The sequence below is a fragment of the Lampris incognitus genome, chromosome 8 (genome assembly GCF_029633865.1).
Source record: "Lampris incognitus isolate fLamInc1 chromosome 8, fLamInc1.hap2, whole genome shotgun sequence".
In the NCBI taxonomy this organism is placed as follows: Eukaryota; Metazoa; Chordata; class Actinopteri; order Lampriformes; family Lampridae; genus Lampris; species Lampris incognitus.
In genome coordinates, this window is record NC_079218.1 from 26,724,589 (window position 1) to 26,796,677 (window position 72,089).

Sequence of the window (72,089 nt, forward strand, 5' to 3'; positions counted from 1 at the left end):
AAACTCAATTTCTGACAGTATGTTTTGCCGAGGCCAGTGTGTGTGTCTCTGGGACTATGAAGTGGACGATGAAGTGGCTTAATGAACAGTACACTGTAAAGTAAATTAGCAGTAGAGCAGCCTCTACATAATTTGCAGAAATACAGAAACTTAAATATGCAAATCAAGCTGTATGCATTTTAAAAATTTCCATAAGATATGCTGTAGGCATGATGTGGACACATGCAAAGAACACACTCATATACACAATGATATGCTTTCACATTTTCCATATTGTTAATATGTCCATTTAAATGAAGCTATGTCAGATCATGCAAATAGGCCTCCACAAAAAAAAATTGTTTATCCAAGAAGTAGAATGAGCCAAGCCCACTTGTGTCTTTGCTGCAGTCGTTATAGACACGTCCTTGTGCAAAGGGGCAAAGGTCTTAGTCTAAAATTTCCCCATTGTTGACGCTCAATTTGACCAGATCTGGAAGCTTAACGCAGGGGATCTTTGCCACGAAAGGACGCACAATCAGATTGGACACAATCTAATTTAGTCTGAAGCAATGCTACAAGCTTCACTAAACGTGGCTCTGGCTGTCCAATAGCACCACAGCATAAACGGCTTAAGTGGCTGTGAAGCTAGAGCAGGATCATGTCTTTTCTCAGCTAAGCGAGTCCTGTCAACAAGCCTCGCATCCACCATTGCTCATGTTGAATTTAGCAGATATATCCAAATATTGAGTTTCATTGTCTGCACTTCTAGGGCTTGGACTACTGACTTTAGTACAGTATGCAAGAATAAAGTGGGGCCATTAACCAGGCAAACCAGCTCTTGTGGAGAACTACAACAAGAGAAAAGATTTATGGGGGAAGAGCAGCAAAGGTGAGTTACACAATTATAAGTACCCTAGAGCTACAAAATTATTAATCAAAGATACTGTTAGAGTTCTATGGAACACACTTCATGTAGAGGAGAAAAAAAATCACGTTTGAAATCAGCTAATTTGTCCTTAACAGAGTTGTGAAAGCTATTGTGATAGTTAGCTGCTTTTCATTGTTTTGATGGTCAGCAAACTGAAGGGTGAAGAAGCAAACATGTTAATCACTTTTTCTAGTAATCACTATTGCTAATAAATAGTTTTATTTTGAGAGAGGCCCCCACACTGGACACATTTAAAGGCAGGTTAAAAACCTCACTTTTCAAAACAGCATGCAGCTAAAGTCATTGTGTGTGTGTGTGTGTGTGTGTGTGTGTGTGTGTGTGTGTGTGTGTGTCTGTGTCTGTGTCTGTGTGTTTTATATATTTTGCTATTTTTATATATTCTGCTCTGTTGTTACTTTTAATTAACCAGTGTTTATGGCACTTTTATTTATCTATTTCACTAACTCAGTTTTAAACTTGTTTGTACTTTTCTAGAATTTGCCTGTACTTTCATTTATTTATTTTTAATTGATTTCATTGTTTTATTGTGTGAAACACTTTGTGTTACATTTGTTTGTATGAAACGTGCTGTACAAATAAAATCTGACTGATTGATTGATTGATTGATTGATATTTTTGAATAAGAAAATTTTAAAACTATGCACAATCCCAGCCGCACTTATCATATATTCAAAACCTAAATTGATATTTTAATTTAACTGAATATTTAAGCATGCACATGCACACCTAGTTTAGCAATTTTCAGCTTCCAAAAAAGATGACTTTATTCCATTTTGCATGCATTAGAGTATTACCTTGACTCCCTTATCTTTGGTGGTAATATGCATGTTAGAAATAAGACTATAAGTTTTTAGCGGGTGGTGGTGTACCCACAGAAACAAATATTGGTGGTTCACCTGTCATTAAGTAATATTCTACAGAAGTAAAAACCCTCTGATCCCTTCCTTCCCTCTGAATCTACTGGTACCACCAGTGCTAAGCACAGGCTTTGTTTTGAGTTTAATGATATACCACAATACTCGAAGTGAGCTCTCCTCTGACCTTGACCTGGGGCCTGAAAGTGACGCACAAGGAACCGCTTTTTGGTTTTCTATCTATTTAGTACAAATTTAACTAACTAGGCCTTACTGACTTGACCCATCTCTCCATTTGCATGCAGTGGAAGAATGGCCTGTTGGTAGATGAAGAAGAGGAACAAATGGCTTACAAATGACTCACATTCAATTGTATAATCGAGGTGTGTTAGAGGAAAGAACATAACACCCTGATTGCAAAAACTGACATTGTTTAATATCGCTCAATGATTCAGGGGATGTGTAGGTACACGCCTCTCAATCCAATATGTTTTATCGGCACTATCCTGCTATGAGGAGAAACCTAATTTGTGATGTTTTTGGTTCCCATGAGCTGATAAAACTTGACAGCAACATGTTTATTAATAGGGATTTGTGTTGCTTTGAGAAATAATCAGCCTTACATTATATTGCTGATTAGTCATATCAAATAATCCTTCAGATTTTTGGATACCAAGATGGAGGACTCAAACAGGTGTCCACAGTCAGGCATGAGAGAATATAAAGTATGATATACTTAAGTTTGTAATTTATATTTCATTAAGGCCAAACACTAATCGTATTGCTGTCAAAATTCCCATGGAGCTCACTGTATATCAACACTTGAAGTTTACCAATCAAGAAATAAACTGTAGTTTTTATACATATCGTGCTGGGCGATACGGAAAATGTTATCACGATAATCATACAGAGAAATGTGCTCAATATGGATACCAACAGTCTGATTGCATATTATGTAAAATTACCATATTCAAGAATCCAACTGGAGTTCACAGTGAACTGTTTGGTAATGTAAATACAGTCTCAAAATCAAAACCAGCACTCCTGTCACGTCAGACCTCTATGAGAAATGCTAGGTGATAGATACCCGGTGTCATTGATTCAGACGACAACAGAGTTTATCGCGATATACCAATATCCTGTTTCCGTTCAATACCGCTGAACGGCGATAAACGATAACGTGGAATCATCGCCCAGCCCAGCCCAACGTGCCTGTGGACACGTGTTTGGGTGGGAGGAAAGCGTTAGCGGTGGCAGCCGAAATGACTCGCTTTCCCGAAATGCAGTGCGGCCTGTGGTGTTTCCAACAGCTGACAGACGGTAAAAGCCTATGCCAGAGCTGTCGGTGGGGAGAGACGACTCACTCGTCAGGAACCTACGGACGAACCAGACAACTCGCGCATTATTGAACTTTACACTGCTTTGGACCAAGACATAAAGCTCTCATCGAACATTTTTTTTATAAATTACTCATATTAACATTATTATTGCTAATCTTGTCTGCGTTTTTGGAGTTTTCTACATCGGGACCGGGACGTTTTGTCAACTTCAACTACAGATCTCATACCGATCGGTGATGCAAATGTATTTTAGCGTTACCAGTTCGACTCCAGCCCCTTAAAGCCGTGGCCCGATGCTGAGGAATGGATAGTGTGTCTGGTAAAGGTGGAAAGATGGTCGAGAGTGATGAGCAGCAGTCGGAGAGGGATAGTAGCGCTGGTGCAGCGATGGCCGCGTTACATCAATGCGAACTCATCCAGAATATGATTGAAATCTCCATCTCCAGTTTACAGGGGCTCCGGACCAAATGCGCCGCGTCTAACGATCTCACACAGCAAGAAATACGCACTTTAGAGGTAATGAACATTTCCGCTACGTCGACCCGGTGACGTGCCAATCGGTCCTGCTATCAAAAAAAACCGAATAGACAAATTTGCGGAGTCATGAAGCCTTAACGATATGTCCGCCTCTAACAGGCGGAATATTGGCTGCAGGCGAGGCGCCCTGTCACTGAGTGACAATACGTTGGGCATATTTTGTAGTCTGAAATATACTGCAGGACAGACGTGGTGGGACAAGGATAACTCACGAAACCTTAGTTAGGTCGAATACCATTGTACCACGGACCTAATGAGCTCCGCAGTCCGGGGAGCTGGCTAAATTGGCAGGATTATTGACGCAAGCGACAGGGTTATATTAATGACCTTTTTCTGTAGGTGGGAACTGTGTGGCGTAGACCTCGAGGGCACCTGGCAACACTCGTAGCTGCAGTTTCATTTGAGCTGGCCTCGATTTTAAACTTCAGTGGCTTGCATACATTTACGCATATGGCCATGCTGCATAGGATTACTATTGCGTGTTCTACATTATTGGAGAGGCCTGCGAGAGCTTTGCAAAGACGAAACGGGGCATTTCGCACCCTCGACGTGCCGCTTGTTTATCGCGTCTTTCACGCGTAACCATCATCTCAGTAATGATGTCGATGAACACGATGCCCTCGCCGCATCTGGATGCAAATTCGGTTTAGTCGTGTTGGGGTGACCTGGCAGAGGGGTTTGCGCAGGAACCTATGGCATTTTACGGCCTTGTAGCCTATTTTACTACAGTAAGCAATAAGCTAGTGCAGAAGTCGTGGCTGGTTGCATGGTGGGTCGTATTGGCGCAGGCATATGCTTGTAATGCACCAATTATATATCCCATTTCAGTCATCACTGTTGTCTAGTGTATGTCGATATAGTTTCATAAAAAGTAATTGCATGCATGTGACGCATTGTAGACACACAGTTTACCACAATACACAGTGTCGTGTCTTTTGTTTTGCTTTGTTTTTTTATGCCTGAACAGCTGCAGCAGCAGAGAGGTCTGAAAGAAACGTGTCAGGGAAACTGCAGCTTCATGTTGTTAGTAATAAACGCCATGAGGGGACAGTAGGCCCTGCATTTGCAAGGAGGGTGGGGGTGTCGGTGTTGTTTGGAAGAGGAGGTGGGTGAGGGAGTATGGCTCATCTGATAGTTTTGGATGAGATGTGCCTACAGGGATTTGTGAAAGTAATAGCCACACTCTGGTGTTAACACCTACAGCTGAACAATTGTATGTTTTTTTTATTGCCAACTGATACCTGACATTCAGTGGATGTGACAGATGGTACACAGTCTTCTGGCTCCTGGTTTTGCTTTGGTTTCAAACCATTGTCTATGGGACTACTCATTCCTGATTGGTTTGAGGGTATGAATTATACATATCTCAATTAGCTTTGTAGGTATAACTGGACACAACTGCACGATTGCCTTTCTAAATTAATTAGCTACCTTGCCCCGAACAGAGACTTTATGGCATACGCCAACATATTGATACACAGATAAAAAGGTTTTCAAGTTTGCACTAAAATGGACTAACAGCAGTCAAGAACTGCTTCGGTTTACTTCAGTTTCAGGCTCCTGAGAACAGTACTCCTTGAAAATAACATCAGAATCAACTTTACTGGCTGAGTGTGCACTTGCATACATCACTCACAGACACACACACACACAGACACACAGACACACACACACAAAATGCAACCCTAATTTTATAATATATCTACGACTATGCTGTTAAATTGGGAAACCTAAGTGGTTTACATCAACAGGACTTATGCTAAAAGTTAGCTTGGAAAATTAAAAAAAATGCAAATAAAACATTTGAAAATGATGGGTCCCATCAAAAGAAAGAGAGCAAAGCCATTCAGAGCTCACAGATAATGTATTCAATTGAGGTGGATAATGTGCATCTTTGGCAGATGGTCATTAGGTATTATTTTCCTGTCTACCCATCTCTCTGTGTATCAGTGACATAACAAACACAAGCGTCACCATTTTTTTTCTTTGTACAAGCCTAAACTGTGTATGCGCCTGTCTAATGACATGGTATGAGTGCAAACTGTGATTGTCATCGTTGAACTTGCCCCCTTGTTACATATACCTCTTCTCAGGTACAGTGATATCATCACACACCAACCTTGCTTGGTGAGAACATCACACACCATATGAATAAACACAAAAGTCACATTTGCCATGAGCCATGTTGGTATCCCTTATGAGGGCTACACCAGGAATACTTAAAAATTCTTATCTGGCAAGTATGAGGATATAAGATAAAATTTTATCTTTTCATCTTTCTGAAGAGCCCCTACGGCATTGAGAAAGCTGGTACAAGCGGAAAAAATGAGAGTAACATTCCTCCCCAGCTTGTCTGTCAGCTATCCTCACGACTTAGCTTGAGAGCAGGCAACACGATGCATCATCCCATGTCATGATCAGTCCCACTATGAGGTGCTGCTGGAACGCTAGTTGCTCTTTTAGGCCTAAGAGAGAGCAGGTTTTAACATAGCCAGTGGCTCTTGTTAGATATAGGTTAGTGGATCCCCACTGTTATTAATACAGTGTAATATAGTGGGAATATATAGCATTGTATATATGGCATGATGGGTGCGGAGTTGTGGTATGGTGTATAGTATAGTGTATGGGCAATATAGTATGTAAGCAATATGGTATAAATATGGGCATAGGTTGTTGATTATTCAACCATGACACAACTCTGTATAGTAGTGGCATACCTGTTGTGCATACATGCTGGCCTCCTATGTCCTGCTGTTCCATTTATTTCTTCTCTTTTTTTCTTTTCTTTTTTTTTGTGTGTGAGTGATGCCCGCAAGTGCTAAAAGCTGCTGTGTACTGGAGTCAAATTCCTCGTGTGCATAGACACTCTTGGCCAATGAAGTTGATCCTGACTTTGAATCTAAGTACCGGTGGTTGTGCATAGACGTTTAAAGGGATCAGAACAATACTGTTAAACAATCTGATTGCAGCACTTCTTGCGGGGTAGATTCTGGCATTTGCATTCCTGCAAAACAAGTAGCAAGTATCAGTTGGTCTCTCTCACACCGTCTTCTTGAATTGTCAAACAGAGAATTGTGATGTAAAAGTTCATGGCCCGACTGCCTCTAGGTGCTTTCCACATCCCTTCATCTGGCTTCATGCACACTTCGTGACTAGTGTGTCGAACAGGAAATGATCTGGTGGAGTGTTTCCTGATATATGTTGTCTTGTAGGTGTGTATTGCCATGGTATTGTTCTGTCTGACAACCGACAAGCTGTGCCGGTCTCAAGATTTGCTTGAGGGTAATAAGTGCACTCTTGAGGCTCCTTGACACCCCTGTGATTGTAGCCCCTTAATTCAGGAGTGCAAATAGTGGTTCGGGCTGCCTCGGGATAGCTTCTGCTGCCCTGTGGCCTTCAGTATCTCAAGCCACAGGAGAGTAATCTAGACAACTGGGGACATTTTATTTTGAAGTCACATGAATCTGCTGCCGGTCTTTGCAATGGAAGCTCAACGTGATGAGTGATGAGAGGCTCAAAGTGCTCACCGGGCATAGCAAACGTTGCGATGAGAGCAGGTAAATCCTTTTTTGTTTGTTCTTGTTTAGAGCCTGGAATATTTTGGGCCTCAGTTTGGCATCATAACTTGTGCTTTATTTCACCTAGAAATGGAAATCATAAACATATTCTTGTGTCAAATGTAGAATTTTCTCTGGTCAGAACGGAGCAACATTGATTTTTTTTTTCCAAACAAAGTGGTCATACAAATCTATTTTTGCCATGGAAAATCAGCTTTCAGTTGAAATCTGAGCATCTTTTTCAAAGATTAATTATTTTGTAATTATTAGGTGGCTTGGCCCACCTAATAACATTTCTAAGAGTACAACTCCCTATATAAAGAAAAACCCAAAGTCTAGATGAAGACAAAAAGGGAGATGCCATTTGCTATCAGTGCCCCAAAACCTCTTTAACAGCTTGCCAGAGAAAATCAAATGAGCAAATCAATGGTGTATGTTTCCTTTAGGAACGATTAAATGCTAATTTTCTATAGTCACATTTAATCAATAATTTGACATTGTGCTTGTTATGCTATTGTGTTGTGGATCTGCTTGATGAGGTCTGTTAAGATCTCTGAAGTTTGTAGTGTGGGCTTATATGATCCTGTCCTCCTTTAGCCCTAGAAGTTGTGTTGTGACAAAAGTACAACTTAATTAATACATAAACTGTTACAGCTCTGCTTTTGCAAAAAAAAAAAAACGTGTTATCCCCTTGATTTTTAAACCAAATTGCAGTTTTCAAGACTAGTTTATATCATACAAAATGGCTAATGTGTAACAATCCTTGTACTTGGTGAGGTGTGTGTCCCTGTGGTGTGTCCTCTCCTCTGTCTTGGCTCTCCTGCTAGGAGGAACGTCTGATTTCCTCTTGCTGCGTTTTTGTTCACAGACTTGTCTCAACAAAGAAACCTTAGACAGTCATTGCCACATCCGTGGTGCAAACTGGCAGTCCTGATTTAATGCCGCTCACAGCAAGCCAACCAAGTGATGTCACTTCCTGTTGCCCTTTTTTGTGGGCTTTTTTTTCTTTTTAATTTTTATTGTCTTCCTTTGTAATGTCATTGTATACCAAATCCAGTATAATCTATGATTCAGGGTACTTAGACATAGTAGCAGTAGTTGTCTTTATTTGGTATTTGTATAGCACTTAAAGAGTAACTGCACACTTAAATAAGGTGTTTTGAGCGGTATTAATAGTAATAAATGAATAATTATACCCACTATATTGTATCATGCAAATCTAAAACAGAAAGAAATGCTTCAAGCACCAACAGATGCCTTAGATTGCGCAAGCAATAACTTTAATGTGTTGGACTTTTCCACAGACGTTTCCATGTCAAAGTTTCGTCAGTGTGATTTCACACTTGACGCTTCATTTGTTGAGACACACCCAATTTAAATCTAGAACACAGTATTTGCTTGGGGGGGGGCATTACTCCTGGATGAAGTCTCAACATTTCCATGTAAATATGATAATATATGCATTTCTTGTTATAAAGCTGCCAACACTGTACTTGGATACTAAAGCATTCAGGGAATGATTTAGTATCCAAGTACTTTTGTCCAGGGACACGTCAACACATGCAGTAAAAAGTATGGACGTTACCGGCCCCACTGATCAGACAGACAGTCCAATCCCAACCAACACCTCCCCCTTTCTTATCTGTGTGAGTAACACAGCCCCCCTTCTCTGCCCATTTCCTATTTCTCAGCATTTTAAAAAGAAGAGAAAGGGGTGGTGCACAGCTGAGACCGGTGGCTAATGTTAGTCAGAAACGGGGCCCATTTACAATGTGTCTAATGATCCATAAATAATCTTCATAATTGAGTAAAATAAGGGGGGGGGGTCTCACAATGAAAGATTGCTGAGGGTAAAAGTAAAAAAAAAAGTTTTGATGAGGTAAGTAATGGGTATTCAGCCAGTATATAAACCGATTAACTAGAATGTAAAAAAAAAAAACTGAGCCATGCCTCAGGAAAACACGCTAGTTTATCTTTTAATATACAGTAAATTATAACCTTGTTACTCATAATATCCACATTGCATGCTGACAAGAGCTACAGACTTAAGTTGTTGGACCAGATATGTCAAGCACAATGTGGCTTTTGGCTCCCGTAGGGGTTTACAGGTGATCCGACGGAGACACTTTCAAGCAATGCCGAGCGGCAATGATAAACGCAATCATCGCTAAAGAGTCCAGCCACTTTAATTTGTGATTAATTTGAGTGAATGGCGTGAGGTCAAAGTGGTTGTCACACTTGAGGTGCAAAGGGGTATCGCTCCCATATTGCAGCTGAGTGTGTTCGAGAGGGACTTGAACTCACTTATATTCTCATCGAAAGAGGTTTATTATTCACTCAAACATTGTTTTTTAGTCTGCCCTGGCGGTGAGAAGATAATGGTGGTGGCCTCTCAAATGGAGTGCTAACTGGTGCTTCACTTTTCACATGTTAATCCCATCCTGCCTGATGCGCACTCACTCTCGGCCTCTTGTTCTTTCTCCCTGGCAATTTTACTGCAGTCCATATATTGCTGACTAGGGTTTCATCATACCTTCACAGCTTGCCTTCTTGTAAACCAGGGCTCCATCAGTTGTGCCTAATTGATCAGTAAACTGAATCGACCTTAAAAACCATGATCGGAAACTGCCTTGAAAACAACAGCTGCTGCAAGTTACGTTTATGCACTGTGGTTTACCAACGTACAAATAATATCTTTTCAAGTGTTTCAGTAGGCCATATTTCATTAGCTTGGAATAGTTATATGCTGGATTATGCTGTTTTAAGGTCACATCAGTCTCCCTCCGTTTTGTCTATTCACTGTGTTGGAAGGAGTTTGCACTGTGCTCATGGTGTGAGCTATTGTCACCGCATCTATATTTAGACGTCTTTCTTCCTACGCATTTTCAGGGTTGGTTGTTAAATAAGAAAATCAAATGACGCGCAAAGAGCTTGAGCAAGAGAGGAGAGCGGAGAGGAAAGGGGTGGGGGGATCACAGCCAATCCGCTGGGCTTCTCCTCATGACGTGGCAACCGCTGTGTTTGTCAGAGGCCGAGCAGAAGACAATGGAGAATGTGGCTGTGGCTAGGCTAAGGGGGAAACACAGCGCTAGTGATTGTAGCAACACTGACCCTTTCTGCTTCCGCTTTTTCTATGGGCAGTGTGGCCAATGAGAGTAGACTGCAGGATGTGGAAATCAGGATAGTTTGACCCAGCTGGCTGCCTTTGAGCTAGTCTTAAATGGACTGAGGATGAGTTGTACATCCTGTAATTTTGAGGCCTGCTGTATTTCTATTTTGGGAAAGGGGGATTTATGTGGCATAGCTCCAAATCACACAGAATATAGTATAGCATGTTGCCCCTGTTATAAACACATAGAATTACTGCATGCTTTAGCTCCCATTCTCTGAATATTTTATTTATAAAAATATATATGTAGCCCTCTGGTGTTAAATTCCACTGCATCAATACTTACATAGTTATAATGCCTATCAGTTTGGAAATGGAAAGTCCTGAAAGCAAAGTATTTTTTTTATCTATTCATTCTTGACATGTGTAAAAAGCTAATTATTGTTGACCATTGCTAGCAGTTCAGTGTAACATTTGGCCAAGTGATTGTTACTCTGTTTTGTCTTTTTATTCTGTAGATGGACAAGCTAGTGAAAAGGGGCCTTAAGACACATTAGCCTCAATCTCTCCCCATGTTCCTCTGCCAGCCATGTCAACATGTAACCCAAAACACTCAGCAATGATCCCCTAATTGAAATAATGAGGATACTGTGACGGCTTTTCACATAATGAAACCTTTTGCCTTGTATTCTGTGCAATATTTCCAGAGAGGACCATGCCTTATTTATTTATTTTTGAAAGAGCAATGAGGAATGCCAGGCATTATTTCCATTGGCATTTGTAACTTGTTTAAGTAGTCTTACTGTGGTGGTACTCTTAGGGTCTAGCCAAGACTAATGTACTGCAGGAATATTGAACTGCTCTTACCGATAGGCAAAGTGCTCTGTACCATCCATAGCACAACTACCGTACGACACAAGGAACCATCTTGTGCTCACTGGTCACACTCAGAGCATCTGAAGAAGTGTCTGTCATAGTTGTGTGTGTGTGTGTGTGTGACTTTAATGGAGCACAGCAGAAGGAAAGAGGATTGGTCGCCAGCTCCACCTTCCCAGGCCCCAATCCCAGTCTAGCCCTTCCCCCTCCTCAAGGGTCAACTGCCGCTGATAATAACAATGGAGGAGGGCTCAGCAGGCTATTGTCTGGGACATTCACTAACACATTAACAGTTGTCAGGCTTGCCTGAAACACAAAGCCCCCCCAAAAAGCCGTGTGACCGGGCCTCTACATCACTAGACCTGCCTAGCCCCCACTCCCTTTGGACAGCGATATTTTTTTCTCTCGATGCTTTGAGAAAATCAGGAATCGAGCAAAAAACATGGGAATCTGTGGCACTGTGTTTTATTACTTGCTGCTACCCAGTATGTGGCTTCACAAGGGTTTATGGACAGTTATTTTCATTACAAAGCTAGGGACGATGGTTATATCTCCTAGAATACAGTGTAATAGTGGCCCTATCATGCCCTGTGATATTTGTGATACTCACTTGAGCTTCTACGTCTTACTGTTTTTGGAATCAGCACATAAAGACAAAGGAGCCCACTGACCCTAACCGATACAATACAAAGGATATATTTTCATGGCCTTTTGTGGTGTACTTTGATAATATTGTTGACAGCTGTGTGTTTGGCAGGTTGTGTTAACCTCTCAGATAACCATTCCTCAGAATTATGACCATGTTCTTCAAGACAGGCTAATTCTTGCAGAGCAGATTCTTTATATGACAGATCTTTGGATGATGTCCCATTGCGTCATGTGTGATGGCCAAAAATGTCAAGCGAGTTGTGGGCTGATGGTAAATCCGGCATCTTTTCCTTTCACATGGACGTATAAACGCTATTGCTAATGGGTGCTGAGGAGATGTATAGCGTTGTAACATATTCCATTCAGTAACAGATAAGAACATTTTTAGGAGCCTTTTTTTTCCGTTGTGTCCATCGCACACAAGAAGGCTGAATATTTTCAATTTGTACTTGGATGAAATAAAAGTGGAAGCAATTCAGCCTACGTGTGGGGTGGACTCTCTATTTCCACTATTCATCTGATAATTTCGGCCATCACCTGCACCAAACAAAGAAATAAGGGTCGGCAACACAGTGCGCGGGGGCATCAATCTCCACAGTCTATTCAGTTTTACCTTGAGAAATTTGAACTGACCTTACTGGTAAAGTACCATTTTCAGGAAGGGAACATTTCTTGTTAAGCACTCAGATAGGCCGTGCTATCACTTGCAGGTGCACCCAAGTGGCTGTGTCAACAACTTCCAACCGAGAGCCTTGAGGAGACAATGGGAGCAGTGGGATTCGCTCTGTGGTCTGCTGTGTCAGGCAGGTGCTGCTGGGGCTTCTGTCTCCTCTCTGGTGGTTGACACACTAGCTGTCACTCACCCCATTGCAGTAGCAGCAGCATTAGGCGGTTGCCATGGTGTTGTTTAGCCCCGCTGACAGGTGGGCCTTTGACGCCATTTCTCTCCTTCCACATCCAGACCACACGAGCTGCAGTCTCCTCTCTGCACCAAGAATAAGACACGAGAAGCCCGTCATTATCAGTAACATCCCACCGGGCTACCAATTTTCCTGGTTAGTGTGCACAAACATGAGCACACATTTCGCCAGCCCGTGTTGCTCAGGGATTTCTGTGCTTTTTGCAATCCCACCCATCTCGTTTATTTAAGGGGTCGATAAATTAGTAAGTGCCTTTTTTACGTGGCTGTTAACAACATGCGTGATGTTTTCCAGCTACTACAAAAGGCATCCTGTGGAGGAACGTGGGGTTTTTTTTCTGTTCAAACGTAGGCCTTTTGTGTCAGAGGGCTGTGTTTCGCATGTAAGGGGAAAATCCCAGTGAAAATGCTGCTGACAACTCAGAAGAGGTGTTGCTAGGTTACCTGACGTCACGGGCCTGCACGGGTGTATAGGGAGGTAAAGCAGAAGGCTAGCTCATTAGCCACATCTTGTAAAGGCCTGCTGGCGTCACCATGTGAGGCGTCATAAACACAACTCTGGGGCCTGCTTCGGTTTGCAATCCAGCTAATCATCTTTACAATTCAGAAGCATAAGGGTCTCGTTTGACCATTTTAGATGTTCTTCTTTTTTTTTAACTTCAGAAATCCTGTCTCGTAATCTAATTCTGTGACGACTTTACGGGCTATTAAGATAAGTTGGGCTCCTTTATTGTCCAAACAGGTGTGACCCGACACTGCGAGCACATGCTCGTCTACTAGGATGTTTGTATGCGGGCGTGAAGGAGTTCTTTGGGAGCACAAGCATATGATGCACAAAAATAGACGATGCTCTTCTACCATGCGCAGGCCCAATTTAACATGTTTCTTCGAAGGCCCTGACAACCTGTTCGTGTGTCGCAGCAGTCGCAATGGTGGGAGACATCTGTGATTCTAGGTCAAAGGTTGGTCTAAAAACAAGGTCCACACTCAAGACATTGTGGCGCTGGAATACCAGTGGGTTAGACCACATAACAACTCTGCTGCCATTTAGCAGCAGCATTTTTATTTTTTTTAATTGATCTGTAGATTGGAAAAGACATGCCAGACCTGGGTAAAGGCATCATGATTATTTACATGTCTGACCAGTTATGCAATTGCAGTTTCACTATTCAGTATGTTCACAAAACATTTTTAAAAATGTGTCCTTTTTTCTCTCTATGTTTGCACCTTCTTTTTTTTTCCAAACGAGCTGTTTCTTTGCTCCTTGGATACTAGGAATAATGGTAGTCTTTTGAGAAGGGCTATTAATTTACTCTGTTCATAAGGCAATTCAGAAGCTCAATGGGAGTTGTCGACACCTGTGAAGAGTCCCTTGACCTTAGCAGAGGAGTCATCTAAGCAGCATTCACCACTTGTTTTATTCCTTTTCTTTTCATTCTCGTCTCGCGGGCCCGCTGTAGAAATGCCATTGTTAGCTGCCATGAATCTGCCTTTTACAACCCAAGGATAGCATTGCTGTGAGAATTTCTGTGCATGTGTATGTGTGTGCGAGTGAGAGAGAGAGAGAAGGAGTGAACTGAATGGGCTGAGAAAGACAGAGTCCTCATTGTTGCTCAAGCACTTGAGACGTGGCTGATGGGTCGAGCGCTAACGTGTGTTGCGCAGCTCATCCAAACGTGCTGTTGCCTGCCCAAGGCCGCCTGCTGTAACGGACTCTCACAGATAGATGCCGAGATAAGGAGACACACTATACGACAGTGTTGTGCCGCACAACACAGGCCGCTGCAAACCAATACCATGGTGTTCATTGTAAGAGTTAGGCCTGGTCCACACTGCTTACTTCTACCTGTGCGTGACGGCTACCTTACTGAACTGATGCAGCTCGCATGCATGTGGTGTCCACACAGACAGCACTGCTCCTGCCAGCCCTGTCTTTCTGCGCTGAGTTTGCCTTTGTCAACGGCCATCAATATTCTGATGTCTCATTTCATTTCATTATAAATTTCATTGAAATTTAGTTTAGACACATGTAGCCTCTGCTTTCTCCTAACAAGCCATGGTTGAAAAAATAATATTTAGGGGGCGTCTGGGTGGCGTAGCTGTCTATTCCGTTGCCTAGCAACACGGGGATCGCTGGTTCGAATCCCCATGTTGCTTCCAGCTTGGTTGGGGGTCCCTACAGACACAATTGGCCGTTTATACAGGTGGGAAGCTGGATGTGGGTATGTGTCCTGGTCGCTGTACTAGCGCCTCCTCTGGTTGGTCGGGGCACCTGTTCAAAGGGGAAGGGGGAACTGGGGGAAACAGTGTGATCCTCCCACGCGCTACGCCCCCCTAGCGAAACTCCTCACTGTCAGGTAAAAAGAAGCGGCTGGTGACTCCACATGTATCGGAGGAGGTATGTGGTAGTCTGCAGCCCTCCCCGGATTGGCAGAGGGGGTGGAGCAGCGACCGGGACAGCTTGGAAGAGTGGGGTAATTGGATGGATACAACTGGGGAGAAAAAGGGGGAAAAAAATCCCCCCCCATAAAATTATATTTTTTCTCATGTCTGTGACAATTCTACAGATATTGAAGCTATAGTTTATAGTATGTAAGTGGCAGTTATGTAATGTAATGTTGCTGGTATGATGTCAATATGACTGTCAACAGATCATTTTCACTACCTATGCTTGCTGAACCGCGTGCCTCATGCAGATAGAAATAGGCCTCACGTCTGTTCTCTGGAGTTGCGTTGCTGCAGCGTGGCTTGAGTCGCGCCTGAGTGGCGTTGCTCACGCAGGCTGCGTGGCTGCTCTAGCATGTTAACATGGACGCAGAGATGAAAAGCAGGAGGTTCGCCGTGCACACGCGCTGCTCAGGTAGGCGATGTGGCCCGGGCTTAGTCACAGGATTACTGCTCATGACACGAGATGGGGAAGGGGGGCGGGGTGAAGGGGCGGAGCCTCAAGTGTCCTCATAACACTCACTGTTGGAGTGTTCGTTTCTAGTTGTTAATCTTATGAGTGATTTGGTGCTGAAAGTTTATCTAATCTCCCGTCCAATCCCAGGGTTCCCACACGTCCTGTCAAACCTTGAAAAACCTAGAAATTTATTGACCAGTTTTCCAGTCTTGGAAAACACATGGAAAATACTAAATTTAATCAGATGTCCTGGAAATATCATGATATAATGGAAATGTGCAAAGTTGGGTTATAAAATCCTACTTGTAGCTGCATTTTTAGCCACTGAGATAGCACATCAGTACTTGATGTGTGGTGGGTATGTTCAGTGACCATCTAAAAGTCACACAGTCCATTTACAGACTGTTGGTGTTTCGGTATCAAACGTCACAAAGTTGAACCTGCATGAATTCACCTCAAGTTCAACATCTTCCCGACTCATTGTGTTGTGTTTTCAGTCAGTCCATATCCATCCGTAGGGGTTATATTGAGGCTTTGTGCTTATAGTTAATACCGAATAATATGACCTTCCAAGCAGGGGCGGTTTTAGTGATTTGGAGGCCCCAGGCAAAGACCAATGTGAGGCTCTTGTCCATTCTGCTTAACCCAATCATAGCTAGTGGACAAAAACTATTTGGAGGTAGCTCTTTTCAGTCAACAAAGCCACAGAACTAAAGGACAGACCCAAATGAGAATTCTAACCAAAGAACTTCAAATTACCCTCAGGCAGTTAGGAGAAGACAATATGGCAAGAGAAAGATTATAAGTATATAATCTTTAATTATGTTAAGACAAAAGCATAGTACATGCTTTTTGATAAAGCATTTGAACATCCAGTCTTTTCTAGGGGCAAAAGCCCGAAGTCCAGAACCGTGTGTGTGTGTGTGTGTGTGTGTGTGTGTGTGTAAGACCTTCTGATTTAGGCTCTTTCCAGCTTTGTTGCTTGATTGGTGATCTGTGCCAGGCTACTTACTTTGACAACCCAGTACAGGTCTGAAGAGAGGGGAAAGACAAAAGGCATACATTAAGAATTTTCCCTCTACTTACAATAATCAAACCTACACACACATTGCTCTTAGCCATTGCCTTGTCTCATCTACTTAAACTATCTAACTCATTAGTGTTCAGTGACATTGGTCTTTAGAGATGGAAAATTGAGGAGGGGTGATGATATAAAGACGGGGTGAAGGGATGCTAAGTACTCACCCAGGTCACAGATGACAGGCTGGAGGGTCATGGAGTTCTGGATGCTGACATCATTCTATGTTGGAACAATCTGGAGAGAGAAACTGGAAGAGGAAGACAGAGACAAAGAGAAAGGGGCAGAGAAATAACTTAAGGAGGAGATGGATTACATCCAGTGGAAAACATCTCAATGAATAATTAGAAACATTTGAAATTTAAAACTATCTTGTTTATATGGGGGAAAGGCTAGTGCGCAGCTGTATACATACTGTGTGTAGTCTGATGTGATGTACAGTTTCTCTGGTCGTCATGGCAGTGTGGATGTCCCCATCTAGCTCAAGTCCACTCTAGTGTTCTCCCATTGGTCAACATCTCTTAACTTCCTAACATGGGCCCGTATGGGTGAGCCTACTCTTCTCCACTGTATTTGCTGCCTTGCTGTTGTGTTCTGTTTCTTCTTTTTGGCCACATCGTGGGGTCTTCACTAATGATCGCAGTCTCAATCACCGATTTGCTGCTCTTGTTGGCGCTGCTCAGGTCACTCTGTGATGGTGGTGGTGTAATTGCTGCTACTGGATGCTGAGCTGAAGCAGTCCGTGCAGGGGTCTGGTTTGTGGTGGGCTGCTGCTGTGTGTCGGTGTTGCCTCTGACACTTTCCTCCCATACTGTAGCTGCTTCACGGCAACCAGCAGCAGAGGCAGTAATGCTAGAAGTTGTAGGTGTGGTGGGTGCACAACAGGCAGAGGCCGCAGTAAGGCTGCTAACGTTAGCTAGTTCAGCTGCTTCAACTAGCGTTACACCTATTGTAGCTACAGCTACTTGTTGCTCCTTCGTCATGGAGTCTCTGGCTTTTTTATTATTAAAGAATTTCATCAGTTTGGGCAAACTTTCCTTAAACTGGGCATCATCTTTCTTCCTCTTTCTCTTCTCAAATCCACTTTGAAAAGGCTTCATGGCAAAGATCGTGACTGTCTCTGATGGCTATTCGATGTGGCGCAAATACAGCATGCAAAGGTGCAGTAAGGTCAAGGTGGAATAGTCCATTTGAAATGTGGGTCTTGTCCATTGCCCACCAACATGGGGATCTCCAGATCGAATCGCCGTGTTACCTCCGGCTTGGTCGGGCGTCCTTACAGACACAATTGGCTGTGTCTGCGGGTGGGGAGCCGGATGTGGGTATGTGTCCTGCTGGTCGCTGCACTAGCGCCTCCTCTGGTCAGTTCTCCTGGCCTGTTCGGGGGGCAAAGGGGAACTGGGGGGAATAGCATGATCCTCCCATGCGCTACGTCCGCCTGGTGAAACTCCTCACTGTCAGCTGAAAAGAAACGGCTGGCAACTTCCCATGCATTGGGGGAGGCATGTGGTAGTCTGCAGCCCTCCCCAGATCGGCAGAGGGGGTGGAGCAGCGACTAGGGAGGCTCGGAAGAGTGGGGTAATCGGTCGGACACAATTGGGGAGAAAAAGGGGGAAACCCCCCCCCCCAAAATGTGAATGTGGGTGATAATAAATATTGGCAAATATAGGTACTGAATTGGATAGGCCCACATGTACACCGATTTATTGTTATCTATTATAGATTATCATTGGAGTGACAAAAAAGGAAAAATGTTTTATAAATGTAAAAAAAACAAAAAAACAAAACAAAAAGTAAATACAAATTCACGAGGCCCTTTGGCGGACGAGGCCCCAAGCAATGGCCTACCTATGGCATATGGAAAAACAGCCAATGCTTCCACGAGTTATGTCATGTATGTCCGAGAAAAAGTCCTGGAAAATGATTTCCTTAAAACAGTGGGAGCAATGCTAATCTGTATCACTGATACCAACGGATGAAGTTGTTTTTGTGTTTGCCAATCACATATGCCAGTTTCCTGCTGTCCCCAGTAGCATCACACATCAGTCATCTGAGGCTTTGCCGAAAGCACAGCGGTGTTTGTGATTTGTCCTAGTAATGCTTACTTGACTATCCTACGTCACAAGAGACTACAGACCATTGCCGCACTCGTAGCAATTAAAGTGCTGATGAGTGCGTCAGCGAGCTGCTATCCTGAGCAGTGCTGAGGCAATCTCTCTCAGCAGGCAAGTTCTGTTCTCTCTTGCTCTCCCTCTGCATCATCAGCAGAGACACCGTGACATGGAGTTGCTGCCACAGCATCTTATAGGCTGAGGAGGAGGGGGGAGGAAAGGTAATGGCATTCCCAGTGGCTGTGTAAAGGGTACATTTGTCATCAGACCAAACACCCGGTGTTCAGTCCCAGATCTCCAAAGCTATAGAATCCATCAGCAAAGCAAAAATTAGGTTTTTTTTTTATATGGGTTGCAAGGGAATGTCTCCACACGTTGTCATGTGGAAGCCTCCTGTCTGTGCAGCTCTGTTGTCTTCGTAGGGGGTAGAGAGAAGAGAGTAAGAGGTTAAAGGAGATATCGAGTACCTCAGTTAATGACCATAAAAATGTTCACTGCTGCTGGTTTAACGCTTGTCTTTATAGCCGCTGGAGGATTGAGAGACGAGGGTCTGTGCCAGCACAGGCACTGTGTATGTCTGCTAGCCTTGCAATGAACTTTGCATCTTCCAGGACATTGATGATGTCACTGAGCCGCTTCAGTGCTCTGGAGATGCTTGGTTGCCATGCCAGTATTGCAGACGAGCTCATGAGATGGCCAGCTTGTTTTCCCTCTGCATGTGATAATAGCTATTTATATCTAATTGGTAGACCAGCTCACTGTGGGAACAGGGAAAAGGGTTAAAAAAAATCCCCCAAGATTTATGTCTGCCTGAGCAGGTGCAACGGCAGAGGGGAAGTACTGAATTATAGAATGAGGTGGAAAGAAGTGCAATTTGTGTAATTGGAGTAATTCATGCATCAGATTGGCCTTTTCTCACACTGGACAGAATTTTCTAGATGGATGACCTGAGAAATTACCTGATGCAAATTGCCATTAATTTGCATGTGGGCAGAAAGTAAAAAATAAGATGGTTTCGACTATCTTTGTTTTGTGGTTTGGTTGCATTTAACCTTTTTGCTGTTTAAATGAATCATTTTAAGATGACATATGATCTGTTTGGTCCTCATACAGTAAGCTCATCCCCACATGGCAAAGGGGTCCTTGACAACTAGGGCATTATCAAAGCATCTCTTTCCTAAAATAAAAATAAAAAATGCGGGTGAATGAAAATACTACATAGACACACATGTCGTGAGGAAAGCAAGACTTTTTTTTTTATCGAAACTTCCAAAGGCAAATGCAAGAGTTTGCTGTCAGCTACAACTACAGCAAATTCTAAGCGTGTGTTTGTATTTATAAATATAGCTACATCCTTAAAGCAGTGACAGTTATTTTTAAACGACTCTTTAAACATAGGCCAAATCTACGTGTAGCATCTAATAGTGTTTTGTCACTGAACGTGCAATGACGTTGCATAATGTGATGAGCGATCAAGTTTGGCGTAGGTGAACATTAGCAAAGGAGTGGCTCTATGGGGTTCATAAACACAGCAACGGCTTCCTCTTGCAACAGTGCACTGTGACATTGCCAAACATCACCTCCTTATAAAAACCACACTCCGCCAGATGTGCGGACATTGCCGGCGAGACCACACCAGCTGCAGTGGCTGATAGTATTGAGTAAAGGCAGATAAGAGGTAGACAGATCCGATCGGTTTGGTCGTTTTTATGGGCTGTTTTAAGGGCCCCCCACCCACTGATCTTACTTGAGTGGGGGGCATTAACAATCTAACTAATTATTTCTGTTTTCTTGTGGAGTAAGAGTGTAATCAATATCAATCAACTGATATAATAATACTAATGATGATGATGGTGACATAATAATAAATAATGATGATAAAATGACTATTTAGTGCCTCTCAAGCATGCAGCATGAGTTTCTTCACAATAAAATACAGTAAGACATGAAATAAGATTAAAAGAATAAAAATAATAAGTTAAATTAATCCGGGTACAAAAACCATAACGCAGCCTATATGCTGCATTTAAATGTAAAATAATGTATCTGCCGTCCGCTGACGCTCACATGTAAACCATTTTCAAAAAGCTGACTTCAGCGTCATTTATTTTTCTTTCCAACGTGGGAAGGTGTAACCACTATCCGGCACGTCAGGGCTCCTGTCCTGTTCCTAGCTGCTACAACATGCTGCTGTTCTGCCGTCGATTGTGCCCCTCCCATCTGTGCTCCGTTCTCTCTTGCTCCCTGCAGGTGAAGCTGATGAAGTACATCTGTAAACAGCTGCAGTGCAAACAGAAAGTGCCAGAGACCGAGAGGCCTGAAGCCCTGGACAGCTACCCGAGGCTTGGGGACTGGCTGCGTACCATCAACCTTCGGCCAGAGCTTATCGAAGTAGGTCTCATTGATGTGTTTGATTGTCTGTCTGGGTTTTTTTTGTTTGGTTTTGTTTCTCCTTCGGTTGTCGGTCATGAATCACTGTGGATTGTATGATCTGCAATGAATTGTGATAATAGCAGACGAGTAGATTATCGAGATTTCTGCGTTCACGGGGCTGAATGGCGTTTGAATGAAAAAGGACAGTATTGCAGTTGTCTTTGAAGTTGCTTGCATCCGAGAAAGTGAAAGTTTAATCCCCCCGACCCCCACCCCCCAAAACAAAAACAACTTTGGTTTAGTTTTGCAGAGTTATTTAGAGGTTTCATGTTTTATTTGAATTTGCCAGCCACATATCAAAGGATATTACGCAGAGTTGAGAAAGAAAAGGAAGAAAAAAAACAGCAATGGAATGTAAATCACATTGCTGGCTTTTCTGAAGAAGACACATTTGTCTTTTTTTGACTGCTTTGGAAACTGCGGTAAAAGTATGTCTTTTTTTCTCTCTCGTCTTCAAACCTCAACATTTTCAGTCACATTGCGTAATGTAATCGAGTTTGCTGAATACCAAACAGTCAGTTGGAGAGAAGAAATGCTGACGTGTCACAGTTGACAGTTATAATATAATGAGTTTGTGCTAAGTGTCATAAACCACTATATACTGGACGTTTCGGTGCCTCTGTTGCTGAAAGTTTCCCAGACAGACAGGGGAAAGCCCACATAAATTAAAGATCATTGTTTTCCTTTCTTTGACTACTCATATTCTTTTAGTTATTTGTATCCAAAAAGCTGAAATAGTTAATCATAGTTGGATTAGTGCCCGCCCCCCCCAAAGTGCCTATGCCGGTTACTGGAAATAAACTAATTTCATAATTAAATAAAAGTAAAAAATGACAAATATGCAAGTTTACCGTGAATTATCCTTTTCTTCACTTGTGTGCAGATCGCCCTCATATAAACCGAGGCACACAGTGTCATAGATGTGATCGCAAGTGAGGATTTGCGTTCAGCAAACATATTCTAGGGCGTCTGAATAGACGCAACGGTCTATTCCGTTGCCTACCAACATGGGGACCCCCGGTTCGAATCCCTGTGTTACCTCTGGCTTGGTCAGGCATCCCTAAAGACACAATTGGCGGTGTCTGCGGGTGGGAAGCCAGATATGGGTATGTGTCCTTGTTGCTGCACTAGCGCCTCCTCTGGTCGGTCGGGGCGCCTGTTCGGGGGGGGGGGTAGTGTGATCCTCCCATGTGCTACGTCCCCCTGGCGAAATTCCTCACTATCAGCTGAAAAGAAGCGGCTGGCGACTCCACATGTATCAGAGGAGGCATGTGGTAGTCTGCAGCCCTCCCCGGATCGGGAGAGGGGGTGGAGCAGCAACTGGGATGGCTCGGAAGAGTGGGGTAATTGGCCGGATACAGTTGGGGAGAAGAAAAAAAGTCTAAACCTATTCTATAAGTATTTAGTAGGAATTATGCATTTGAAGGCATACTTCACAAAAGCGTTGCAAGCAGCTCAAAAGTAGCAGGAGACGTGATATGGCTCCATCTGAGAGGGACTCGCAGGGAGATTAACACTGAGTCATTCATTTGTACATTTAAGTTTTGACATTGTTAATTAAGTCTTTCATAATTTCTACGTTTTCACTGTCAAGCCTCACTGAAGACATCTTAGCTTTAGGGCCCTTTTTTTTCTTTCTTTGATTTTGGCAACATTTGAATGCCAAAGGATATGGCAAACTAAGTACATTCCTTAATGATGGCGGTGTCTCTATCGGTCAATGGACATTTTTTAGCAGGATATTGCCTCATGCAGCAAGGCTTAAATAGTCCAAGAATGGTTATAGGAACACAACAGTGAATCAGCTCAGTGCAGTGACCTGACCAGTCACCACAATACAATCCAGCTTATCATCTTTGGGTGGAAATGGAAACCAGCACAGCCAACACAACTTTGACAAGCATTGCTGTTATTATGGGCCAGCATATATATGTATAAAAATCCAGTGATTCAAGTAATTTATGAATTGAGGCTGTTTTAAGTGCAAAAGGTGGTGCAAAGTAATATGAGGAAGACAGTCTTAATGTGTTGAACTCTTGGTATATGTATCATGATGACACTTTTTGGCCCAGAATCCTTCACTTCTCACTTGTGTGTTGTGCTCATCAACGAGTAATGTGGCTCAACTTTCTGGCTTCGCAAAGTAAGCAAAGGCTTACATAATGTTGCATAAGTATCTTGATATTTGGATATCAAGTTTCAACCCTCTTACATGATCATGTTTTTTTTTAATCGCGACTTAATTGCAAGTAATTGCATCAGTTACTCTCCAAAAATAATTCCCACCTTGATTAACCAACAGGCTGTACGTTGTACATGTAACATGTTAGCATTATGAGCCTGGCCAATGGAAAACTGCAAACCTGCGTGAATTCTAAAATGGCAGCAAAGAGGGTTATGAATTGTATGTTTTGCCTGAGGTACTCCCTGTGTTTCTGTGGGGATGGTGATTAAGTGTCAAGCTCGATTTTCTCTGCTGCTCAAGTGTTTCACTTTCATTTGTAAAACCGAGTACATGTACATTTGTATGTGTATAGTGATTTATATTTTTGGATTTGTTGGAATTTTGAGAAATGACACCAAAAAGTGCCACATAATAACTGAAAATATGGATTAGTACTGACAGATAATACTAGGAAGGCCTTAGTCGGGGCGTCCGGGTAGTGTAGCGGTCTATTCCGTTGCCTACCAACATGGGGATCGCGGTTCGAATCCCCGTGTTACCTCCGGCTTGGTCGGGCATCCCTACAGACACAATTGGCCGTTTCTGCGGGTGGGAAGCCAGATGTGGGTACATGTCCTGGTTGCCGCACTTCGGGGAGGACGGGGAACTGGGGGGAATAGCGTGATCCTCCCACGCACTATGTCCCCCTGGTGAAACTCCTCACTGTCAGATGAAAAGAAGTGGCTGGTGACTCCACATGTATCGGAGGAGGCATATGGTAGTCTGCAGCCCTCCCCGAATCAGCAGAGGGAGTAAAGCAGTGACCGGGACGGCTCGGAAGAATGGGGTAATTAGACAGGGAGAAAGGGGGGGCAGGGGTAATATATATATATATATAACCCAGTGAGTCAAGTAAATTCTTTATGAGACAGTACAAACCTGTTTCATGCCATTAGCAATCATCAGCATGATTATAACAGGAAACAGGCTTGTACTGTCTCATAAAGAATTTACTTGACTCACTGGATTATTTTGCTCCTTATTTGTTGAGCACTTTCCCTATTGCTGAGTGTTTATTTTAACAAAGTTATATATATATATATATATATATATATATATATATATATATATATATATATATATATATATATAAAAAGGAAGGCCCTAGTGGCTCACAAAAGTGTATGTTATACTCTAATGAGGTTAGCATTATCAGGTTGTTGGGAGGGTGTAGGTGGGAGGACCTGTTGCCACTTCTGATACTGGCTGTTGCCTCACATCATTCCCCCCTGCCTGCGTCTGCTCGCTTTTGCTTACATGTACACAGGAGTGGGAGGTTGCCCTAGATTTCCGACCCTGGTTTGCCCTCTCGGAGTAAGGTTTTAACCGGACTGATAAGACACCGCATAGTTCCAAGTCTGAAAAAAAACATCCGTTCCAGCGCCTCCTCTTGCCTGCTGCCTCCTATTCTGCTCTATGACCCTGAATCTGTCACTCCAATGCTACCCAGCCGTCTGCTGTCTCAACGGCTGGAAACTTGGCCTGCACAGGCTTAAGACTGCACAGACTGCTGAAAACACCATAAAGATATTGGTTGAACTTGTTTAAGGGTGAACTTTCCAACATGTCAATCTCAACACACCTATTGATAATAATCATTAATAAAAGAAATGACGATCAAGATTACTGTCTGGAGTTGTTGACACTTCAGAGACATTTTTTAGCTTGAGGTTATACAAGCTTGTAAATATTTAGCCTCTTTTTTCCCCTCCTCTCCTTCCTTATTTCCTCCTCGATACAGGAAATAAACCCCTCAAATAAACAGGATTACCATACATATCTAGGAACAGCAAAGGTTAGAGGATGTTTTTGTCGTTGATGGGCTACTTGGCACCGTGCGTGGTGCCGAACCCTCTAACGTGGTGTTTTTACTTTTCTACAGGAAACCGTTTCCGAGACCAGTCTAGATTAGTAATTGTGCCATTTGTCAACCTTAACGAGAGTTTCTCTGTCACTAACACAGACACAGCCATTATGAGCCATTATTTAATTCCTGTTACGTAGTATTTAGGGTATATTCACTTACAGTATCACTGTTTGGTCTCAGCAGTATTCATGCCACCCTGCCCATTCAGCAATGCTAAACTCGTCTACACTTTCTGCACTTCAGATAAGGTGGAAATTTAATGAAAAATGTGATGACAGCTATTGATAATGAGTCTTCACTTTTATGATCCCTGTGGGGAAAATCGGGTTACTGCAGTATTAAACAGCAGGATAAAGTTAAGAATACAATAAGTACAGTTAAATATACTATATATATATATAAATGTGTGTGTGTGTGTGTGTGTGTGTGTGCACAACATATTGATGACAATACAACAAAAAGTAAGGAGTGTGAGGATTTGAGTGATTTCAGTTACTCAAACCTTTGTTCTTGCCTTTTGCCATTTAAAGACTACACCCTTTCCTTGGAAGCTCTGGGGCGTTACTTCCAACCAATGATTTTAATTGAAGGGCGTAGCTTAGTTTAGTTTAATAGTAAGCATTATTACAGTTCTTGATGACAGCTGTCATAAATACATAGAATTTCTAAGCTGCAAACAGTACACATCTGAAACCTGTTATCTTTTAGGATCCTGCTCAGATAAAGGATTGGTGATCTCTTGTATTTCTCCATTTGACACCTTGGGTTGACCAATTTGTCTGAGAACCTTGTCCGGTGTCCAGTTAAGAGTGTAGCCAGTCTGTAAAGTTATACTTAAAGGTGCAATCATTACATTTTTTCTCTAGTGCCCACTATTGGCGAACAGTAGGAATTGCAGCAATGTCATCAAACTTAGTCTTCTCTTACGAAAGTGTCTGTCACAACTCCACTCCCCCATTTCCTGTCCCATGGAGCAACAGTGGCCTGCAAGTGACACAACTAATGCAAGCAACACAAATGATGCAAGTAACACAACTAATGCAAGTGACACAAATAATGCAAGTGACACAACTAATGCAAGTAATGCAACTAATGCAAGTGACACAACTAATGCAAGTAATACAACTAATGCAAGGGACAAAACTAATGCGAGTGACACAACTAATGTAACTAACGCAACTAATGCAAGTAACATCACAACATTTTGTGAGTTACCTTACTCGGCGGTCCTGCAGAAATGTCTAGTGGAGAGGTTATGTTGTAAAACATTGTACAAGATTTATAACTTATCACATATGTCTATATATTAAATGATAATGCTGATTATCTGTCCAACAGTACCATGGCCTGCTCGCCATCTTTTTTTATGCCTTTATAGTCTCAAAATGTTCACCCCATCTCAAAAGTGATACCTCTGTTAATTCTACATTTGGTGCTTTATCTGCAGTTGATTGCAGTTGTAACACTATGTTCAAGAAATTCACGAAAATATTTTATTTTTGTGTGTTTATAGGAATTTTTTTTCTATTTCTGACCAATACAATGATTTTTAGTAACGGCATCCTCCTGCCCTTGCAGGCGCCCACTGACAAAAATGTACAATGAATGGGAGCAAGTTTGAGAGAAGACGAGCGATCTTCTGCTTCCAAATTGAAAATAGTCAACAGTATGTCAATTTCCCCACTCTTCTAAAATTTCCTGCCTGTTAATTTGGCTGTAAGTCAAATCAACTCATCTCCCCTCTGAAAATCTCACCTCACAGTTGCGGATCATTTGGATATACGACAAATCGTGGAGGTTTGCGATGCTCGAAATGTCGTTTCGTGGGACCTTTCAGATGTTTGCTCACGCTGTTTTAACCTCGCTCCTACTATGTTTCCTTTTCCGTAGGCAGTGCCAGTGAAGCTTTCCTTGGATGCCTTACTGCAAATGCCAGCTTCTCAGGTGCAAGAGATCATGAGAAGACTAGGCTCCAGTTCAGAGGAGTGTGCTCGACTCAGCGCTGCTCTCTCCTGTCTCAAGAGCGCCACTGAATCAGGTGTGTGTGCACGTGCTTTCTGAGTCTTCACATTCGAATTTGCAGCCATACTTGGTCAAAGTCCATCTTGCAGAGGTTATTTTGTGCTCAGAATAAAAAAGTCCACCTTTGGGAAAAAAGGATCCAGCCCTTTTAGTAGGTTGACTACTTCCCCGATTCCTTCTGAGGAATTTCAGCCATAGGTGTTTTTCTCTGTGTTGTCTCCTTACCAGGAGGTGAGCTGAGGGAGGATGGCGGGCCCTGGCTATCTGAACCCACCAGGAGGGACAGCGGCTCCCTGCTTAGTGTTGACCAGCTGACTGCTATGGGCACTCCTCTCCGCCCTCACAGCCCCTCGCCTCTAGCCCGCCCATCCACCACGCCATCCACTCCCTCAACCCCCTGCAGTGCCTGCTCCCATCCCCGCTCAGGCTCTGTGTCAGCAGTACCCACTATGGAGGCACAGGGGTCTAACATCTATGGTGACAGTCCCCTCACAGACCCCTTCCACATGACCTTAGCCCGCACAGCCCGGCTCCACGGACACACCTCCACTCCACCCATAACGCCACCCTCCAGAAGGCGCCACCGGCTCAAGCCCCCCTGCACCCCTCCACCTCCCTCCCGGAAAGTGCTGCACCTCCTACCCAACATCACGCTGACCCGCAGCAAAAGCCACGAGTCTCAGCTGGGCAACCGTATCGAAGACCCTCCTACCAACAAGTAAGTGTTCAGACTATCTGCACTGTAATGTTTCAGAATGTATTTCTATAGGACTGGTAAGGAGATTGACCAGGTTTAGATTTTTTCACAGCATGGTAGATAGGGTGGGGTAATAAGATAAACTTGACAACATAGGCACCAGCTCTATGGGTACCGATGAGCTTTAGCATCCCCAATTTTTGTCCCCATGCCCCATCTGGTATGGGCCATCCCCTGCCTCCAACACATAACATAGAAATATACTTAGCCACGTCAAAAAGGCGTTGTTGAGGATCTGTTAAGAACTGGAATGTGAGTGGTTTTACCACCAACCTTCAAATAAAATAAACCCAACACATGATACTTTCCCAAATATGTAACTTAAACCAGCACTGTAGGCTACTTACACCTTTCGGCTTTGCCTAAAAATTTGATAAATGTCACACTTCTGGCCTTCAATTGTGTAAATTGTGTGCATTATCAGTAACATTCAAAACAAATTTACATTTGTTCACAGGTAGGTAAAAAAAACATCAAACAGGTTGGTCTAGAGTTTTGGTGTTTGGAAGGTCGTCTATACATAAAAAGCCCCATTTTATTTTCACGGCAGTTGTTAGGCTTTTTTTTTTCCTGTGCAGTATAAGGAAAAACTGTATGTGATATTATGTCTGTGCTTTTACATGAGCGCCCAAAATCATTCAACGTAAGTTGGCTCCCATGGTTGACAATTAATGATAAGGGATTTTGCTGTTTCCTACAAGAATCTGTAGTTAGATAGCAGATGTACCTATTTGAGAGCTGACACGCTGATTCTGATTGCGGGTTAAGCTAAAAGGAGCACCATTCATTTCGCAAGTTCATGGATCTTGTTGATAACCATGAAAACCCTCTCTCAAAGATGGAAACCTGGAAACTGAAACTCTCTAAGTTTGGAGTTTCAGTGTCAGGAAGAGAAGAAAATGGATTTATTGATTTTTCTTTTTTTTAAAATCTGAACTTAGCATCCACATATATATTGCGTCTGCTAGCTGTAGTTGCTCAGTAATAGTACCATAATAGTAGTGCCACATTCGAAGCAGAAAACGTACCGTGGTTCCCAGGGTATCACTGTGGAAAACTGTTCTGTTCACCTTTTCTATTTCTACCGTTTCTAAACCTTCACCGTGACATTGCAAACTGGTGGCAAAACAAACTTTTTTCTTTTTTTTTCTCACTTCTGGCTTTGACAGGTAAATGTGAACTTTCACTTATACAGACCAAGCGTAGACCAAACTGTCCTAAGCATAGAGAATCTTACTAGTATACTTTAACTTTTTCTCCACAAGTTATTTTAATATTGAAGAATCTAAGGGTACAAGTATGCTGGCAAAGTTTACACACAGCAGTACTACATCCTAGTGACTTATTAAAGTTTTTGTATTTGTTATTATTGTACAGTTAGGGGTGTAGTTTCCCTGAAAAGGTCTGTCCAGTATCTTTGATTGAACTCTATGATTGTATTGTATTGCACTGTATTGTATTGGAAACATACTGGGTAGCAGAGTGACTTTGTAGCATCGTGACCTCTCGGCAAGAGAGTCCTGAGTTTGATTCCAGCCTATTTGTGTGGAGTTTGCATGTTTGCCTCATGTTTGCATGGGTTTCCTCTAGGTACTCTGCTTTCCTCCTGTAGTCCAGAGACGTGCATGTTAAGTGACTTGGAGTCTCTAAATTGCCAATAGGTGTGAATGGTATGTGAGTAACTGTGTGTGGATCCTGTGATGGACTGGAGACCTGGTCACTGTTTCTCTCTGCCTTCTACCCAATGCATGCTGGGATAGGCTCGAACCCCATGCAACCCTAAATTGGATTAAGTGGGTATGAAGGATGAATAGAAACACCCTCTTTTCACTGCACTATTACACTGTCAGGATAAAAACAGAGTTTTTCTCACGCTCATTCGGCGAGACAGGCATTATCTCCCCCTTGCTCTCCCTCTCTCTCTCTCTCTCTCTCTCTCTCTCTCTCTGGCTCTCTCTCTCACTCTCACTCTCACACTCTCTCTCTTGTTTGCTCTCTTTCCCACCCTGCCTGTTGCTCCTTTGCTCCGTGAATATGGCTTGGAGCTAATCCCCCCACAGATTCCCAGAGATTATGAGTCATGTCAAAACAGGAAGTATTTCCCAGGACTAATACATAGAGGTGGCAAGATAAACACACACACACACACACACACACACACACACACACACACACACACACACACACACACACACACACACACACACACACACACACACACACACACACACACACACACACATACACACACATACACACACACACACACACACACACACATACATAAGCTGTATTGTGATCAGATATGCAAACACTCACATACACACACACCACATGTGGTATTATGCACTGATCTATAATATCCTGTCCCTTTATGGGAAGCTTTATAATAAAGCCTGCAACATCACCAGACAAAGTAAACAGGACTGACACAGATCCTTCACATCTGACACAAGGGTTTGTGGGCCGGATGATCTCGTACATTCATCAATGGTGCTTTACACGCAGGACACTGGCAATCTTACAGTGTAAACCAAAGCTGCTAAAGACTGGTCTCTGATCAGACGATGAGCAGGACAGCAGTAAATAGAAAAATGGAGATGCAGATGTTTTCCCAAGTATGAGGAGTGTGTGTGTGTGTGTGTGTGTATGTGTGTGTGTGTGTGTGTGTGTGTGTGTGTGTGTGTAAACCACAGGGAGACATTGCATAAGGCTACATTCCTCTGGATCTGTACTTTGCATTTCTGGTACCTTTAGCCTCGGCCTGAGTTTTAGTGCTGGGGCCTGGAGGGAGGCTGCATCTCTTGACTACCCCATGCAAAAGCTAGCTAGGTATACGGTCACTACCTCCGATGAGGAACCACATATGCACACATTCAGAAAATATTAAGTTGCAAGACAAAAATAGCAAAGCTCGAATGAAGGAGTAAGGTCTGCACACTAAATTGCTCCCGAAAGCTATTTTATTCAGCAGCGGTTCGATCAGTTAGATCTTCCTCACACCAGATGTAACTGATTGAAACGTTTCTGAATAAAATAGCTTTTGGGAGCAATTTAGTGTGCGGACCTTACTCCTTCATACCATCACTCCCTCCCACTGAACATACTTCTCTTGTGTCCTTGCATAACCCGACTAACACAGTTAGGGTTTGTAAATCATGCTGCACTTGTAAAAATGTCAGTGCAAATATTGTGTCGCATTTGATTCATAAAATCTAGAAGCAGGTATAATATATAATTCAGAAGCGGGTAGGCATTTGTTTATTCTCTTTTTATATTGTCATGTCTCTATCTTTCCCTTAAGATTTTCTTCTTTCTTTTTTTTTGTTCTTATCATCTCAGCTGTTGGAGAACAGAGGTCATGATGACGGCATACTGAGAAACCATAAATACCACTGTAGTGCTACCCGTTCTCAGATGTTTTTGTTTTTCCTTCCCTCAAGGTGTGCTAAAAAGAATAAGCTGTTCCTGAATATGCAAATCAATGGGAATGGATGTGAGGACTCACCCTCCCGTTTCCCCGTCATGTCCGCTCGTACCCCGGGAGCAACCCCATCCGCGGCCACCGCGCCCTACACCCTGCCTGGCACCCCCACCCTAATGGAAGAGCACAGCAGCATCAAGAGTGAGCTATGCCCCCCTAATACACAGTGTCTATTTAACAGCAAGTTAAATATTATGAATGGCTGACTTGAGAAACCACATGACTGGTACCTGGCAGAGTGGTTGGACCTCTGGACTTGTGCATTTTAATTGGTTGCAGAGGAAAATTATTGCTCCAATTGTAATTTGACAACTTATACAGAAATCTTATATTTGCTTGTGCGTGGGTGGTGTGTGTGTGTGTGTGTGTGTGTGTGTGTGTGTGTGTGTGTGTGTGTGTGTACATACATGTTAATGCATCTTTTGGCTCTCTCTTTGGATCTTATTCTGTTGAGCTCTAGTGTTTTAAATGTGCCATATACTCCTTTTAACGTGATCAATCACTGATGTTACTTCGTCACAAGAGACTCAAAAGTCTCCTGTTTGTCTTTCCTGTGGGTGGCACAGTGGCCCAGTGGTTAGCACTGTTGCCTCACAGCAAGAAGGTGCTGGGTTCGAACCCCAGGCTGTCCCAGCTCCTTTCTGTGTGAAGTTTGCATGTTCTCCCCGTTTCTGCGTGGGTTTCCTCCGGGCACTCCAGTTTCCTCTTGCCATCAAAAAAGACATGCATGTTAGGGTTAATGCTCCTGTCTGTGCCCCTGACCAAGGCAATAGGAAGAAATAACTGGAGTTGGTCCCGCGGTGCTGCATCAAGGCGGCAGCCCACTGCTCCTAGCTACACAGCTAGGAGGGGTTAAATGCAGAGAGTGAATTTAATTGTATGTATGTACAAATGACAAATAAGGTTTATTCTGTTCTATTCTTTTTCTTTCCCTTCTTTTTTCCATCTCTTTCCATCCCTCACCCCCACCTCTCTTTCTTTCTAGATAACGTAGCAGTGCACCGCAGCTCCCCACAAGCAGTGCGGAGGGACATAGGCCTGGCGGTAACACACAGGTGTTTTTTTTTTCCTCACACCATTAACAGCATCTCTTTAGTCTAAGATTTGTTTAAAATGCCATTACAGGGCATCCGGGTAACGTAGCAGTCATTTCCATTGCCTACCAACACAGGGATCGCCGTTTCGAATTCCCGTGTTACCTCCGACTTGGTCGGGTGTCCCTACAGACACAATTGGCCATGTCTGAGAGTGGGAAGCCAGATGTGGGTATGTGTCCTGGTTGCTGCACTAGCACCTCCTCTGGTCGGTCAGGGCGCCTGTTCAGGGGGGAGGAGGAACTGGGGGGAATAGCCTGATCCTCCCACACTCTACATCCCCCTGGCGAAACTCCTCACTGTCAGGTGAAAAGAAGCGGCTGGTGACTCCACATGTATTGGAGGAGGCATGTGGTGGTCTGCAGCACCTACCCAGGTCGGCACAGGGGGTGGAGCAGTGACCGGGACAGCTCAGAAGAGTAGGGTAATTAGCTGGACACAATTGGGGAGAAAAAGGGGGAAAATCCCCCCCGGAAAAAAAATGCTATTACAGCTGTAATTATTAAATTCGTAAATGAGCTTTCAAAAAAATGCATCTGCAAAAAGAAACATTAACTCCCAGTTTGAGAAGACAGTCTTGATGAAATGAAGCTTGCTTTGTTTAGTCAGACTGTTTTTTTTGGTCTTTTGTAGGTTTTCAACAAAGTCATGGCTTTCCCAAACATGTCAGGTGTGCCAGAAGAACATGATGTTTGGGGTTAAATGCAAACACTGTCGGTGAGTAGAACAGGAGGAGTGGTTGTCAGATGTGTTTCCATGATGAGTCTCATTGGCTGTCCTTTACAATGCCATGTTTTCTTCTCCATCCCCAGGTTAAAGTGCCACAACAAGTGTACAAAAGAAGCTCCCTCCTGCAGAATCTCCTTCCTCCCAAGTAAGCTCTGTTTTAACGTTTTATGTGATCTCAGTTGTGGAGTCTGCACATTGCAGTGTAACAATACGCATTCCTCCTCTAGTTGCCAAAATCAGGAGGACTGAGTCTGTACCATCGGACATCAATAACCCTGTAGACCGACCATCAGAAGCCCCGCAGTTTGGCACGTTACCAAAGGCCATCACCAAAAAGGTAAAAAAGCCTTGTAGGTTTTGTCCGACACCAAATAACCTCACCGCAGTGTCATCGCTTTAAGTGACCTGCAGCGCGTTTTTCCAAAAGAGTGTGTGGTTTTCTGCACACTCTGCTCAGTGTTTTTGTATGCATGCACATCTCTGCAGGATCACCCTCCAGTGTTGAACCAGCTGGACTCCAGCAGCAATCCATCCTCCACCACCTCCTCCACCCCTTCCTCCCCTGCACCATTTCAGCAGAGCAACCCTCCCAGTGCCACCCCGCCACCCAACCCCTCGCCCAAAGGCCATCGGGACAGCCGCTTTCACTTCCCAGGTAAGCCTCACACAAGTTCAGCTGTAGATACTAGAGACGTACCTTGAGGTATGCACGCATGGACAATTGGACAGCCAGATAGATCCAGGCAAGCATTCTCTCTCTCTCTCTCGCTCTCTCTCTCTCTCTCTCTCTCTCTCTCATGTTCATTCACACTCACACACACACACCACATACCACACATCAAGTTGCATGTTTGTCTTGTACTCTTGTTTTCTTTTGATGACATAAAAATGTTTCCCTAAGTCACATTTGTTTTAACGGTTTATCGGATTTTGAGTAAAAGGAGCAACAAAAAGCCGTCTCTCGCCCCCTCTCTGTAGACATACCACTAACGCTGAAAAACACCTGTGGGTGTTTGTGGGGGAAAAAAAGATTCTCTTAAATTCTTTGAAGGCGAAGCTTCTCTAACCCAGGCTGTCTCTCCCTGCCTTGCTTGTCGGTCTTTTCCCCTCTCTTTTTGCCCAAGCTGCCTGCTACTTTCAGCACAGACAGCAGTTTATCTTCCCTGGTGAGTTGTTGACGGTCCCAAATTGTGGCGGTGCAATGTTAACTATCCCCTCGTATCCCTGTTCCAAACATCACGTTTACAGCAGCTCCATCCATCTCCTGCATGTTTTGTGTAACTTTTAGTTGTTTGTTATTAGTGGTGCAAGTGTTATGAGTGCATGTTGTTGATGAGAAAGCAAGCAATCTTTTTTTTTTTTTTTGCGCGCGTGTTTGCCCCATCTGCTGGGGTATCTGGGAATTGCATGTTTTGTCTTTAAACGCTGTTTGGGATTAACAGTGGTAACTGGACCAGGGCCTAAAGAAAGATGACGAAAAAACGTTAAGGAGTAACCTTTTGTTGAAGTTAATTCTTTCTCAATCTTTGTCTCTAATTTCTCTTTTTTAACTTCTGCAGACGTGTCCAGTCCGGCTAGTTTGCACTCCGAGGTCCTCCAAGACACTGTGTAAGTTCTGTTTGTCTATTCTAATCATGCAGTCGTTCTGTTTCCAAAGTGGTTTATGATTGTGTGACCACAGGAGTATGTTGTCAATTTCCCCCCATGCATTTTACCCCTCTGATCTCCATTCTCCATCACAGCAATGAGATAGAGCAATCAACAGATGACATTCACAATGACCTGGTTGAAGATGAAGATGAAGAGGTAAATTTGAGAGCACTGTGCTTTATACTCTTGAAATGAGTAGGGCTGCAACTAATGGTTGTTTTTATAGTCAATAAATCTATCAATTTTTTTTATTATTTCATTAATAATTTGGTCTGTTAAAAGTCAAAAATACCAACGAATGCCCGTTTAAGTTTCCACAGTCCAAAGTGATGTCTTAAAATGTACTTGGTCTGACCAACAGCCAAGTATTGATTTCATAATGATATAATTCAGAGGACGGCAAATGACTATTAGTGATTATGAAACTGCAACCAACAAATGTTGGGTGTTTTTACTTGATGAATTACTCAAGCAAGTGATCGACTGCCAAAATTGTAATCGATTAATTTTGTGCTGATCGAATAATTGATTACTCATCGAATCGCTTCAGCACTAGATTTGATTTTTTTTTTTATATTCACACAGATCGCAACTTTGAAAAAAAACAATAACCTGTCTTGCATCCCAACTAGGGTTGCCAACTCCTTGAAATGGAAATAAGGAACAGGGTACAGGGACGGGGATTGAATGGATGGGGCGGCGCGGGCATAACAAATATAATGTGCCTTACACTATACACACACACACACACACACACATATATATATATATATATATGATAAGGAAGGATTCCTTATTTTAAGGAATGGTTGGCAACCCTTATCCCAACCAGTTTAATGCATCCTGGCAAACCGGCCTAGCAACCCTGTGTTTATTTATAGTGATTGAGATCATGTTGCCAACAAAGTTAGTCTGCTGTGTCAACAGGAATGATTGTGATGAAGTAATTTGAAGCGCTGAAGAAACTGTAAAGCACTCAGAACAAATGGACTTTGGAGTCAGGACAGTAATTTGGGCTCCATGTTATACCGGTTCTCAATTGTTTGGCTAATGGGCGCACATAAAGCAGGGTGTGGTCCTAAAACACCTAACAAGCAATGCTGATGGACTGCCAGTTGAAGATTGCAATGCGATTGAAGGCTGTGCTGAAAAATATCCCCAAGTCAGTTTCAAACATATTTTCCATAGCATTGTTGGATTTTTTTTTTGGCACCACCAGTGATCTTTCCCTGTGCACATACAGTTTATATCTGTAAGATTCATGGATAGCGTTTGTTCACATGACATGACAGTGCCTCTAATGTTATTTTTATTCATTTATTTGATTATTATTTTTGTTTCGGCATTCTTGTTTTTTTCATATAGTGTTGATTTCATCTTCTGCACTGTGCGGACTGAAAGAAGCTCTTATTCTTCAGTCGGTCCATTTTCCAGACATCTTTGAATACAGGCCATCACAGCCCCCACCACACACACACACACACACACACACACACACACACACACACACACACACACACACACACACACACACACATTCATACCTAGGGACAATGGCATGTGTGAACGAGATTCTACCAGGGGTGGGCAATCTTATCTACAAAGGGCCAGTGTGGGTGAAGGATTTTGTTCCAACCAAACAATTACACACCTATGTCTCCTAATCGAGTTCCTCAGCAAAGACTCTACTTGTTAATTAGTGGGATCAGGTGTGTAACTGCTTGGTTGGAACAAAAACTTGCACTCACTCCGGACCTTTCTGGATAAGATTGCCTACTCCTGTCACCACATTCCACTATTGGTTTCAGTGGTCACCAACCCTGCTCCTGGAGAGTTACTGTCCTGCCTGCTTTGGTTGGTGCTAGAATGCATTGTCCGAGGGAGGTGGGAGGGAACTCCGCTGCACGTCATCAAATGCTCACAGCGGAATTACGGATTATGTTGCTAGCTAGCATTGTTTAACGCTAGCTTTATAGTTATTTAGCTGTGTGTTATTTACAATCCACGTTGACATAGAGTTGGTTGCGTCTAATGTCAATCTACTGTTGCCTGCTGATCCTAAACTGAACTAGCCTCTACCCAATCATAAGATTGGTCGATTCCGCTGTGAGCATTTGATGACGTAAGCGGAGTTCCCTCCAGACGATGCATTCTAGCGCCAACCGTCTGTTTTCACTCCAACCCTAATTTAACACACCTGATTCAATTAGCGATCACGTGTTTTTGATTTTTTGAATGTTAGGCACCTCTCCCTTCCCCATTGGATGTTGTCTATATCTATATATAAACTTAGCACAAAAAGTTAGGAAATTTGTGTTTGGTAGATTGTTTCTTTGTTGTAACAATGCTTATTGGGAATAAATCTTATATCAGGCACCTGATGGTCAGCACCTGGGGTACCAGAAGCTCAAAACAAGAGTCAATAGCAACAGCAAAATAAGCTGTTTGGCACTGGCAGAGAAGATTTGGCAAATGTTTCATGGGCGCAACCCACATACTCAGCGCTGCTGCTCATCCCACAAATGCATGTTCCTTACAAATGTGGCACCATTTAAAAGGGAAATAAACAGGCTTTCCAACGGTATAAGATGTATTGCCAAGAAGCATTGTTACAACACAGAAATAATCTACCAAACACACATTTCCTTTCTTTTTGTGCTAAGTATATATAGATATACATATAGATATGTCTAGATATATCTATACTATCTATCTATCTATCTATCTGTCATATAGGTTTTAACCATCCACAACAGAATACAACGGCTTTAATGTATTACCGGTGCTCTTTCTCCTCACAGACAGACCACTGCTTCATATTGGAAGTATCTTGCTCATTGACGAATACTAGTATATCAATGCAATACTATACAGTAGTGTTCTTCAACAAGCTATAACATCAGTGTCCATCGACATCAATGCCTCTGAATAAGTCATACCATCTTGTGTCAAAAACCCAAACTAACCCTATGAGTCATTCAATAAGCACATCAGGATAAAGTGTTTTCCATCCGTGTAAGCTTTGCTCCTCTGTCCTCATGTAAGAATAACAAAATTGTCGATGCTCTTGAATCCTTCTCAGGAGGAAGGAGAGGAGGAAGTCGAAGATGAAGACCCAGATGTGGAGGAGGACAACAGGGACGAGGAAGAGGACCAAGATGAGGAAGAGGAGGGTGAGGGAGAGGAAGAAGACGACGGGGAAGGGAGTGGGATGAATGGGGGTTCGGATGGGGAGTATGAAGGCGATGAGCTGGATGACCTGCCCAGCTCGAGGGGGAGCCAGTGGAAGGGCCCCATCTCCCGCAAGGCAAGTCAGACCAGTGTGTACCTGCAGGAGTGGGACATTCCCTTTGAGCAGCTGGACCTGGGGGAGCTGATAGGAAAGGTGAGGGGAGCAGCGATGTGTGAGCTGTCATAAACAAAGTGCAATGTGTTTTATTGTCAACATGGTCTGGTAATAGCACGTAAACCTCAGAGCGTATGCATCATTATCTGATACAATTTTAGCCTGAGAGGTATTGGGAAAAAAATATCTTTGCGGCATTTTTTGTTTTTTTTTCTGTTCTATTTATTGCAATATTAAAGAATAATAAAAGAAAATCACATAATTTCACCAGGTACCGATACTTTTAACTTTCGAAGCTCCATTCACAAAGAATTTGATCATTCTAGCAATGATAAAGCTGATTGTAAAGTGGTAAATAAGGCAGTCGTCCAACAAGGCATAAAAAGACAATTCCGTTTTTGTTTTGTTTTTTTTGTTGTTGTTTTTTTTACAACCCGGATTGTGTAGTCATCGTTTTGCCATGGTAGCTGTCAGTGATATGATTTTATTCACCACATTCATTTAGGAGATTCTGGACTCTGCAGCAATGCTAGGCACAGCTTTATAATGGTGTCTCATGGGCCAACTGAACACAAGTCTTAAACCTGATCTTTCAGCAACAGTGACAAAAACCAAAACAAAAAACAAAACCTCTCAGTAAGACTGTGTACATGATTTCCCAGTAACTATGGCTTCTCAATTACACTGGTCAGATAGCTTATCAATGCATACTACTACCTACAGTAATTAAGATAGTCATTCCTGCAAACTGAACCAGGACGTAGCTCAGCAATGAGATCAACCATTGATAATATTGGACATTTCAGGTAGGTACTTTTAACTTGCATTTAGACTTTGCACATGTATGAGGTTTAGATAACTGGGTTAAAGTAGACTTGTTGAAACAGATCCGATGCTCGTATTCCATGGCACCATAAAACGCTGTTGTAAGGTTTTGTCCACTGGTGATCCTGTGTCCAAGCTCTCCACAATGAAGCCGCTGGGTAACATCATATCATAGCTGATATGGATGAAGGCAAAATCTAGGTAAATAAGACCCATGCTAACATCCATTATCCAAACCGCTTATCCTGCTCAGGGTCGCGGGGATGCTGGAGCCTATCCCAGCAGTCATTGGGCAGCAGGCGGGGAGACACCCTGGACAGGCCCAGGTTTTATTAAAAAAAAAAAATCCAAATTATCTCTTAAATCAGATTAAATTATACTATTTGTCAGTCTCTAGAATATTTTCTTCCATTGTAATCATAAAAAAAACAAAACAGATTTTGCTAGATTTTGTTTTCTATGGAGCAATAGGAGTTTTAGCCTAACATGACTGTTGGGCCCAACTTGCCTTACAATGGGTCCTTTGCAGTGTGACTATTGCATACGTGTATATTGCCATGTTGATTCTGAAACAAAATATAATTTGGCCCTAATCCATTTTTTTCCCCGTGGTTGGTTGCCCGTCTCAGGGCCGCTGGGGCAAAGTGCACAAGGGACGCTGGCACGGAGAGGTGGCCATCCGGCTTCTGGAGATTGATGGAAACAACCAGGACCATCTAAAGCTGTTCAAGAAGGAAGTGATGAACTACAGACAGACCAGGCACGAGAATGTGGTCCTCTTCATGGGGGCCTGTATGGCTCCACCCCACCTGGCCATAATTACCAGGTGAGAGAGAAAAAGACGACGACGACAGCAAAAACCCTGCACATGTATATAATAACCTTTCCTTTTAACAAGTCATTGATGAACTTGTTTTCATCCTCATTTTCATTTCTTCTCTCCCCACAGTTTCTGTAAAGGGAGGACACTGTATTCGGTCGTGAGAGACACTAAAAACAGTCTTGATATTAACAAGACGAGACAAATAGCTCAAGAGATTGTCAAGGTAAATCTTTTTGTAATATTCAAGGCTTTTTTACCTGATCTCAATTCTGCAATTGAGTCTGCCTCATGTACCATCCATGTTTACCTTCCACTTTGTCTAGGGAATGGGATACCTGCACGCAAAAGGCATTGTTCACAAGGACTTGAAGTCAAAGAACGTCTTTCATGACACCAATAAAGTTGTGATCACAGACTTTGGGCTGTTTGGGATCTCTGGAGTTGTCCAGGAGGGGAGGTGAGGTGGCCAATTCAGAGGTTTTAAAAGCACGACTTCAGCCAAAGTCCCGTTCATGCAGGATTAGTATTACCTAGAGATGTCCAGTCATTTCTGAAGACAGCTAAAGAGCTCAGTGATTTCATTCCAGTAGTTTTTTGGTTTTTTTGCAGACAAAATTCCCCTGATAATGTCAGTTTTGTGCAACTATATATCCAAAACCTGGCAGTGCATTTTAAACAATGAAGTCTGCTAATGTTTTGAATGGAAAAAAAACCCTAACGTCTATCCTTACTGCTTTTCAGTGTTGCTTAAAAAAACTCCAGTAGCTCACACAGTGACTGTACATGTCCCTAGCTCTAAGTTTGTTTGGTTTTTTTTATATTACTGGGTAGGGAAAAAAATTCTCACACCATGAATCATTTGATTTTTGCCACAGGCTACACATTCAATGTAATGAATATTTGATTCATAATTTCTTCATTGGCTGTGTAACGGTTACATTTGAGGTATGTTAAATTTGGGCTGAAGACATCTATCTGGTTAAAACGTCCAATACATATGGGGGATGTTTTCAGTTTCAAAAGGTCTATGAGCTGTTCTCAATAATATATCGGTACTGACAGCTGCTGGTTGGTTTGTGTTTTGAACATTTCTGCCACACACAGGCGTGAAAACAAGTTAAAGCTTCCACATGGCTGGATCTGTTACCTTGCACCAGAGATTGTTCGTCGGATGAGTCCTGGGAACAACGAGGACCGCCTTCCTTTCTCCACTGCAGCAGACGTGTATGCCTTCGGGTAAATCTCTCAGACCACAGATCTCCGTCAGCTAAATTTAAGCGACTGATCTGTTATCTCATTATGCATGTTTATCATTGCTCCATAGTAGGGCTGAACGATATTTTGAAAGAAATTGACGTGATATTATTGGGAGGGTTGTTTTTTTTTGCGTTATCTATTGCAGTATTAAAGAATAAGATATGATGCATAATTTCACCAGATATCTTCAGCTTTTAACTGTCAAAGCTCTAATTGCAAAGAATGTATCCCCCCAACAGTGATTGGGGTTATTTTGGGGGAGGGGAGTAAAACTAAATTGTTATTTGTCAAATACACTAAAATTAATTTCTTCAACCTCCTCACCTAGGTCATCCGTCAGGACGCCCCTTATAGGGTTTCGATTGTGCATGTTTGTTTAAAGCATGGGGCGCTACGCCACATGCACATGCTTAGCCTAACATTAGTGAGGGGCCCAATTTGTCCTCCAGTGCATTCTCTGCAGTGTGACTATTGCAACATGTGTATATTGCTATGTCAATTCTGAAACGATGCATTGTTTAGCCCTACTCCACTGTCAATACACCGAGACTAATGAGATCATATTGCTGACTTTCCCCCTCTTAGCACTATTTGGTACGAGCTTCAAGCTAGGGACTGGCCAATCACCAATCAGCCAGTGGAAGCGACTATCTGGCAGGTGGGGAGTGGAGAGGGTATTAAGAAGGTCCTGGCGGAGATCAGCCTCGGCAAGGAGGTCACAGTGAGTGGAGGAGGAAGCATTATTGGGTTGATCACTCAGAAATTCACTTCTTTACTTGTGTTTGTAAGACAAATGATTCCACATGCTTAGCTGTTGTAGGAGTGCAAAGGGTTAAGAAAAAAAAACTTGTTTAAGGATAAGTTCAGAATTCTTAAAGTCTAAAGTATAAAGTCCCTACTTTATACTCCCTGCTCATGTGGTTCATAGGTAGGTTTGATTTTCACAGTCATCTATCCTTTTCTTCACACTGGACACAGAGCTCCAGCTTGCCGTTTAAGCTGCTTTCAGACATACGTTCTGTAACATGACCAGAGTGATATTTCCGGCACTGGCAGTGATCTTCCCGGGTTACACATGCAGCTTCTATCTGTAAGATTTACAAATATCATTTATTCACAAGACATGACAATGTCTTCTTTCTTTCCCCGCTTACGTAATATGTTTTTATATTGTAAACTAGAGCATCGCTAACATGGTCATTTAATTTAGAAAGTTGAATAGTTCATCTGGACAAAGAGTATATTGGGAGAAACATTCTCCCAACAATAATGTTTCTCCCAATAAACGTTGTGTCTAATTCAACTTTCCGTGATTTCCTTACCTGGATTATTGAGCATGCATCAAGATGATTATTTAATTTGTTTGTTCATTTATTTATTAATTTAGTATTTCTGAATTTTTGATTTTCCATATAACTGTACTATACAGCTCACTCTTGATTTCGTCCTCTGTGCAAACTGAAAGAAGTTCTCTTATTTCTAGGTCATTCATTTTCCAGACATTTTAAATATGCTCTTTAACTGGTTAAAAATAAATCTCACACTTCGTTTGCAGTCTGCAGTTTGCGGATATATTCCTTGGTTCACTCGCTCCTGTTAAACCATTTTAACAGGGCAATCCAACGGCTTTTGTCAGTACTCATTAACAAATGAGTTATCCAAACAATAATAACTGTTTGGTAATGCGCCATTAGTGGTACTAGTTTGCAGGTCAGCAAAGTACTGATAAAACTTTTAAGTTTAGTCAAGTCAATTTTATTTGTATAGCCCAATATCACAAATTACAAATTTACCTCAGGGGAATTTACAGCAATACAACATCCTGTCCTTAGACCCACACATCAGATAAGGAACAACTCCCTAAAAAAAAAAAAACATTTAACAGGGAGAAAAAAATAGGAGGAAACCTCAGGGCAAGCAATAGAGGAGGGCTCTCTCTCTCCCAAGACAGACAACGTACAATAGGTGTTGTGTGTACAGAATAGAACACAATTGACAGAATACAACATTGAAAGAAGATAGTAGAATTATAATGGATTTATAAGATATATGAAGAATGTGATGACTAGGATGCCAAGCAGCATCCACAGGCCACCGGAAGAGCCTAGGACCCGAGCCACATGACTACTGTCACCAATGTAGACCTGGCAGGAAGACAGACTACACATATACACAGGGGAGACTCACATCACACTATTTACATACACAGGAGAAGAGACAAGAAAAGACATTAGTCACACATCCGAGAAAGAGAAGTATACAACATTGAAACAGAATAACAAAATTATAATGGAATTACATGATATAAAAAGAATGTGATGAGGAGGATGCCAAGCAGCATCCAGGTGGTGACCACCATCACCATGTAAACCTTGCAGGAGGACAGACTTCACATGCACACGGGAGAATCACATACACAGAAGAGATGGGACATGATATCATTTAGAGAGAGAGAGAGAAAGACGTGAGAGAGAAGAGAACAGTTGCAATGATCAATAATCCATATGCAATAATCTCGTCGGCAGAACAGTTCTTTTTAAATTCATTGAGACAGAAACTGACCCGCCATGCAGTACAGGTCATGAAGTACTCAATTTAGAATAACTAATTGTAGTTGTAGGTTAAGGCAAAAAGACGAGTTTTAAGTTTAGATTTAAAGGACTCAACAGACTCTGATTTAAAGGACTCAACAGACTCTGATTTAAAGGACTCAACAGAATCTGTTGTCAGACGGCAACAAGGAGGTTATTCCATAAGAATGGGGCCTGATAGGAAAAAGCCCTGCTGCCTGCTGACTTTTTTATAACTTTGAGTACACACAGAGCCCTGCATTTTGAGAGTGGTGAGCTCGAGATGGAATGTACGGTTTAAGGAGATCAGACAGGTAATATGGGGCAAGCCCATTTAGGATTTTATAAGTCAGCAAAAGCACCTTGAAGTCTGATCTAACATGGATAGGAAGCCAGTGAAGGAAGGAAAGAATTCTAGCTGAAGCATTTTGAACCATCTGAAGGCTTTTAGTACTAGCATGTGGCAGAAAATTACAGTAATCAAGTTTGGATGAAACAAATGCATGCATTAGAGTCTATGCATCAGCCATGGACAGGAAAGCCCGAATTTTAACTATGTTAAGTAAGTGAAAAACGGCAGTCTTGATGATTTCTTTAATATGCTTATCAAAGGAAAGGGTGGGATTAAACATAACACTAAGATTTTTCGCTGCCACAGTTTGTGAAATCACGTAGTTTTCAAGCATTACTGTTACATGGTAAAATTGGTGTCTGTGTCTAGCAGGACCAACGACCAGCATCTCAGTTGTATCCAAAATTAAAGCAGGAAATTTATTGACATCCAATTTTTCACAGCAGCCATGCAGGCCTCTAAATTAGTCATTTGAGTATCAGCCCTTATAGGCACATACAGTTGAGTATCATCCGCATAGCATTGGAAATTTATTCCATGATTGAGTATAATTTGGCCAAGAGGCAAAATATAAAGTGAGAAAAGTAGAGGGCCAAGAACCGAGCCTTGAGGTACGCCATATTTAACATCAGAAAAATTTGATGTAATATTATAGCAGACACACTGTGTTCTTTCAGATAAGTAGAAAGTAAACCAGGATAGTGCTAGGCCAGAGACACCAAAATTACAATTTATTCAGTCTAATAGTATACATTGATAAATGGTGTCAAAGGCTGCACTGAGGTCCAGTAATAGAAGCACAGAGGTGGAATCAGAGTCCATAGCAAGTAGAAGATCATTTACCACTCTGGTCAGGGCAGAGTGGTAAATGAATTTTACACATTATCGACTGCAGCTCATGTTCACACATCGACGCGTAAAATTGAGGGAAGGTTTACAGGTTACCCAGCATGTCCAAGTGAGGTTTTAGAGTTAAACACAATTTATTGGGGGCAAATCCACAATCCTCATTCAGTACAAAAAAGCATTCCACAGTTTGGCCAAAGCCAACATGGGCCAAACATAAAATGTTATTTTTGTAGTGAACGAGGATTGTAGATTTGCCCCTCATAAATTTCATTCGACCCCAGATAGCAAAACATAGCTGTTTTGGATGGGTGACTGTGAAAATGAAATCTTAAAAAGGTGTTTTGGGATATTCATAAGTGTAAGAGCAGAATAGACTTAAAAATGTTGAACTGTTCCCTTAATGTTCTGTTCCTTCCATCTTTTTTTTCCCACATGAAAGATTTGCCCAGGTGATTTTCACTGTTTTGCTGGGTGTGCCTACATAAAATGTTTATTTTCTCAGGAAATCCTCTCTGCCTGCTGGGCGTATGACCTGAGAGAGAGGCCCACCTTTACCCAGCTTGCTGACATGCTGGAGAAGCTGCCTAAACTCAATCGTAGGCTGTCCCACCCTGGCCACTTCTGGAAGTCGGCAGAGTATGTATCCTAGAGATGAAGGAGGATGTGAAGGCACCGGACATGGTGGTGGTGGTGTTGAGGGGTGAGGGGGCTGGTCTGGTCTTGAGGGACTGAACCGCCTCACACTCAACTATACACCCTCTTTCACTGATCCATTGTATTCATTCAGATGTATGGCAGATAAAGGCTCCATGTTTATATCTACTTTTACACTCTGTTATTTAAGGTACACTGGCTTCAGAACGACAAATGTATTTATCTGGCACCGACTCCATCTCGGGGGCAGACGAATTGAATTTGGTTGAATGAGAGCTTGATGTGTTTATCAAGGTTGTATGAATCCTCCCACTAGGAGAAGTGATGTTTAAGTATGACAAAAAGGGAAATTATTTATGTTTTATATTTCTGCGCTCATAGCTTGTCCAGGAATATATAAAAATGATTGTGGGGGTTCATAGATTAAAGTGATAGTTCACCCTCATGCTTGGGAGAAGCCTGGATTAGTGTTCCTTTTCCATACAACACTGAAGGAACTATCCAACAAAATAGCAGAGCAGTAGAGGATGGTGGCCAGTGTGTGAGACTTCCAAAAATGACAAAAAATTACCATTAAAGTACTCCAAAAAGCTCATGCAGCACAATCTGAAGCCATACAACAGACTGAAATTTAAATCATTATATGCTTAAAATCTTTCCTTCATTCTTGGCTTTCAGAACAAACGTCAAAGTTCAGAGACGTTCAAGCAAAGATGTTCTCATAAGAAACAGAGGTATTCTTCCGAGAACATCTCTGAACATCTCTGAATGTCTCTGTACTTGAACGCGCCCATCTGTGGTTCGCTCTGAAAGTGAAGAAGGAAGGGAAGATTTACAGTATATAATGGTTTATATTTTGGTCTTTTCCACCATCCACTTCAGTCATTTGTTAAAATGCTGCTGTGGTATTTTTGCTGGATAAATCCTTTGGTGTTGCATGGAAATATAATGCTAATCCAGATTTCTACTGGCATGAGGGTGAGTAGATAATTACAGAAGTTTCATTTTGGAGGTAAACTACCCCTTTAAGTAGGGTTTTGTGACCTGGACCAGTGCCCTACACACCTGTTTTAACACTTCTTTTCAGCCCTATGCATCTGTGCACATGCTTATATAGATACCCCTGATTGAACTTTACTTTCACACCTTCTCCTTTTAGTTCAACTTGTTGTTAATGCTTTGCCCCTTCAGAAACCTCTGTCACCTTTGCTAAAAAAAAAAAAACAACAACTAACTGACAATCTATCGAGGTGCTTAGCTGGTAATCCTACTTGTTCAAATGTGACCTTGGTTTAGCCAATGCATGAAATAATTGTGGGTTCGATGCCATTGTGACAGAAGAATCCAGACAATCCACTAAAAAGCTCTGTGGACGCAGAGTGCTAAAATGGATGTGGCTTAATCTGAGTTATTTTTAACGGGGCAGGCAGGCAAAGGTTTCCCTGCCTCATGTTGTGTATCTATCTTTATGTATATAGTATTATATCATACTACTCTTCTAATCACTCTCTCTAATTGAGAGCCTATTTCATTTCACTAACCTTCTAACTCTTTGTCTTCCTTCGTTCTTTCTCTCTTTCCTGTTTCCCTTTCCCTTTTTTTTAATCTAGGTTGTAGCAGTCACTCTGAAACATAAAGCAATCCAAAACAAAGCCTGGGTCTGCCTTGCATGCTCCCGAATCCTTCACTCTTTAAGGATTGATCAAAGCATTGCCTTTGCCTGAAACACACTGCTTCCACTAATCCACCGTCCGATCTTCCGTGTCTAACCGTTTCGTTTTCTTGGGTGCGAGAGAGGATTGTTGGACTCTGTTGCAAGTGGCGTCCACTTTCCGCCTCAGCACTTTCCTTCATCTAAAATCTCTTTTGCCTTTATTTTTTTTCTCTTTGATTTTGTTATTGTTTCATTTTGTTCTGCTATTCTTTTGGACTCTGAAGCTTGGTGTCGGTGCTGAGACTGATAAGTGTGTTGTGGTCTATGCCTGCTGAGGGCCGCCCTGTCCTTGGCCTGCTCTCCCTTCTCTGTGCTGCTGTGATGTGGTTATTCTCGCTGGGGCCCCGACCACATTGCCCCCCCTCACCCTTCTCTCTCTGTCTGTCTCTCTCACACACTCACTCTCTCTCTCTCTCTCTCTCTCTCTCTCTCTCTCTCTCTCTCTCTCTCTCTCTCTCTCTCTCTCTCTCTCTCTCTCTCTCTCTCTCTCTCTCTCTCTCTCTCTCTCTCTCTCTCGCTCTCTCTCTCTCGCTCTCTCTCTCTCTCTCTCTCTCTCTCTCTCTCTCTCTCTCTCTCTCTCTCTCTCTCTCTCTCTCTCTCTCTCTCTCTCTCCCTCCCTCCCTCCCTGCTGGACATAAAGTGGACCCCGAGTCCGAAACAGATCTATCCATTCACATTCATATTTTCCATGTGGTATTGACCTACATTTTACAGGCTGCTTTCAGTGATGTTCTCAAACCAACTGCCTCCCATCTCCTCTCCCTCAGTTCTATGTTGTTGTATGATGGCATGCACTGAGGCAGTAATCACGCTGCCTGGTCCTGGCAGGACACAATATGCACTTTGTCAATGGGAGAAGAGAAGAAGAAAAAAAAACACACACAATGACAAACTGTCACTTTTGGTTACTTGGTTTGGTTTCAAATAATCATGTTTGCAGTGTTTGCTTCTCATCGGTGTTGTTTTTGCTGCTTGAGGACCGAATTCAGGAGGTTCTAAGAAGCGTGGACAGTGTAAAATGTTGACTTGTGTCATTTCTCCTTTAGAATAACACGCGATCGGACACATTTGAAAATGGTGCACTCGTGAAAAAAATCGCAGTTAATATTTACAGTATGCCAATGGAAAGCTGCTGCAAGTTCCCTTCATCATTATCAGGGAACAGAATAATGCTGGGTATTAATGATTGAGAACTTTTCAATAATGCAATGGTGTTCATCCATGTAAGTGTAAAGTGCACCTTATAGTAAGTAATATGAGTTGTTAAGGGGGGGAACAGAGTAATTTAATTCTCTGCGCAAAAAAAAGAAAAGAAAAGAAATCAGGAACCTGGCGCTAAAGTGTCCTATATCTTCCTAAAACATTACCTCTTGTGCGCGCTTGTGTGTATACCTTTTTGTGATTGCTGGCTTCAGTGGGTGTGCTTTTATTTATGTGTTGAGTGTGTGCGTGCATGTGTGATGGAGTGAGTGTACCATGGTGGAGCACGCAGGGTTGATTTCGTGAAAGACCACAGTAAATGTTGTGTTGCAAATATTATGGTCTGTAATGTATATAAATTATTTAATGGACAGCAAAATTAACATGAGTCTTTTAATATTTGTACAAACATTTTATATGTAATATATATCATGACGTTTTTGAATAGGTACTGCTATCCCTATTACAGATGTATATATTTATATTTTTTCCATGTAAAAAATACTGTATAAAAACTGTACATTTTTTTAGAACGGGCCTATACATGTTTTTTATGTTATGTAAAAATTCATATTTTTGTATTGCATGTGACTACCATTCTGTACACGCAGTTTGTGTTTTCATCCATGGAAAATAATAAAACGGAGCTTGTCATGTTACAGTGACGTGTAGGTGTTGTTAGGGTTTTTATTTATTTTTTGTTCCAAAACAATTGAAGTACATTTAAAGTAGTGCATCCTTTAGAACAGACATTCATGGATACTGATTCAGTCTTCAGAAACTATTATTTGGTGCCCATGAAATCTATGATAATAATAATAATGATAATAATAATAATCAGTGGCACAGTGTTTAGCGTGGTTGCCTCACAGCAAGAAAGTCCTGGGTTCGAGCCCTGAGGTAGTCCAACCTTGGGGGTCATCCCGGGTCGTCCTCTGTGTGGAGTTTGCATGTTCTCCCCCCGTGTCTGCGTGCATTTCCTCCCACAGTCCAAAGACATATAGGTAGGTGAATCAGCCATACTAAATTGCCCCTAGGTGTGAATGTGTCGGCCCTGTGATGGACTGGTGGCCTGTCCAGGGTGTCTCCCTGCCTGCCGCCCAATGACTTTTGGGATAGGCTCCAGCATCCCTGCGACTCTGAGCAGGATAAGCGGTTTGGATAATTGATGGATGGATGGATGGATAATAATAATAATAATCATTACATTTATATAGCACTTTTCTGGACACCCAAAGGGCTTCACACTGAAAGAGGTAACTCACTCTAACCACCACCAATGTTTAGCACCCACCTGGGTGATGCGTGGCAGCCATTTTATGCCAGAACACTCATCACACATCAGCTTGAGGTGGAGAGGGAGGAATCATTGAGCCAATTACATAGGGGGATGATTAGGTGGCCAGATGGAAACAGCCTGGTTGGGAATTTTGCCAGGGCACTAGGGAACCCCCTACTCTTTGTGATAAGTGCCATGGGATCTTTAACGGCCACAGTGAGTGAGGACCTTGGTTTAACGTCTCATCCGAAGGGCGGCCTCTCCTACAGCATAGTGTCCCCGTCACTGGGACTTATTATTATCCCCATGACCCTGAGAGCAGGATAAGCGGTTTGGATAATGGATGGATGGATTATTATTAGCTATTGAGATTTATTTATTAGGACCAGAGGGAAGACTGCCCCCTACTGGCCCACCAACACCACTTCTGGCAGCGACTCAAGTTTTCCCAGGAGGTCTCCCATCCATGTAGTAGCCAAGCCCATACTTACTTAGCTTCCATCATTTGGCAGAGCTAGTGTACATGTTGGTATGGCTGCTGGCAAACATGTGGGTATAGAAAGTAAAATTCAGATTTTGGAAACTACTGTCATTTTGTGGCTTCTTCTCATACCGTCATGTGGTATTACAGTAAAAAGTGCATGTGCAAAGTGGGAAGAGGCAAAGAATTGTATTGTAGTATTTTTTAGCCTCAAGTAGGAGTCGTAGCAGTAGTGTACATGTGTTGGATGCTACATTTTCCATTGCATTGCAGGAATTTTTGAGGGAACTAAATATTGAATAAACTTTTCAGTTAGAATGTCTTTATGTATGCTCAATAATCCAGGTAAGGAAATTCAGAAAGTCGTGTCCATATGAACTGATTCAACTTTCTTTGACTTTTCAGTTAGAATTTGGATACATAAAAAAAAATGTAAATGGAGGAATATGAATGAAGTGCACTATATAGCAAATTGGAAGTGATTTCATACACAGCTTTTCAGAGTATTTGGTGACCAACCTGTACTTGTCAGTGGGGACACAATAGATCGACATGGTTAAAATATGTACCTGGGGAACATGCACCAATGACACCCATTAATTGATAAGCTAAAGAGCATGACTGGACGGGTAGGTACTGTCACAGCTATGTCTCATGGTGCTTGTTGGCACTTTGAAGTTGAGTTACTTTGGAAAAAAGTGAAGAATAAATTCACATAATTCTGGTGAGACTTGGCCTTAGCAAGCTGCATCCCAAATAGTCGACTCTGTGTCTGGTGCTGGGCTGTTGCAGGATTGCAACATGGCTAGATAAGTCCTGACAACAGACATGGAGTTGGTACGATTATAAAACAGATTGTGGTCTGTTGCCCCAGGCCCAGCTTATGTGGCCCTCAAAATATTTATGAAGTACCCTTGTTGAAATTAAAGAAACTAGAGAGGCTGGTTAGCTTGTTTAAGAAATAGCTGTGGACGTCCAGGTAGCATAGTAGTCTATTCTGTTGCCTACCAAACCTCTGTGTTACCTCCGGCTTGGTCAGGCATCTCTACAGACACAATGGGCGTGTCTGCGGGTGGAAAGCCAAGCCGGATGTGGGTGTGTCCTGGTCGCTGGACTAGCGCCTCCTCTAGTTGGTCGGGGCACCTGTTCAGGGGGAGGGGGAACTGGGGGGGGGTAGCGTGATCCGGCGCAAGTGCTCACTGTCAGGTGAAAAGAAGCGGCTGGCGACTCCACATGTATCGGAGGAGGCATGTTGTAGTCTGCAGCCCTCCCTGGCTCCGCAGAGAGGGTGGAGCAGCGACTGGGACGGCTGGGAAATAGGGTAATTGGCCAAGTGCAACTGGGGGGGGGGGGGGGGGGGAGGTAGCTGTTGCTTCCATCATTGTCTCAGTAGTATGTGGATAAAAGAAAAGACTGTGGAATTACCAGCTGTATCTCCAACCCGACGGCTCAAATGTGCCGACGTAAGGTTTGGAGATGGTACTGACAGAGTCAGCAGCAAGGACTGTAGTATCTGCTGTGCTTTCACAGCCACAGTCGAGTTCAGGTGTACTGTAAGGGTTTTATTTGGCGGGCACAACAAGGGAGGGCTGAGCATATGTCAAACTTTGTGGAAGAGGCCAACCTTGTCAGAAAAAACTACATCAAAAATAAGTGTGTTGCAAATAGCCAGGAGGAGGTGGTAAGGTGAGTCAAGACAGTCTCCCAAGCATCGCAGGGTCAGTGGGACACAATAGAGAAAGTGTAGGGGGGTGTACATATGATTGGAGAGAAAGGTGGGGGTATGGAAACAAACCAATTCAGATTTATTATAGGTGCCACTTGAGACGTTTTGTGATATTGAGCTACAAAAATAAAACTGACTTGACTTGACAGTTGGATGGTTGACCATTCAATTGATCAATCAATCAATAAAACTTTATGTATATAGCACATTTCATACATTAGAATTATTACAATGTACTTTAAGTGGAAGTGCACAAATAAAAAGGAGGAAGCAGACAAAATGAGAACATCTGGCCAAGCAGATGTTCACAGTAGGTGGATGTCTCACTCATTGGGGGTTAGTGATCCTGCCACCTCGGGGACACGAACCACTTCTTTTCAGTAAGAATCAAGTTCCCGTTCTGAGACTCTCAACCCACATCTGTTGAGGCAGGACTAAATAGGCGTAGCTACACTTTGGCAAATTCTGTCAGATTGAAAAGACTAGTATTTCCCAGGGGAGACACACACGATAGCCAAACGTAGCTTGTGTTTGCTTGGTTTTGGGGAACTGATAGCAGTTTGCAGCGTTTATTTATTTATTTTGCACTTCTTGACACCTTGTTTGAAAGTGTAACGGGGACAGTCCTATGCTGTTCTATGCTGGTCAGCCTGCTGCACGCCCGTCACTCTCATCATTAGCTCTGCGTTGTGTTCTATTTTGGGTGGGGCCCCAGGTGTTGTGGGGGGCCCTCAGTCTCTCATCATCATCATCATCATCATGATCAAGGAAGGAGGGGGGACACACAGTGTAATATTTGCTAGTAATATTTGATTTGCTAATGTCCCTTACGGCTTTCCGTAGCGCCACAACAAAGTCACGTGATGTACGTAACAACGTCAGTCGGAATCCGGTCGGTGAATAAACACCCAGCACGAGAGAAGTCGTCCTTGCTTTATTAATGTTATAAGTTAACATAGCCAGAGGGCACAGATCATTACATGGTGTCAGAGTAGCGGAGTTTAAATACCCAATATGGATTCGTACGGCGTTCCAGCTCCACGGATGGACTGGGAATCGGCGAACTTACCTGAAGCATGGAGACGATTTCGACAAACAACGGAGCTAATGTTCACGGGCCCCCTGCGCGGGAAGAACGAAGAGGAGAAATGCAGCTACCTCCTGCTCTGGATAGGGGAAAAAGGGCGAGATGTGCACAACACTTGGACACTCAGCGGAGAACAAGCCAAGAAGCTAGAAACGTACTACGATAAGTACACTGAGTACATCACCCCCAAAGCAAACCCGATTTATGCCAGATATAAATTTCATGAAAAGATGCAGGGAGAGAGTGAATCCTTCGAACAATTTATAACTGAGCTAAAGCTCCTAGTCAAAGACTGTGGCTACCCAAATGCCGACGAGATGGTCAGGGACCGCATCGTGTTTGCCACCAACTCACCCAGAGTGAGAGAAAAGCTACTTAGCCAGGGAGCTGAGCTAACGCTAGAAAAAGCCATAGATGTAGCCCGCTCACACGAGCTAGCAAAGCAACAGCTAACGTTTATGGGCCAGGGCAGCACACATGAAACGGTGCACGCAATAGGCAGAAAGACTTACAAACCGAACGCACCCAAAGCAGCTAACGCTAACTTCAGACAAAGGGACGTTAGCACCGCCGCCAGGGCGTGTAGCTATTGTGGAGGGCTACACGGCGCTAAAGCCACTTGCCCAGCTAAGGGTAAACAATGCATTAAATGCAAGAAGCTCAATCATTTTGCTAAAGTATGCAAGTCTAGCTCCCAGGGACAGACAAAGTACTACCGCGGCACAGTACATGCCGTCGGAGAGAACCCAGAAGAGTGCACCACTGACAGAGAACAGGAAGAACTGTACTTCGACAACATTACAGTGGAGAGCACCGCTGTGGGAGAACAGACAGAGCTGTACATAGACTGCATCTCAATAGAGAACAACGGAAAAAGCAACGAGCAGGCTTACGTAGAGGTTGGAATTGGCACACCTCCACAGAAGGTAAAGTTTAAACTAGACACTGGGGCACAGGCCAATACTATTCCCACCAACCTGTTCCAGGCGCTGTTCAAAAATGTGACACTGAAACCAGCAATACACAGACTCACTGAATATGGAGGAGGCGCGCTGAGCGTGAAAGGCACATGCAAACTCAAATGTAAGTACAGAGACAATGCAATGATGCTGGACTTTTACGTCATTGACACAAACGCCCCACCAGTCATGGCAATGAAAACATGCCGTGACCTAAACTTGGTAAAAATAGTGATGGCTGTGAGCGAGGAAAACAATGTCACATCACAGAGCATAATGGATGAGTATGCAGATGTTTTCCAAGGAATAGGAGAGTTCCCAGGCGAGTGCACCTTCCGCGTCACACCAGATGCAACGCCGGTCGTCTGCCCGCCACGCAGAATCCCCATCGCCCTACGCAGCAAACTGAGGGACGAGCTTGACAGCATGGAGAAAGGCGGCATAATCTGTAAGGTAACAGAACCCACAGAATGGGTGAACGCACTCGTCATTGTTGAGAAGCCAAAGACAGGCAAACTTAGAGTGTGTTTAGACCCCAGAGCTCTTAACAAAGTGATACAACGACCTCACTACCCCCTCCCCACGCTGGAGGACGCCACCACAAAGCTTGCTGGAGCTGAGTACTTTAGCGTGTTAGACGCGCGGTCAGGCTATTGGGCCATCAAACTGAGCACTGAATCCTCAATGTTGACGACATTTAACACAGTGTTTGGCAGGTATCGTTTCCTCAGACTGCCATTCGGAATCGTGTCCGCTCAAGACGAGTTCCAGAGACGCGTGGATGAAACATATGAAGGATTGGACGGTGTGACGGCCATAGTGGACGATATACTAGTGTTCGGCAAGACTAAAGAGGAACATGACCAGCGTCTCAGAGCGATGCTGAAGCGCACAAGGGAGCGAGGGGTGCGGCTCAACCCCGACAAGTGTCACATATGCGTGTCCGAGGTAAGCTACTTCGGCCACACGCTCTCACACGAAGGCATCAAACCAGACCCACACAAGGTGAAGGCGGTCAAGGACATGCAACCCCCACAGAACAAAGCAGAGCTGGAGACAGTCCTCGGCATGATCAACTACCTCGCCAGATTCGCTCCACACCTCTCACAGATAAACTCACCCCTCAGACAGCTTCTGAAACAGGACAGTGAGTTTGTGTGGGATGCAGTCCACGACAAGGCGTTCCAAGAGATGAAGAATCTCATTACACAGCACCCAGGTCCAGTACTCTCATATTTCGACCCGCAGAAAGAGCTGCGACTCCAAGTGGATGCATCCAAAAGTGGCCTTGGGGCTGTCATGCTCCAAGATGGCAAACCAATTGCCTATGCGTCCAAGTCACTCAACAGCACTGAAGAAAACTACGCACAGATAGAGAAGGAGCTCTACGCTGTGGTCTTCGGCTGCAAGAGGTTCCACGAGTACATGTATGGACGAAAAGTGATTGTGGAGTCAGACCACAAGCCTCTGGAGGCAATACTAAAAAAGCCACTGGCAGCAGCACCACCCCGGCTGCAACGGATGATCCTGGCGCTCCAAAAATACGACATCCAAATCATCCACCGCCCCGGTAAGGACATACCGGTGGCCGACACACTGTCACGCAAGTCAATAGAACACCACGACAGTGACCTACAGGAAGGGATGGAGGCCCAAGTGCACACAGTCCTCAGCAACATCCCTGTGAGCGACACAAGACTCACAGAAATCAAGCAGGAAACAGCGCAAGATCCACAGCTCACCGCACTCAGACGAGCCACACTCACTGGCTGGCCAGACACAAAGAAAAAGTGCCCGCCCAGCATCCAGGAATACTGGAACCACAGAGCAGAAATCTCAGAAATGGACGGTATCCTGTTCAAAGGTGAGAGAATCATTGTCCCCCAAAAGCTTCGCAAGGACATGATACAGCGCATCCATGCCAGCCACCTTGGCGTGGAAAAAAGCAAATGCCGAGCAAGAGACTTACTGTTCTGGCCTGGCATGGGGAAACAGATCGAGGATGCGGTAGCAGACTGCAGCATATGCCAAGAACGGCGCAGCGCAAATGCAAAGGAACCAATGATGTCACACGCCATACCCGAGCGGCCGTGGCAAGTGATAGGCACAGACCTATTCACATGGAACTCACAGGACTTCATAGTCACTGTGGACTACTACTCCAGATTCTTCGAGCTAGAAAGACTTTACAGCTGCACCTCATCTGCCGTCATCATGAAGCTGAAAGCAGCAATGGCTCGACACGGAATCCCCGAGACTATCATCAGCGACAACGGTCCGTGCTACAGCTCTGGTGAGTTCCGCAACTTCTCACAGACATGGGGTTTCTCACACACCACCACAAGCCCCCACTACCCACAGAGCAACGGCCTCTCCGAGAAGACTGTCCAGACGGCCAAACGCATCCTGGACAAAGCCAAAGCTGAGAACAAAGACCCCTACATGAGCTTACTGGAGTATCGCAACACACCGGTGGACAACCTGAAATCACCGGCACAGCTACTGATGAGTCGGAGGCTGCGGTCCATTCTCCCATCAACAGCAAAACACCTGCAGCCACAGATCGCCAGTCAGGAGGATGTTCACAAAAGGAGAGAGGTATGTCAACAGCGCCAGCAGGCATACTACAACCGAACAGCCAAACCTCTGCCCCACCTGCCCGCAGGCACACCAATCCGCTTCCGGCAGGAGGATGGATCCTGGAGACCTGCAACTGTGGAAAGACCAGCGAACACAGACAGGAGCTACCACATCCAAACCAAAGAAGGTCAGATCTACCAACGCAACCGTCAACACCTGCGACAAAGCAGAGTGAACACTCACACTACGCACACACACACTTCACAGCAGACTGTTACCAGCGCTAACAACAACACACAAGCCCATCAGCAAGAGCATGCTGAACCTCCAGACACGAACAATCAGCGACAACCAGACACACAGCCTGGTTACACCACGAGGTCAGGTCGCACGATCAAACCAAGACAAATCCTTGACTTATGAATGTTAAAAAAAGAGAATTTTACACCAACCTGTACTATACCTGCTATGTTTTGAAAAGAAATATTTACAGCGTTCACTTACCTTGTGTACCTACCTGCTGTTTGCAGTTACCAGTAATGAAATGAAAAAAAAGATGAAATGTTATTACGGTGTCACATTTAGACAGTGAAGGAAATGTTTTACACTACTTTGTTGCAGTCCAGTTATATAAGAGTTCCACTTTCATATTCTTTCTTATTAAGATTGTATTCGCTTATAAACGTGCTCAACGTGGTCTGTATCTCTGCAGAGAAAGCAGCACTTTTCAGAAAAAGGGAGATGTAATATTTGCTAGTAATATTTGATTTGCTAATGTCCCTTACGGCTTTCCGTAGCGCCACAACAAAGTCACGTGATGTACGTAACAACGTCAGTCGGAATCCGGTCGGTGAATAAACACCCAGCACGAGAGAAGTCGTCCTTGCTTTATTAATGTTATAAGTTAACATAGCCAGAGGGCACAGATCATTACACACAGGACTCTATTTGGCCCACCTTGCCATTTATTTTGGTTTCAAACCCTTCGACAAACGTCCAGTCCTCCAGCTGGAGCGGTGTTTCTAACGGACGTGGGGGTCGAAGCTCAACCACTGCCCGGACTTCACTCGTGTGCGTTAGAAGGAGAAACCGTTCACGGGACTCCGATGTAAGAAAGGATAAACAAGTATTTTATCCCACAGCTTGCAGTATCTTCTTACAGGGATACTCAAGGTTACGTTCTCCTCAATCAGCAAAACTGTGCTACGGTAAGAAACACGCGTGGCTCGGCTCGGTCGCTGCTTGAGACTCCCTCCACAAAACAAAAATGGCCTCTCCCGCGTTCCCTCTTCCGTGTACCCACAAGACCTCTCTCTTAAAGCGACAGTACAAGTATATGACGGTCGTTATAAAACATACATAAAAGTAAATAATGACATAAAATAAAATGTAGTAAACACAAATAACAGCACACAGACAGGATTTGGTGATATTTCATACTCAAACAAAATAAAATAAAAACACTAATTTTAACCTGGTTTCAAAAGGAGTATTTTTGGTGGCATGCTATTTTTACTCTTGTCTAATGGTACTGTGGTTATACTCAAGTACTATGTCCACACACAAGGACACACATGCACACGCACAAAAACATAAACAAACACACTCATATAGGCATTGTCCCTTACTAAAACCAAGGTTCACATACAACCGAGGTCAACACCAATCCCTTTCCTTGCACCACAAACACACCCTCTTCTCGCTCTCTCTTGCACACACTTTGATAATACAAATATATTGCTGTATTGCCTATGAAGATGTTGAGGGCGATGATAGATATAACACTCATTCACAATCATTAAAATACATTAATAGTGTACCCAGTGTAAATGGTTTTAAAGACAGAACAGTCATTTAGAGACCTTCAGATGAATCCATTAATGCACTGAATGTAAACAGTCTGAAACACTTAACAGCTTTCATCTGTATTGTTAAACTCATTCATTTGGCCACATTGATGGCCTACAAGTAACCATCTTAATCATAATCATTGAGGTATGACAGGCACTGGCACGTGCTTCTGAAAGGATACATCAGTGTTGCAACAATAACAGTGTCACTATCATCCTTATCAGGATCTGTTTGAGTGTGCTGTATCTCAGCACTGATGTTTTTAAAGAAAGAAGAGTTTTTTGTTATTGAATGTCCATCTTTGGTTGCTGTGACCATAGAGCCTTTGACCTTTGACACTGTGTAAGGCTCACTGCTGTACGGCATAGTGAGCTTGTTGTGCTTGGGTTGTTGGTGAAGCACAGTATCACAAGGGGTGAGTGTGCTTGACTTGGCACGACGGCGTCAGTCTGAGTCAGACTTCATCTTTGCTTTAGCAGTGTTGTCTTGCTATCTGATTTTGTGGTCGATGTCACTTTCGATGGTCGTGGTGATCATCGAGATCTTGGTGTGGATTTTGCGTTGGAACATCAGTTCTGCAAGTGACGCTTCAGTGGTGCTGTGTGGTGTGGAGCGGTACTCACGGAGAACATGTTGACTCTCTGTTTCCATGGGGTGCTCTGAGTTTTTGCCATGCGGATGGCTTCTCCATGCGTGCGCATGAAGCGTTCTGCTGTTGCATTTCCTTGAAGCCAGAGGGTCATTATTTTCTGGTGGTGGAAACCTAGATGGCCAGCAAACTTGGAGAACTGTTCACTATTGGAAAGAGGGCCATTGTCTGTTTTTAGGTTTCTCGGAATTCCAAACACGGAGAAGACTTTATCTATGGCTGGGATTGCTGTGTTGGCTGAAGTGGATCTCACAATTTCAACTACTGGGTAGCGTCTGTATTCATCTATGATAGCTAACAGGTATTCTCCAGTAGGGAGTGGGCCATAGAAATCTGCACTGACATTATGCCAGGGGGCTACTGGTAGTTCGGACATCTTCAAAGGTTCCGACTGTGCTATGGGTTTATTGGCCTGGCATGCTAGACAGTTCTTAACAGTGAGCTCTGCTTTCAGGTCAATGTTAGGAAACCATACCTTTGATCTGAGGAGTGTCTTTGTCTTTACAATGCCCTGGTGTCCTTCATGGGCTAGCTGTAGCACTCTGTGTTCAAGAGATGCAGGGATGACAATTTTTGTGCCTCACAAGATGATGTCATCAGTGTGTGACACAGTGAGCTCACTACTGATTTGTTTGTACTTCTTGAGTGTTTCAGCGTGCTGTGTGTCACATGCAACTTTGTACCATGTATTGTATCTCATGTGGGTACTGACCCACTGTAGGACTGGGTCTTTAAATGTTTCATCTTTTATCTCTGTGAGGGTCATTGCTTTGGGTGTGATGTGTTGTGCCACGGAGTTTACATACTCCTCCACCACCTTCTCTGTTCTTGTGTTTCCTCTTGTCTGCACTGGAACAGGGTGACAGGATATGTAGTCTGCAGGGTTCTCCGCTCCTTTTCTTTATTCTACCCTGAAGTTGTAGGGCTGTAGTCTCAGTCCCCATCTTTCGATCCTGGCGGGTGGTCTCGATCAGGGTTGTCCAGATCATCTCGAGTGCCTTGTGGTCTGTGACAAGGGTGAAAGGGTTGCCATACAGGTACAGGTGGAAGTGTTCACAACTCCAAACAATGGCCAGTGCTTCTCTCTCTGTATGCAAGTAGTGTCTTTCCACATCACTGAGGGCATGGCTGGTGTAGGCTATGATGCATCTCTCCCCTTCTTCCTTTTGGTAGAGAATGGCGCCCAGGCCGACAGGGCTGGCATCCATGACAAGTTCTGTGCCTTTGCTAGGGTCAAAATATGACATTACCGTGTTGCTGGTCAGGCTTTCTTTGATGGTTTGTTGTGCTTTGTCTTGCTCTGGGCCCCAGTGCCACTGTGTGTCTTTTCTGGTCAGCTTGTGTAGTGGTACTGAAATTAAAGCAAAGTCTTTGATAAAGCATGAGCAATCGTTGGCCATACCTAGTAGGCTCCTGACTTCAGTCGGGTCTCATGGGTTGCTGGCTTGCTGAATGGCGGCGACCTGAGATTCCGCCGGATTCCGCTTTTCACGAGTCTTTCAAAAGTCTGGTACACAATGTTGCAAAGACGGTCTGCTCAGGCCACCATCTTGAACAGTCCTCACCGGGTTACTTAGGTTGTGTACGTCTCTCTTGTTACCTTGACGTCATGCAGTGAAATCATCTGTGCACTTACCAGATCGTGTCTGTGGCTTTGTGAGTGTCTTCACCTTATACTGGCAAAAGTTTATTTAGTATATGACTGACTGGCTTGTTTTTTTTTGTTTTTGTTTTTTTTTACCAAAACTTTATTTAAATCCAATTCAAAACATTACTAAGAAAACATCATATATATATACAAATACACATACACTACCGTTCAAAAGTTTGGGGTCACATTGAAATGTCCATATTTTTGAAGGAAAAGCACTGTACTTTTCAATGAAGATAACTTTAAACTAGTCTTAACTTTAAAGAAATACACTCTATACATTGCTAATGTGGTAAATGACTATTCTAGCTGCAAATGTCTGGTTTTTGGTGCAATATCTACATAGGTGTATAGAGGCCCATTTCAAGCAACTATCACTCCAGTGTTCTAATGGTACAATGTGTTTGCTCATTGGCTCAGAAGGCTAATTGATGATTAGAAAACCCTTGTGCAATCATGTTCACACATTTGAAAACAGTTTAGCTCGTTACAGAAGCTACAAAACTGACCTTCCTTTGAGCAGATTGAGTTTCTGGAGCATCACATTTGTGGGGTCAATTAAACGCTCAAAATGGCCAGAAAAAGAGAACTTTCATCTGAAACTCGACAGTCTATTCTTGTTCTTAGAAATGAAGGCTATTCCATGCGAGAAATTGCTAAGAAATTGAAGATTTCCTACACCGGTGTGTACTACTCCCTTCAGAGGACAGCACAAACAGGCTCTAACCAGAGTAGAAAAAGAAGTGGGAGGCCGCGTTGCACAACTGAGCAAGAAGATAAGTACATTAGAGTCTCTAGTTTGAGAAACAGACGCCTCACAGGTCCCCAACTGGCATCTTCATTAAATAGTACCCGCAAAACACCAGTGTCAACATCTACAGTGAAGAGGCGGCTGCGGGATTCTGGGCTTCAGGGCAGAGTGGCAAAGAAAAAGCCATATCTGAGACTGACCAATAAAAGAAAAAGATTAAGATGGGCAAAAGAACACAGACATTGGACAGAGGAAGACTGGAAAAAAGTGTTGTGGACGGATGAATCCAAGTTTGAGGTGTTTGGATCACAAAGAAGAACGTTTGTGAGACGCAGAACAAATGAAAAGATGCTGGAAGAATGCCTGACGCCATCTGTTAAGCATGGTGGAGGTAATGTGATGGTCTGGGGTTGCTTTGGTGCTGGTAAGGTGGGAGATTTGTACAGGGTAAAAGGGATTCTGAATAAGGAAGGCTATCACTCCATTTTGCAACGCCATGCCATACCCAGTGGACAGCGCTTGATTGGAGCCAATTTCATCCTACAACAGGACAATGACCCTAAACACACCTCCAAATTGTGCAAGAACTATTTAGAGCAGAAGCAGGCAGCTGGTATTCTATCGGTAATGGAGTGGCCAGCGCAGTCACCAGATCTGAACCCCATTGAGCTGTTGTGGGAGCAGCTTGACCGTATGGTACGCAAGAAGTGCCCATCCAACCAATCCAACTTGTGGGAGCTGCTTCTGGAAGCGTGGGGTGCAATTTCTCCAGATTACCTCAACAAATTAACAGCTAGAATGCCAAAGGTCTGCAATGCTGTAATTGCTGCAAATGGAGGATTCTTTGACGAAAGCAAAGTTTGATGTAAAAAAAATCTTATTTCAAATACAAATCATTATTTCTAACCTTGTCAATGTCTTGACTCTATTTTCTATTCATTTCACAACATATGGTGGTGAATAAGTGTGACTTTTCATGGAAAACACAAAATTGTTTGGGTGACCCCAAACTTTTGAACGGTAGTGTACATAAATCAATTATAAACAATACAGAACAATACAGCAGGGGACATGAAGAAAAAAATGGAATATATGTTCAAAACATCGTATACTTTCAAAGTTTGAAGGTCACAACGAACTTTTTTTTAACTAAGTGTAACACATTCTTATATAATTCAAATTTCTTCAAGTGAAATGAAAAAGGCAGATAATCAATTAAATATGCAAAGTAAACAATTAACAAGTATAAAGTATCTAAACATGATAAACAATAACCTAAATAAAGTCAATGAAACTTAATCAGAGGCTACAGAAAATAGTTCCTTATAATATGACAGTGTGCGTTCACTTTTTTTTATTCGTCATAAGGGCCAATGTGTCTAAATACATATTGAACTCAACCAGAAAAGCACCAATGTTTGTGAGGGATCCAGAGAACCTCATTTTATGTATGTGAAATTTACCAAGTGCAATTATAAGATTCGTCGTGTAATTTAAAGATTTATTTTCACATTCAAATTTAGTAATAATGTCTTTAGGCATAATTATTATAGACTGTCCAGTTTTTCTTAAGTATAAAATTCTCAATGTCACTCCAAAACACAGATGAGGAGGGGCAGTGACTAAACATGCGTAACCGTTTCTGGCTCAGCGCTACAAAAGGTACAATTAAGTTCTATGTCAGTAAATTTGGAAATTAATGCGTTACATGGATAGATGTTGTGTAAAATTTTAAAATGGATTTCTCTAGTTTTATTTGAGACACAGAATTGAAATGGGCACAACCAAGCCTTACGCCATTTTATGTCATCCAATTGTGAATTCCAGAAAGGTTTCCCTCTGGGTGAAATCTTTAATTATAGTCATAAAGTACTTTTCTTATATGTTTGTTGGTACATTTCATGTCTGTTAATTTTATTCCATTAACTTTTAAACAAGGTATTTGAAGATTAACATTTTGATATCCTAAGTGACATTTCATTAACTCAGTTATACCTGTGGGAATAGCTCTTATCACAGAAGTAAATTCTTTATATTTGACTGGAAAAGATTTGGCTTTTAGGAAATTTTCATAACTATAAAGATTGCCTTTATCATCAAACAAATCTGTTACAAAGATTATACCCCTTTCAATCCAGTTCTCTTTATATATACATTTCTCGTTAACAGTGATATTACAATTGTTCCAAATTATATCCTTATGTGGTGAAAAGTTGTGAACATAACACAATTTCCAAGACAATAAAGCCTGCTGATAGAACTTTGAGAGTTTTATCGACAATTTAGAGACAGTGTAATTACATCCCATTAGAAACCTTAAGCCACTTAAATTTTTAAATATATTGTGTGGTATAAAATTCCATAATGATTCTGGGAGCTTCAGACATTTTTTAAGCCATTTGCTCTTGAAGGTGCATTTTAAATGGACAAAATCTAAGATTTCCAATCGTCCTTCAGCTCTCTCCAATCTGAGTATTTCTTTTTTAAGGTAATGGTGTCTGTTTTTCCATACAAATTTGATAAATAAATTATTAACGTCTTTACAGAGCACATCATTAACATAGAGTGACAAGGTAGGATAAACCAATATTGATACTCCGTCAGCCTTTGTCAATAACACTCTTCCAAAAATTGAAAGATCTCTCTGAAGCCACATATTAAGAACTGACTTGGTTTCTTAATTTTAGGAAGAAAATTTAGCTGCTGTCTGAGAGCCATATCCTTTGAAATGTGAATACCAAGGTATTTTACACATTGTTTAACAGGGACAGTAAACATAAGTTTATCTTCAGTCTCATATAAATGTAAGGTAGTAATGTAAATCCGCCACAGGGTGGCACTGTTACGCTGTATGTTCCCCTGGGAATGCCGCAAATGGCGATGTTTGTCCCTCTTGCAACACCGTACCCCTAGTTCTTGTCCCGGGCAAAAGGCTACGTTGATAAAATGTTTTTTGTTTGTCTGCCGGAAGCTGTGAGTATGATGAGGCCAGCGGCCAGCTGATTGATGAGAGGTGAAGTGTAAGCGAGTGCCAGTAAAGTGTCCAGGTCTCAGCCACGATCCCAAGCCTCCGCCTCCTTCCTTTTCCACGCAAACATCATACTACAACAAACACAACGCAGAGTCCCAGGCCGTGTAGGGAGACGACGGCCGAACGCAAAGTGCGGGTTACATCATGGTGCCGTGACCGGATCGTGGTGCTTCGAGATCCAAGGAGATACAGAGACTCGCGTCCTCGCCTTTGCTGCTGCATTGAACTGCGTTACCTTCAGTGACTGGACAGTGTGGTGGACTGAACTACTGTCATCGGCGTTGCAGCATTGGCAAGATACTCACCTCTTCAAATATCCTTTAAAGACTGTTGAAAGCTTGCTATATCCATTTGAAGACTTTTTATGATATTTCGATAAACTTAACTGTTATTTGAGTTGTGTAAAAGTGTGCTATGTGAGATCCTGCTATAGGAACACTGTGTTTAACATTAAGCTGATATATATCATTCATAATTTTTTGGTTTTGGTTAAGGGTTGTGTATTGACCATCTGATTTTGACTCAAGTTTAATGTGAGTTTTGAGTTGATAGTGATTATTGTTTTTTGATATATTTACTGGAAAAAGGGGGAGATTTTGCATACACAGCTAAACTTATTCTGTGAACACAGTGAATCATTAATAGTCATCTGTTTTGACACCAACAGTTACACCAGTCATAGTGATTTAGAAAAAAATATATCAAAATGTTCAGTGACTATGCAGATTATCAGTCAAAGCAAGAAGGTGCCTCTGCTGCCACACCGGGTTCCCAACTGCCCCCGATGCCCACAGCCAGCCACAACTGTGACACTCCAGCCCAGACACAACCCCACCTTTCAAGCAAGGGCGTAACAACCACCAGTGCTGCAAATCAACAGCAATCAGTGAGGCCAAAGCTTAACAACTACTTCACTAGCCCCACCACCACCCAACAGCTGATCCTCCCTCAAGACCACCACAGCAGTCAGCAGCCCCCATACCCAGGACTAAGTGCACCACTCACTCCACCACCCCCAATACTGTCACCTTACCCTATTCACTACTCCACTCCAGCTCATGCACCCACCTTGCCAGCCTCTAGAGCTCCAATGCAAGCACCCTCACTATGTTTTGACAGCAGCCCAGCTGCCAAACCAATCCACCGAAACAGCAGGCCAGACTACAGCCTGCCCAGTGCATCCCTTCCAGCTGTACAGATATTAGTGGAACCTAATCCCCCGGCCCAAGCCAGTGTGAACCAGCACACACACCCTTTGCCCATTCACAGCCTCTCGTGCCCCACCTCCACGGAAATGCAAACTGTACAGCGGCCGACCATGACTCACCCAGACACCCCTCCTTACCAAAGCCCTGCTGCCGAGCCTAAACCCCAGGTCTACACTGGTCCTGCATATAATCCCCCTGTGCCCCAGGCCCTCATGCCAAGCTTTCAAATGCCACCAATGATGAACATTATGAGCTACCTCTCTTCTACTGGCCAGACCCTTCAAAGTTTGCAGCATGGATCAATCCCCCAGCTGCATATGTCACAGCCTGCTGCCCTCTACCCCCAAGAGGTGACCACCCCACTAGCAGTGCAACATGTAGCCCCTAACCACACAGCCCCTGCCTCAGACCCTTGAGCTGTCATGTACCACAACACACTCCCACAACACCCATCCACCACCCCGCACATGCACCCACGTCCGTATGAGCCCCCAATGAATGCTGCCGTCAGAGCCGCAGCCAACACAACCCTTCCACCAGCTGCATATGGTGGGTTCATGCAAACTCATCAGGTAAAAAATGTCCAAATCTTCACTGGCAATCCAGACAGCAAAATACTTGTAGAAGACTGGGTTCGTGATATGCAGTACCTTCTGGAGGCAATCGAGCTCCCCACACTCCTCCGCTTTTCGACTGTTGTGCGACACCTGAGCGGTGAGGCCAGGAAGCTAGTCCTGAACCTACCCCCCCACGACCAGACTCCAGAGAAGGCGTATGAGGAGCTCAGGGCTGAATACAGCGACACACAAGGCTCACTTGATCCACTAGCCGACTTCTATGAGCGCAGCCAGAGGTCCGGAGAGTCTGCCTGCTCTTATGCTATTGCTATGGAGGCAACACTGAGAGCGGTAGAGGAAAGTCAGAGAGGGGGCAGGCAATTTCCTGATCGTGATAGTAAACTCACTCGACAGTTTCTAAGAGGGCTTATGGATGAGATGGTGTATGCAAGGATCGCACCAATGAAGCCCAGGCTTTTGAGTTTCCGGGAGCTGCAAGCAGAGCTTAGAAACCTTGCAAAAGAGACTCAGAAGTTCCAGTCACAACACAAGACAAAGAAAGCGCTCACCCAGGTGCAGGTCACATCAGAATGTGATACCAATATGAGGTCAGAGAGGTCAAAACACACTTCAGAGTGGACAGAGCTTAAAGATATGGTCAAGAAATTAGCTCTTAGCCAAGAAGAACAGGTGACCAAGTTGGCTCACCTTGAGTTGAGAATTGCTGCACCTACCCCGGCACCAGCCCCTGCACCCCCACTAAGGCCCCAACCATCTCCCAGAACAGTTACTCAGGGCTCCAGTGTTGTTTGCTACCGGTGTGGGAAGCAAGGGCATATAGCCCGAGTATGTCGAGCGGTGCTCCCAGATCCCAGTCTGCCCTGGACTCACCGACCCCAGCCTGCGACCTCCGCAGAGAGCACCACGCCCCACTCAACGCAGCATTTAAACGCCTAGAGCCTGTGGTAACTGGGGCAACCATGGGCAAGCAGCAAGACCCCCCACTGCAGGTGAGCGATACTGATGATGGAGTAGAGGACATTCCTATTGTGGGTCCCAGGAATGACGGTGAGGTGGAAGTCAATGGATTAAAGTGCAGGGCTCTTATCGATTCCGGCTCTCAGGTAACCAGTATTACTCACGGATACTGGTGCAACCACCCTGACCTCCATGAACAGAAACTACGGCCCTCTAAAATACCCATAGCAGGTGCAGCAGGTCAGGATGTGCCTTACTCTGGTGTCCTGCGTATTAAGTTGAAAGTGCTGGGGAAAGAGTTCCAGAGAGTGCCGGCTTTTGTTGTCCCTGACTCCGAGTATCGCTCCTCCGTCCCACTGCTTGTGGGAACTAATGTCGTCCGTGCCGCCAGGAGGCACCTCCAAGCAACCTATGGGGAGCAATATCTTCAGCGGGTGAAGGAAAGCCATCCAGAGTGGTACACAGCTTTACTGGAAACTGGCGACACTGAATATACAGGAGCAGACGACATGGTGGGCCCTGCTGTGTACACTGGCCGTAAAATACGCATCCCGGGAGGGAAAGAGATGGACTTAATGTGCAAAATCAAAACTGGCCCACAAAGAAAGACATACACAGCGCTAATTGAAGGCCACGCCTCCATTCGGCTTCCTCAGGACCTTATGGTCGCCAAAGTTCTTGCAGATGTGAAGAAAGGCTGTGCTCCTGTCAGAGTGATGAACCTGTCCCAACAAACTGTCACAATCAAACCACACACACAGCTGGCCAGCGCCTTCCTGGTGGACAGTGTTGTGGATTTTTCAGCCACGGAACAGGGTTGTCATCAAAATGAGGAGAACAAAGAGACATACCGGTGTCTGCACCAAGTTGTGAGCAGTGGTGGGGTGGACATAAGTGAGGCAGCAGTGGAGAATGAGCGCCAGCGCGCCCTCCTAAAAGAGCTTGTGGAGAGGAATATGGGGGTGTTCTCACAGCACTCAATGGACTACGGCCACACAAAAACAGTGCAGCACGAAATCCCCCTGGTCGACTCAAAGCCCTTTCGACTCCCGTACCGCAAGATTCCCCCTTCACAGTGGCAGGATGTGAGGAAGTTGCTGACAGAAATGGAAACAGCAGGGGTTATCAGGCCTAGTAAGAGTCCATATGCTTCGCCAGTAGTGATTGTTACCAAGAAAGACGGATCACTAAGATTATGCATCGATTACCGAAGGCTTAACGCCTGCAGCACAAGAGATGCATTTCCACTGCCCAGAATAGAGGAGGCCCTGGAGGCTCTGGGTCAAGCAAAGTATTTCTCAACACTTGATCTCACATCTGGATACTGGCAGGTAGAGGTGGCGGAGCAGGACAAACACAAAACAGCATTCAGTACTCCCATGGGGCTGTTTGAAGCCAACAGAATGCCTTTCGGCCTTCAAAACGCTCCGTCCACCTTCCAGAGACTCATGACCTGCTGTTTTGGCGATCTGAACTTCACCCATCTCCTGATCTACCTTGATGATCTGATCATATTCTCTAAAACCTTTGATGAGCATCTGGAGAGGCTGCAGCTGGTGTTCGATCGACTGAAGGAGCATGGCTTGAAGTTGAAGCCTTCCAAATGTCAGCTTGTGAGAAAGGAGGTGCACTACTTGGGTCACCTGGTGTCTGCGGAGGGCATCAGGACAGACCCAGAGAAGATCAGCAGAGTCAAGGACTGGGCGAGGCCCACGAATCGTAAAGAGGTGCTTCAGTTCCTGGGATTCACCGGATATTACAGGCGGTTTGTGTGCAGTTACTCTACCTTGGCCGCGCCCCTGTACCGCCTTACCGCTGGTGACCCTAGAAAGAAACGGAGAGGGGGGAAGAAGAGGTTAGTGCCTGACCCGCCCTTTGTCTGGACTGATGAGTGTGAGGAGGCTTTTCAGTCACTGAGAGAAAGATTGACAACTGCTCCAGTGTTAGGCTATCCAGACTACAGCCTACCCTTTCTGCTCCAGACTGACGCCTCGGGGGAGGGGCTTGGTGCTGTATTAGCCCAAGTTCAGGACGGAGTCGAGAGAGTCATAGCTTATGGCAGCAGAGGCTTGAGCCCAGCAGAGACGAGGTATCCTGCACACAAACTAGAGTTCCTCGCTCTGAAATGGGCAGTGACCGACAAGTTCTATGACCATCTATATGGGCGCAAGTTCTCAGTCCAGACAGACAATAACCCCCTCAAGTATGTCATGTCGTCTGCAAAATTGGATGCTACAGGTCAGCGGTGGGTGTCTCGGCTGTCAGCATTTGATTTTGATGTGCAGTATCGAAGGGGACAGAATAATGCGAACGCTGATGCCCTCTCCCGGCTGTCTAACCAGGAGGTCACCCAAGTCCTGCAAACCTGCCCTCAGCTTGTATCAGCCAAAGTACAAAGGTGTGTAGAGGAACAATCTCCCCAACAACTGGAAAGCTCCGCTTCAGAGGGACCTGAGCATCAAGAACCTCTGTCACACACGCTCGGTGAATCCTATCAAGATGTGGGGATGGACTCTCTACCTGCATTGACAAAACAGGAGATTCGTGCAGGGCAAAAAGAGGATGCTGTAATCGATCCCGTTTTGCACTTTAAAAGTGTGAACCAAAAACCGAGCCGCAGCGAGAGGATTGGTGGTGGCAGGCAGGTTTGCCTTCTCTTAAAAGAGTGGCGGAGGTTATTAGTAAGGGATGGAATAATGTATCGTCAGGTCCAAGACTGTCAAAGGGGAGTAGTAGAGCAGCTGGTACTACCAGAGAGATTTCACACATCCGTCAAGACTGCACTTCATGATGACTCAGGGCATTTAGGGTTTGAGAGAACGCTGCAGATGATAAGGGAGAGATTTTACTGGCCTAAGATGTTCCAGGAAATCAAGGCTTGGTGTGAGCAGTGTGAAAGGTGCTGCCTCAGAAAGACTCCGACTGCAGGCCTCAGGGCTCCCCTGGTCAGTATTCACAGCAGCGCTCCTATGGAACTTGTGTGTGTAGACTTTCTGACTCTGGAGAAATCAAAGGGAGGCATAGAAAATGTGCTTATTGTCACTGACCACTTCTCCCGGTACGCCCAGGCCTATCCCACTAATGACCAAAAAGCCTGTACAGTGGCGAAGGTACTGTGGAAGAACTTTTTCTGTCGGTTTGGATTCCCAGCAAAACTACATGCAGACCAGGGGCGTAATTTTGAAAGTGCTGTGGTGAAAGAGCTGTGTAAGTGTACTGGTGTCACTAAGACACACACAACCCCCTATCACCCCCAGGGTAACGGCACCACCGAAAGGTTCAACCGGACTCTCATGGACATGCTGGGGACACTAGAGCCTCACCTGAAACCCCACTGGCATGAGTATGTGGATGCAATGACACATGCGTATAACTGCACCAAACATGACTCTACTGGGTACACACCGTATTACCTAATGTTTGGTAGACATCCACGACTCCCAGTCGATCTGATTTTTGGGCTTTCTACCACCAAAGAGCCATGTGAGTGTAGTGAATATGTCCAGACACTGCATGACTGTCTGTCGGAAGCTTATACTCAGGCTAACCAGGCCTCACGACATGCAAAAGAGCAGCAGAAAAGGTACTATGATCAAAAGGCAAAGAGTCAAGGTTTCAGCCCAGGGGACAGAGTCTTGGTCAAAATATGTCATGTGGAGGGACGGCAGAAACTGGGAGACAGATGGGAGTCACGCCCATACATTGTGGTGAAGAAACAACTCAGTATACCTGTGTATGTGGTCCGAACAGAGGATGGTGAAAAAGAGAGAGTGGTTCACCGCAACCTTCTTACACAGTGTATGTTTCTTCCGGTGGAGCGGGCTGGTGCAGCAACAAGTGCAGGAGTTGAGTCTGACATGGGGGACTGGGAGGTGGATGGCATGGAGGTAATGGGGGAGGAAGCCGAAAAAGTGAGTCAAGGGGGGGAAGAGGACTTAAATGTCAGTGACACCAACGCACTTGATGGCCCCAGCCTGAGGAGGAACCCACAGAGAACTCGACGTCCCCCAAAGAAACTGTCTTACGAGTCTCAGGTGGTGAGATCAAAAGAGGAACAGCAGAAGATAGAGAGGGGCTGGACATTGTGGCAGAGGGCCATAGCAGAGAGAGTAGCAAGGCACGTATAATCCACGGAAAAAAACAAACAAGTTTTATTAATGGTTTATTTACTTTGATTGCATTTACACATCTACATTTCATATGCAACTCATGGTATTAATACGTCACTTTCAGTGTGATCTGTTTTAATGTTTATGCTCATAAGTTTTATTTGTTTTGTTTTGTTTGGTCTGATGGCTGGGACGCCATCAATTAAAGAAGGGGTAGATGTAAGGTAGTAATGTAAATCCGCCACAGGGTGGCACTGTTACGCTGTATGTTCCCCTGGGAATGCCGCAAATGGCGATGTTTGTCCCTCTTGCAACACCGTACCCCTAGTTCTTGTCCCGGGCAAAAGGCTACGTTGATAAAATGTTTTTTGTTTGTCTGCCGGAAGCTGTGAGTATGATGAGGCCAGCGGCCAGCTGATTGATGAGAGGTGAAGTGTAAGCGAGTGCCAGTAAAGTGTCCAGGTCTCAGCCACGATCCCA

At 43.7% G+C, this 72,089-nt stretch overlaps 1 protein-coding gene across 1 annotated transcript; it reads left to right on the plus strand.

Annotated features, from left to right (window-relative positions):
* The first annotated feature begins 3,172 nt into the window (after positions 1 to 3,172).
* On the plus strand, positions 3,173 to 47,941 carry ksr1a (kinase suppressor of ras 1a). The gene is made up of 19 exons (XM_056284687.1): positions 3,173 to 3,641; positions 21,113 to 21,253; positions 27,277 to 27,424; positions 27,637 to 28,126; positions 31,609 to 31,790; positions 32,635 to 32,704; positions 33,377 to 33,460; positions 33,556 to 33,617; positions 33,700 to 33,809; positions 33,959 to 34,127; positions 35,032 to 35,080; positions 35,215 to 35,278; positions 38,205 to 38,507; positions 39,923 to 40,119; positions 40,243 to 40,339; positions 40,440 to 40,573; positions 41,221 to 41,352; positions 41,959 to 42,094; positions 45,647 to 47,941. Exons 1-19 carry the CDS (start codon positions 3,429 to 3,431, stop codon positions 45,791 to 45,793), a joined length of 2,928 nt encoding a protein of 975 aa, XP_056140662.1. The 5' UTR covers positions 3,173 to 3,428; the 3' UTR covers positions 45,794 to 47,941.
* The last annotated feature ends 24,148 nt before the right edge of the window (positions 47,942 to 72,089 follow it).

What these genes read in the sequence shown, in the direction of transcription:
- ksr1a (XM_056284687.1), top strand. Translation starts at nt 3,429, where the DNA reads ATGGATAGTGTGTCTGGTAAAGGTGGAAAGATGGTCGAGAGTGATGAG. An exon ending in AAGAAATACGCACTTTAGAG is followed by an intron (nt 3,642 to 21,112) that starts GTAATGAACATT and finishes TGCTCCCTGCAG; the next exon opens with GTGAAGCTGATGAAGTACAT. An exon ending in GCAGACGTGTATGCCTTCGG is followed by an intron (nt 41,353 to 41,958) that starts GTAAATCTCTCA and finishes TCCCCCTCTTAG; the next exon opens with CACTATTTGGTACGAGCTTC.